This window comes from Oryza sativa, chromosome 5, assembly GCF_034140825.1.
Source record: "Oryza sativa Japonica Group chromosome 5, ASM3414082v1".
Taxonomy (NCBI): Eukaryota; Viridiplantae; Streptophyta; class Magnoliopsida; order Poales; family Poaceae; genus Oryza; species Oryza sativa.
Window position 1 is genome coordinate 18,377,012 of NC_089039.1, and position 70,982 is coordinate 18,447,993.

The 70,982-nt window shown below is 44.0% G+C and overlaps 5 protein-coding genes and 2 long non-coding RNA genes across 9 annotated transcripts in view; 3 read left to right on the plus strand and 4 right to left on the minus strand.

Annotated features, from left to right (window-relative positions):
• LOC107275640 (scarecrow-like protein 3) overlaps positions 1-1,609 on the plus strand; it is a 4,564-nt gene extending 2,955 nt beyond the window's left edge. Inside the window, exon 3 of the mRNA XM_015783125.2 lies at positions 1-1,609. This exon is cut by the window's left edge and continues 138 nt beyond it. Coding sequence (XP_015638611.2) covers positions 1-1,609 — 1,609 coding nt within the window.
• Positions 1,610-17,562: 15,953 nt separating this feature from the next.
• Positions 17,563-18,668, minus strand: LOC107281029 (uncharacterized). Its single transcript, XR_001545915.3, has 3 exons — positions 18,494-18,668; positions 18,015-18,096; positions 17,563-17,923 (listed from the first exon to the last, which is right to left on the minus strand). It is a non-coding gene; the product is annotated as an uncharacterized lncRNA (long non-coding RNA).
• A 12,358-nt stretch (positions 18,669-31,026) lies between these two features.
• On the minus strand, positions 31,027-32,389 carry LOC107281035 (uncharacterized). Its single transcript, XR_001545924.3, has 3 exons — positions 32,001-32,389; positions 31,664-31,775; positions 31,027-31,400 (listed from the first exon to the last, which is right to left on the minus strand). It is a non-coding gene; the product is annotated as an uncharacterized lncRNA (long non-coding RNA).
• A 5,223-nt stretch (positions 32,390-37,612) lies between these two features.
• Positions 37,613-42,847, minus strand: LOC4338624 (probable methyltransferase PMT7). The gene is made up of 8 exons (XM_015785243.3): positions 42,583-42,847; positions 41,524-41,935; positions 40,669-40,958; positions 40,003-40,386; positions 39,146-39,392; positions 38,933-39,071; positions 38,146-38,305; positions 37,613-38,058 (listed from the first exon to the last, which is right to left on the minus strand). The coding sequence occupies exons 1-7, from the start codon at positions 42,773-42,775 to the stop codon at positions 38,147-38,149; spliced, it is 1,824 nt and encodes a 607-aa protein (XP_015640729.1). The 5' UTR covers positions 42,776-42,847; the 3' UTR covers positions 37,613-38,058; position 38,146.
• An 870-nt stretch (positions 42,848-43,717) lies between these two features.
• On the minus strand, positions 43,718-48,354 carry LOC4338625 (conserved oligomeric Golgi complex subunit 5). The gene is made up of 3 exons (XM_015784796.3): positions 47,202-48,354; positions 45,955-46,425; positions 43,718-44,846 (listed from the first exon to the last, which is right to left on the minus strand). Exons 1-3 carry the CDS (start codon positions 48,273-48,275, stop codon positions 43,932-43,934), a joined length of 2,460 nt encoding a protein of 819 aa, XP_015640282.1. The 5' UTR covers positions 48,276-48,354; the 3' UTR covers positions 43,718-43,931.
• A 4,801-nt stretch (positions 48,355-53,155) lies between these two features.
• LOC107276170 (uncharacterized) lies at positions 53,156-56,065 on the plus strand. The gene is made up of 4 exons (XM_015783649.3): positions 53,156-54,694; positions 54,783-55,739; positions 55,816-55,890; positions 55,976-56,065. Exons 1-4 carry the CDS (start codon positions 53,156-53,158, stop codon positions 56,063-56,065), a joined length of 2,661 nt encoding a protein of 886 aa, XP_015639135.3.
• Positions 56,066-64,619: 8,554 nt separating this feature from the next.
• Positions 64,620-70,982, plus strand: part of LOC107277738 (putative disease resistance protein RGA4) — a 6,869-nt gene continuing 506 nt past the window's right edge. Inside the window, exons 1-3 of one of the 3 annotated variants that reach the window (XR_010741637.1) lie at positions 64,620-65,961; positions 67,144-69,327; positions 69,443-70,982. The exon at positions 69,443-70,982 is cut by the window's right edge and continues 45 nt beyond it. Coding sequence is in view for 2 of the 3 variants with exons in the window: in XM_066310962.1 (XP_066167059.1) it covers positions 65,590-65,961; positions 67,144-70,982 (4,211 nt within the window). In the remaining variant the exon portion in view is untranslated. Of the gene's footprint in view, positions 65,962-67,143 lie in introns of all 3 variants that reach the window. The other 2 variants (XM_066310963.1, XM_066310962.1) reach the window with 2 other exon arrangements.

Sequence of the window (70,982 nt, forward strand, 5' to 3'; positions counted from 1 at the left end):
TTTCCAGCTCTTCGGGTCCATGGTGCCGGTTCCGGTGGCGTCCATGGCGACGGCTACTGCTCCGGCAGCTGTGGCAGCAGCCGATAATGGTGGCCATGGATCGTCGTCGGCGTCACAGAACGCCTCTGGCTCAGGCGAAGGACAAGGCGGCAGCATGTCCTTGTCCTTGCAACTGAGGCCGCTCGGCTCAACGCCGACGGCGGCTGTGGCTGTCTCGGTGCCACCCATGGCTGCGGCGCCGATGATGGCTGGTCCAGCAGCAGCAGCGCCAGCGCCGGCGCCGCCGTTGGCGACGATGGCCGTTGCCCAGAACGCCTCGCTCGCGGCGGTGGCGAGCGCGCTGGCGGCGCACAGGAGGAACCAGGCCACGCACCGCTCCGCCGCGCTGCACGGCCACCTCCGGCGCTGCGCCGAGGCGCTGGCCGCGTCGCGGCCGGCGGACGCGGACGCCGAGCTCGCCAGCATCGCTCGCATGGCGTCCTCGGACGGCGACGCCGTGCAGCGCGTGGCCGCGGCGTTCGCCGAGGCGATGGCCCGGGTGGTGATCCGGCCCTGGAGGGGCGTGTCCGCCGCGCTCTTCCCCTCCGACGCCGGCGCCGCCGGCGACGCCCTCACCGCGTGGGAGGCCGAGTTCGCGCGGCAGAGCTTCCTCAACCTGTGCCCGCTGCTCCACCTCGCCGCCGTCGCCGTGAACGAGATCATCCTCGAGACGACGAGGAACGACAAGTTCATCCACATCGTCGACCTCGGCGGCATCCACCACGCCCACTGGGTGGAGCTCCTCCAGGGCCTCGCCACGCGCCGCGCCGCGGTCCGCCCATGCCTCCGCCTCACCATCGTCCACGAGCACAAGCACTTCCTCGGCCAGGCGGCGCAGGTCCTCGCCGCCGAGTCCGACCGCCACGGCGTGCCGCTCGACCTCCACATCGTCGAGTCCAGCGTCGAGGCGCTCAAGCTGGACGCCCTCGGGGTGAGGAGCGACCACGCCGTGGTCATCGTCTCCACGCTCCAGCTCCACCGCCTCGTCGGCGCCGGCATCCTCAGCACCACGGCGCCGCCGTCGCCGGCGGCGGCGGCGGCGGCCAGCATGATCACCTCCCCGCTGCCGCCGGCGAACATGTCGTCGAAGGTGGACAGGCTCCTCCGCGGCTTCCACCTGCTGTCGCCGAGGGCCATCATCCTGACCGAGAACGAGGCCAACCACTTCGTGCCGTCGTTCACGGACCGCTTCGCCTCGGCGCTGCCCTACTACGAGCAGCTCTTCGCCGCCATGGAGGAGGCGGGCGCCGCCACGGTGGAGCGGAAGGCGGCGGAGAGGTACCTCCTCAGGGAGGAGATCAAGGACGTTATTGCATGTGATCACGACGGGCCGCGCTGGGCGCGGCACGAGACGCTGGGGAGGTGGGTCGTCCGGATGGGCGCCGCCGGGTTCGCGCTCGCGCCGGCGATCACCGTGGTGACGGCGGCGGGGCGGGTGAGGGCGGTGGCGGCGCGGCTTCCCGGAGGAGGGGATGAGAGGAGGTATGGGGTGACGGAGGGCGGCGGGTGGCTCATCCTCAACAGGGAGGAGAAGCCAATGTTCTGCGTCTCTGCGTGGAGGAGGCAGTGAAGCAATGGCGATTATCGCATGCAGATGATCAAGGGGAGAGGACACACACAGCTTGGTGATCGTGTGTGTCCTAGAGATGCATGCTATGGTTCTTTGTCCTTGATATATGTTCTATTGTTGAACATGTATTATTTATCCGTGTGATTTTTCTTGTTGCTGTTTAATTTGTTTGTGTTCTGAACACTATTGTTATCTTTGTTTTTCGGTTAAGAGAACAATGTTGTGCTACTTTTAAAATTATTAATACATCGGTTGTGGTTTAAATTAATGTCGTTCTTGTTGATTTTTTTTATTTTTTATTACTTTCTGGTATTAAGTATTCAGTTCTCTTTGCTGAGGAAAATATATGATGAAATTGCCTAGTGGAATCAAAATAATGTATTTTCATTTAACAGTGAGATGAATAGATGAGATTTGGATATATAGTGAATTTCAGGTTAGTAAATTGCAATGGCAATGGCATATTGGTAATTAAGTTATACATAGTTGATTTTTGATTTTTAAACCAAATTAAAGGACTGAATTAATAATCCTTTACCAAAGCAAGTCCTTTGAGAGATTACAAAAATGATTAATAACTAAACATCGTTACTTTCTGCTTTCTAAGTAATATTAAAAGTTGCTACGTGTTATTATGCTCTTGAAATTATAGCACATATGAGATGAAATGTGATGGGACAAATCAAATAAAAGCTGATGTAGGGTTAGCACCACATATATTCTCAAAAACAGTTGATTAGCTAGTTTTGTTTAGGCTTCAAGAACTTCAATTTATCGAAGATTATGCGTGGTGGGATGATTTGAGCTCTCTTTTCTAAACATAGTTTTTGAATTCCAAATTGTATTAGGATGCACAAATCACTTACAGAATTTTAAAAGATTAAACTAGAAGAAAAAACGCATGAACCCTCTTTCAAATGCGACGGTGCAATTAATAATCACCATTGCCACTAATTTGTCATACATGCATAAAAGGGAAGATCTTATATTTCAAGTACTTTTCAAGTAGTAGATATAAGATTTTCCACTTGTGGAGTCATCCCTCCTTGCACAAAGCGTACAATATATGTTGGTTAACGAAAAAACTTGTTAGATCCGGTGCTTTATGCTAAATCCATATTCCTAGCCCATCTTCAGTCATAGGGCCCCATACATGCATCGCCCCACATTCTTAGTCGTATGGATCTATATTGCAATGCACAAACATATCACTATGGTGCACACATAATATTGTTCAAGTAGACATGTGAATAAATCGGAAGTGCACGGGTGGTGTCGAAACTAGATTTCGGCAATAATAAAAGGGGGTGGCTATCAAGCTGGAAAAGTGTATGGGTTTGGAGACAAAGGATTTATACAGGTTCAGGCCTTCTTATTCAAGAAGTAATACCCTACTCCTGTCCGGGGATGAATCCGCCGAGTGTATTATTGATTGTATGATTTGGAGAAAATCAACCTCTGCCCCTAGAGGCACCCGGACCCCCCTTATATATGGGAAGGAGTCCGTGTTACAAAAGATAATCTATATCCCTAACGGAATATGCAGATACAGGTAAAATACAGTCGTAACCGACTAAGTCTCAAGGTGTTTCCTTGATGTACAAGTTAAGAAACGAACCCGAGATACAAATAAGATATTCTATATATATTCGGTATCCTATATCTAGTCCAAATATCATCGCCGTGTAGATATGGGATATCCATAATCTCCACAGTAGCCCCCGAGACCTTTGCAGTCAACCATCATAGCCTTCTCAAAGATAATAATCCGAGTGCTTCAAACTTTTCATGCCAAGGCCTGCCGAGTAGCGAAGACGAAGACTGTAAAGGGCAAAAAAAAATAAGGAATATGGTGCATCGAATAGATGCACCTAATTAGGTGTAGCCTCCAACTATGTGATTAGTTAACAAACTAAACATATAGTTGAGAACAAAAATAATAGCACAATCATGCATCATATGACAAAAGCATATGCGGCGCCTAAAGAGGCACTCTAGCCGACTGCTTTTTAGCCATAATAAAAAGAATCCGAGTGGTTAACACTCTAAAAGGTTCACGAATGAACACACTTGACAGGCATCCGAATAAAAAACTCTAAAGATTACCCACCAAATATTATAAAAATTATGGTAATGAATAAGTCTAATAGTCTAAGCTATGACTATCCACCATAATGAAAACAGGAATATGTGGTGTAAAATCCGAGTAAATAAACTCATAAAGGATTTACCAACCGCCTAAAAAAAATGACTACAATATATAATCAGCCTAAGCCATACTATTGGTCAATAAAAATGCACACTTACGTGGCAAAGAGCAACGATATTGTATCCAATCAATTGCTTAAAAACCCAAACAGCACCATGACTATATTAAAAAGTCAGCGGGGCAGCTATATAAAGCTTTACTGTTTGACACCTTTTAAGATGCATTGTACCAACTCCTAAAAAGTTGAGTAACTGCGGTATAAAAGGATTTTAAGGTATTGGGCACTTGATCACGCGCACTTTGGCCTAAGCGAAAAGTGCCTGAGTCCCTAAAAGAACGTGACAGGCCACACCTGAAAATTCGCATTGCAATAATTCCGAAGAATTATATGACCGCGTAAAAAAAGATTTTATCAGCATTGGGCAACACTATTGTGCGCATAAGTTGCCAAAGCAAAAAATGCCTAAGTCCCTAAGGAGCACAATGGGCCACGCTGTTAAAAGTATTGGGCTGAGGTACTGTTCAGGCCTAAGCCCATTCGCACCTCCGATACCCTTAACAAAAAATCCCGTGATCCAAGCGCCACTTCGTCTTCCCCGCCGGAACTCTCGCCATTTTCCCCACTCCCTGCTACAGTACGGAGCTGCGCCGGCAAACTAGGGTTCACCAATCCACTCAAATCCACCTTCGAAAAGTTCATCAAAATCCTTCCCGTAATTCACCGCCTCAATCCCTCACCTCTCCCTAGCCATCCCCCGAATCAAATCAGCGCATTCGGGTAAAATCAATGGTGGAAGAGAAAGAAAGCTTTGAAGGCCAATGGGCGCCATCCGACGTGACGGAGGAGAACCTGAAGGAGATGGTGGCGCACGGCGTTCTCCCTGCCAAGGAGATCATCGGGTGGCGGCCAGCGTGCGGTGAGGCTTTTCCGTCCCCCGATACACACGAGGTTGCGGTCTTCTCTCATTTCTTTTATGGCGGCTTCGCTCTTCCGACCTCGAAATTTTTCCGCGGGATATTAAGCTTCTATGGAATCAGCTTGCATCACCTAAACCCAAATTCCATAGTCCACATCGCCAATTTCATCCATGTCTGTGAAGCCTTCTTGGGAATTAAACCCCACTTCGCTCTGTTTCGCCGAATCTTCTTTCTCAAACCCCAACCAAACAAGAGCAAGCCATGTGTAGTCGGAGGGGCCGGATTTCAGCTGAGGGGAACTCTGAGCCAGAAGTACTTCTCAATGCCCTTCAAGACTTCAAACAAAGGGTGGCATGCGAACTGGTTTTATGTTCAGAATCCTGAGCCTGCTCTTCCCGAGTACTCTTGTCTTCCTCCAGTGTACCAAGATACTTGGAACTCTCTTCCGATTGGGGACGAAGCAGCCCAAGCCTTAGAGTTGATGGACCGCATGCTAAAACTCAAAGAACAAGGCTTACAAGGAGAGCAGATCACTCGGCACTTCATCAAATGCCGACTGGCGCCAGTTAAAGAAAGATCCCGTACAGCTTTTGAGTTTGACGACAAGCATGATCCTAATCGCGAAGAACCAGACTCTCTGGATTTTAAAATCATGAAGGAGAGAATGTATAAAATCTTCTCAAATGCTATTGTCGTCAGCTACTCACATCAGCTGCCAGTCGTGCCATATAATGCATTCAATCCGCCTCCGCAGGTGTGTATCTGAAATCTTCAACCTATGACCAAAATAGTATCTTGTCTTCATATTGAGTTAACTAACCATGGAGGCATCTTATTCAGGAATATGTATTGATAAAATCTGATCCCCCAATCACTCAGCGCCGGTCTCCTCGCCAGCACACCGTTCAGGGAGGTGGAGGGCCAACAATCAGACCAGATTCGCAACCTCAAACCTCCAATCCAACTGGACAGACAGGTTCTCGCAAGAGAAAACTGGTGCTTGACAACGATGAAGGCGACGACGACAACAAATCTGGGGACAAGGGCTCGCCTAATAAACTCCCAAAGCGTACCATGCCCAGGAAAAAACTGGCTAACTGCCCAACGCCAAAGATTAGAACATCTTCTAGGTATAAAGCCTCTTGGTACCATTTCACTTCGGCACGCTTCTCTCATGAAAATAATACTGAATATTGAAAGAACACTTTGCAGGAAACCATCCGACATAGACCCAACTGGAAAAGATCCTGATCCGGCTGTGACAGAGCCAAATTTATCCAAGGATCCTGAGCCGACTGCCGAAAGCCAACCGACTGGCGCCCATGCTTCGGGTGATAAGGCCGATCCGAGTGACCAACCGCCGACTGGAAACCAGTCGGCAGCAGCTGAAACTGCAACAACCCAAGAGCCCCCGACTGGAAACCAGTCAGATGTAGGTCTCGATCAAGAAATCCCCGAAGTTGAAGCGCAGACGACAACTTCTCAAGGACCAGAGGCTGGTAACGACTCGATGATTGGGTCTCCAAATAAAGAACAAGGATCACCTCACGCTCAGCTAGGAACATCCTCAGGTAACCCGTCTTCTCAAGTGATGCTGATTTAAATAACCTCGGTTTATTCGTCTAACGTATTGGAAATACATCAGGACCACCAGGCGATGATGAAGAAGAGATTCCTCGCATAAAAGCGGCTGATGACTCTCGTCCTCCGATCTTGCTCAAATGGTGGGATGAAAACTCACAAGCTGCCGGCATCGTCATAAATCGTCAAAAAGAGGATGAGGAAGTGTGCCAGCTGAAGAAGGCACTTGGAGAAGCCACTCGCATCGTGAATGTAAATATTCCGGGTGACTGCCTTTTGACGACTTTGTTTTCTCTTCAGCAAAACTAAACCATGAACCATCATGCAGAGAATCCATCTTCGTAATGAGGCCAAGACCGCAACTTTAGAAAAGCTGGTTCCTCATTTGGGAACTCTTGAAACAGTTAGGGACCAGCTACACGAGGCCAAGGAGCTTGCCAAAAAGACAGAGAAGGAATTAAGGGACCGAATTGCCCAGCTCCAGGATTCAAACTACGAGCTGAGTGGTTCATCAAAAGGTAATCTCTAGATCTGTCCCATTAATTTATGCTGTCATAACTGTATCCTCAACTATTCGGATTTCAAACAGCGCAAGCCACCAGGATGGCTCAAATGGAGAAACAAATTGAAGCCCTGGAAAGAGACAAGGTAGAACTGGCTGCGCAAAGGGACTCGGCCTTGAAGGAGGTTGAAGGTACTGCCAGCTGACAATCTGAACTTCCCTCTTTTTAATGCAGCAGATTCTTATTATAAATATGTTTTGCAGGCCGTAAAATCAAATCTCAAGCTCAGTTTGACATCCTGGTTGGTAAGATCAAGAGGCTTGAAGGAGCAAGAGATGAAGTCGCCAATGTCGCTACACCACTCGTCCAAGCTATGTTCCTCAATAACAGTGGTCCGAGTGCACTCGACGCAACCGAAATTTTCGACAAGCTGAGAGTTGCTCCGGATGTATATTTCAAGAACATCAAGAAAGCTGGAAGTATGGGAGCTAGCATGGCATTGGCGATGACCAAGTCCTTGTACCCGAGAATTGAAATTGATGCCATTGATGGCTTTGCAGACGGGACAAGCGAAGAGGCTGCTCTTGATCTTATCAGCAATGCTCAAAACGCGGCTGACAAGATTGCAAGTGACGTTGTAGAGCAATTCCGCAACAACGACCTTCAGCCGAGCAACAATAACTCTGATGATGAAAGGACTGATTCTGATTGAGTATGAATGTAACAAATGGAGGCTCAATTTGTACAATACTGGTGTATATATGCTGTGCTTGATAGTTCTAGCGAAATCTTTGATTTCTTAAAAGCTTTTATCAAGCTTTGTTGAGCCTAAAACCCAAAGAAGCTATTAAAAACTTTCAGTCCTCGCAGACTAAGTAGAAAAATCGAACAAGGCAATGATAAACCAAGTAAGCAAATTGAATTGGTAAAAAATCACACTCCATTATTATGATGATAGCCCCCGACTGACAACTTCAAGAAGAAAACTTGATGTTGACAGTTAAGATAAGGAAGTACAATGATAAGCTTAAGCATAGAAACGACGAAGATGTTCAATGTTCCAAGAGTTGTCGACGAGAGTACCGTCTTCGCGCTTGAGTCGATAGGAACCTGGCCGGGTGACTTCAGAGATGATAAACGGCCCCTCCCATAGAGGAGATAACTTGTGCCGATCCCGTGTAGTTTGAATTTTCCTCAAAACCAGGTCGCCGACTAGAAAGGCACGGGATCGAACATTGCGATTATGATAACGCCGCAACCCTTGTAAGTATCGAGCCGACCGAATCAAAGCTGCTTCGCGGACTTCTTCCAATCGGTGCAAGTCATCCACTCGGTCCTCTTCGTAGCGTTCTTCACGGAAATTTCGAAAGCGCAAAGACTCGAATTCAACTTCACTCGGCAACATTGCTTCTGCCCCATAGCCTGTGGCCCGACTGGGTGTAGTTCGCAAAGACCAAAGTACTGATGGTAGCTGTTGCACCCATTTGCCGGAATAGGGTTTTAGCCGGTCAAAAACACGCGCTTTAATCCCTTGAAGTATCATGCCATTGGCTCGCTCCACCTGTCCATTGCTCATGGGATGCGCCACTGAGGCATAGCAAATCTTAATTCCAAAGTCTTCACAAAAGTCTTTAAAAACTCCGCCAGTGAATTGTCTGCCATTATCAGTGATGATCCGATTGGGCACTCCAAATCTATGCACAATGTTGATGAAGAAATCTCGAGCGTTATCCGCTGTGATTGTGACAACCGGTTTAGCTTCAACCCACTTGGAGAATTTGTCAATGGCCACAAAGAGGTGCGTGTAACCGCCGACTACCTTTTTAAACGGGCCAACCATGTCGAGCCCCCAAACCGCAAACGGCCAAGACAGCGGGATAGTCTGCAACTCTTGGGCTGGTAGATGAATTTGTCTGGCGAAAAATTGGCAACCTTCACATGTGCGCACGATTTTGTCGGCGTCGGACACTGCAGTAGGCCAGAAAAAACCCTGCCGGTAAGCTTTGCCGACAATGGTACGTGCAGCAGCGTGGTTTCCGCATATCCCAGAATGTATGTCTTTCAGCAATTGTCTCCCTTCCTCTAAAGATACGCAACGTTGCAGAATCCCTGAAGGGCTTTTCTTGTACAGCTCAGCTTCATGCATAACATAAAGTTTGCTCCGCCTTGAAATCCGCTCGGCTTCATCTTTGTCTTGGGGGAGTTCTTGAGAAATCAAAAATCGTATGAGGGGCTCTCGCCAGTCGGCTTCAACCATAGCTACGTCATGAGTGCCCGCAACTTGAGTAGCATCTTTGTGAGGTACTGTCGGCGTATAAAGGTGTTCGACGAAAACATCGAAGGGTGCCGCCTCACGCTTGGATCCAAAGTTGGCGAGTCTATCGGCAGCTTCATTGTTGTGTCGAAGAACGTGACTGAGCTCGAGTCCATCGAACTTATCTTCCAATTTGCGTATCTCTTGTCGATATGCCATCATGTTGTCGTCAAGGCAGGACCACTCTTTCATAACCTGGTTGACGACCAGCTGTGAATCGCCTCGAACTATTAGACGCTTTATCCCTAGGGAGATTGCAATCCGTAGTCCATGAAGGAGCGCCTCATACTCGGCGACGTTGTGGGACGCCGAAAAATGTATCCAAAGCACATAGCTTAATCTTTCTCCAGTTGGGGAAATTAGAACTACTCCTGCTCCAGTGCCCGAAAGTCGTTTTGACCCGTCAAAATGCATGGTCCAGTGCTCCATCTTCTCCGCGGGGGTATCCTCCTGGCACTCGGTCCATTCGGCGACAAAATCAGCTAACGCTTGGGACTTGATCGAAATTCGGGGCTTGAATGATATGTCCAAAGACATCAACTCCAAAGCCCACTTAGCAATCCGTCCGTTTGCTTCACGGTTGTGCAGTATATCATCGAGTGGAAATGATGTGACCACCGTTACCGAGTGACCTTGAAAGTAGTGAGATAGCTTCCTGGTAGTAATTAGAATACCATATAACAGCTTCTGAACCTGAGGGTACCTCGTTTTGGAGTCGGCTAGGACCTCGCTGACAAAGTAAATCGGTCGCTGGACTTTCTGGACATGGCCTTCTTCCTCGCGCTCGACGACCAAGACTGTGCTCACAACCTGGGAGGTGGCTGATACATACATCAACAACGGCTCCTGCGGGTGTGGTGAGGCTAGGACTGGTGGCTCGGTGAGGAGTTTCTTGAAATCTTCTAAGGCCTTCTGTGCTTCGGGTCCCCACTGGAAGTCGTCTGTTTTCTTTAGTAGCTTAAAGAAGGGCATCCCCCGCTCGCCGAGCCTTGAAACAAATCGGCTGAGCGCCGCCATGCATCCAGTCAGCTTCTGAACATCTTTCTGGGTACTTGGCGGTTTCATGTTAAGGATAGCAGTAACTTTCTCCGGGTTGGCTTGGATGCCCCTATGAGACACCATAAAACCAAGCAGCTTCCCTGACGGTACTCCGAAGGTGCACTTTTCAGGGTTTAATTTCATCCTGAAAGCGCGGATGCTCGCGAAGGTTTCTTCTAGATCCAAAATCAAATCATCCTTTTGCTTGGTCTTAACGACTACATCATCCACATAGGCCTCAACGTTGCGACCGATCTGTGTTGAGAAGCATCTCTGAATCATACGTTGATAAGTTGCTCCTGCGTTTTTTAGTCCGAACGGCATGGTGACATAGCAGTATGCTCCAAAGGGCGTGATAAATGAAGTCTTCAAGCAGTCGGATTCCTTTAGTCGGATCTGATGATACCCCGAGTAGCAATCCAAAAAACTGAGAAGCTCACAGCCGGCGGTCGAGTCGACTACCTGGTCAATGCGAGGCAACCCAAAAGGATCTTTAGGGCAGGATTTGTTGAGGTCAGTATAATCAACACACATGCGCCATTGCCCTGTTTTCTTCCGAACTAGAACCGGGTTTGCCAGCCAGTCGGGATGAAGGACTTCTTTGATGAAGCCTACTGCTAACAGCTTGGTTAATTCCTCTTTAATCGCGTCCTTCCTGTCTTGTGCAAATCGGCGGAGTCGTTGTTTGATAGGCTTGGCATCTTCTTTGACGTATAAGGAGTGCTCAATCACCTCTCTAGGAATACCGGGCATATCAGATGGTTTCCACGCAAAGATATCTTTATTGTTCTGAAGAAAGGTGATGAGCGCGCTTTCCTATTTACAATCTAACTCGGCGCCTATTACAGCAGTTTTAGTAGGATCAGAAGGATCTAGGGGAATCTTCTTAGTCTTGGCTTCGCTTTCTCCACTTTTTGAAGTCTTGGTGGCGGGCACTTCTCCTTCGCTCGCCGTGGCTGCAGCCAGTCGGATATCCTCTCGGACAGACGCCATCTCGCGGGTTTGGGCCATGTCGCAACTCTCCTTGTCGCATGTGACGGCTTGCTTGATGTCGCTCCGTAGGGATAGGACTCCTCGGGGACCGGGCATCTTCATCATCATGTAAGTGTAGTGCGGGACGGCCATGAACTTGGCTAACGTCGGGCGTCCGAGTATGGCATGATATGCTGTCTCAAAATCGGCGACTTCAAAGCTGATATTCTCTGTGCGGAAGTTTTCCCGAGTGCCAAAGGTGACCGGGAGGGTGATCTGGCCGAGTGGAGTTGCGGATAATCCTGGAATTACTCCGTGGAAAGGCGCATTGCTTGGTTTTAGCTCGGAGCGAGGGATCTGCATGTCATCCAAGGTCTTGGCGAAGAGGATATTGAGTGCACTGCCACCGTCGATGAGGGTTCTGCGAAGCTTGACATTACGGACCACTGGGTCTAGTACCAGGGGGTACCGCCCCGGGTGGACCACTCGGTCAGGATGATCCGAGCGGTCAAACTTGATTGCAATTTCTGACCATCGAAGATACTGGGGCGTGTCGGGTTGAACAGCATTGATCTCCCGTTCAGTCAACTTTTGCTTCCGTTTAGACTCATAAGCCAAGGGGCCGCCGAAGATATGGTTGAGCTCCTTGCGGTGGTCTTGAAATCCTGCCGGGGTGTCGCCGTCGTCCTTCTTCATCGACGTGCTTTGTTCTTCGTCGGAGTTCTTCCGTGTAGTCTTGGTGTATTGATCCGCGAATTGCTTGTAGACGAAACAATCTTTGGCCACGTGGTTGGAGTTAGGATGGTGCGGGCATTGGGAGTTCATGATCTTGTCGAACGTGTTGACGCGCGAACGCTGTCGAGAAGAGTGACTGGCGGTTGCAACAAGTTCCGCAGGCTTACGCTTGCGGTCCTTATGATTGTTACTTCCACCTCCTCCCGTAGCCGGCGTACCCTTATTTGGCTTCCAACTAGGACCCGACTGCTTTGATGCGGTGACGGCGTCTTCAGCTTTGGCGTACTCGTTGGCTTTTTCAAACATAAGCTTGACTGTCCTGGGAGGTTTACGCCCGAACTTGCCGACCAATTCTTCGTGGCGAATCCCTTTGGTGAAAGCGGCGATGATAACGTCGTCGGTGATGTCGGAGATCTTATTACGTTGTTCAGAAAATCGCCGGATGTAATCTCTAAGGGATTCTCCGGACTTCTGAATAACGTTGTAGAGGTCGTATTGTGTGCTGGGACGCTCGAAGGTGCCTTGGAAGTTGGCGATGAAGTGGTCGCGTAATTCGGCCCAAGATCCGATTGTACCACGGGGCAATCCATGGAGCCAAGATCGGGCGGAATCTGCTAAAGCCACTGGTAGATAGTTCGCCATGGCCTTGCTGTCTCCTCCTGCTGCGCGGATTGCGAGACCGTAGACGGTAAGCCACGATTCTGGGTTAGTGGTACCGTCGTACTTCTCTATTCCAGTCGGCTTGAAGCCGGCTGGCCAATCCACTCGACGCAGATCGTCGGTGAAGGCTGCTACTCCGTCAAGGTCGTCGTCGTGGCGGTCCGGCGAATGATGATGGCCTCGAGTTGCTCGGCGCTGTATGATCGTGTCGCGAAGATCGACGGGGCGGCGACGAGGTGGTGAGCGAGGCCGTTCCACTCGGCGCTCCCCATGATGGTCGGGAGGTGAGTGAACGGACCGCCCGTCGTGACCCCTGCTCCTACGATTGGATCCTGCGCCGGTGATGCTGAGGCTTGGATGACGGTAGTCATGAGATCGGAAGTGGGGAACTCGGCTGCCAGTCGGCGTGTGGACGCTTTCGGAGTTAACTGGGACCGAAGCCGCAATCATGGTCTTCGTCTGGTTCAAGATGTTGACGACGTGATCAGATTGATTGAGCTCGTTTTCCTTGAGGAGGGTGTCGAGGAGGGTGATCGCGGCAACCGCATTCTGCTGAGGGGTGCGGAAAACCGGTGTCCCTTCAACATCTTGTTGGCCGATGAGATCACGCGCTCGGCGCCCTGCTTCCAAAGCTCGCTGTCGTCGATCTTCAGCCTCCTTCGCGGTCCGCTCACGCTCCTGCTGCTCACGCCGTAACCGTTCTTGTTCTTGTGCTTGACGCTCCTCCTCCAGTCGGAGACGCTCAGCCTCGCGACGTGCTTCGGTCTCCCGGGCTTGGCGTTGCTCCTCCGTCTCGTTATCGGCCATGAAGACGCCGAAGTAGAGAGGGGTGTAGTTGTCATCTAGGCTTTCGTCGAAGTCGTCGAGATCCGGTTCGTTGTAGCGAGAGCTAAACTCGTCGTACTCCACGATGTCGGTGGGGCACGAGTCGACGGTGGGAGAGCTGTAGTAGCCGTTCAACTGATCCGTCGAAACCGTGCCGAGTGGTTGGAGGATGACGCCGACTTCCCTGAAGCTAGGCGAAATCGGTGTTGAAGCCGACTTCCGCCTAGGCCTACGGGATGAAGACGCTGTCGTGATGGAGGCGGCCGCCGAATCGTCGGGGAGCTTCATTAGGATCGGTGGGTAAGCCCCATCATCTTGATCCGGCGGGGAAGATGCGATCTCGCCCGAGTGGTTTGAAGCCAACTCGATTGAGATGGTCTTGAAGTAACTTTCAGCCGCGTTTGGGAGTCCAAACGGGACTGAAAGCCGGTTCTCTCCCGACTGGGCGGACACCGAGTCAAGGAGAGAGATCTTGCCGAAGTTGTTGGTGACGAAGTCGAGGCTGCCGAACCGAAACGTCTCCCCGGGTGGGAAGACGAGGTCGTCGATGCCGGAGACGGAACCCATTGCACTGATCGGCGAAAAGCTTGACGCTACCCCTACCTGGCGCGCCAACTGTCGAAACTAGATTTCGGCAATAATAAAAGGGGGTGGCTATCAAGCTGGAAAAGTGTATGGGTTTGGAGACAAAGGATTTATACAGGTTCAGGCCTTCTTATTCAAGAAGTAATACCCTACTCCTGTCCGGGGATGAATCCGCCGAGTGTATTATTGATTGTATGATTTGGAGAAAATCAACCTCTGCCCCTAGAGGCACCCGGACCCCCCTTATATATGGGAAGGAGTCCGTGTTACAAAAGATAATCTATATCCCTAACGGAATATGCAGATACAGGTAAAATACAGTCGTAACCGACTAAGTCTCAAGGTGTTTCCTTGATGTACAAGTTAAGAAACGAACCCGAGATACAAATAAGATATTCTATATATATTCGGTATCCTATATCCAGTCCAAATATCATCGCCGTGTAGATATGGGATATCCATAATCTCCACAGGTGGGGAGCTATACAAGGGTTGGGAAGCCGCATGATATCACATGCATTTTTTTCCCACGTCTCTCAACTAATCTCCCTCTCCCCTCTATCTCAACTGCTAGCTCGCTCCACCTCTATGGCTACCATTCCCTGTCTTCTTGATCGTCGTACATTTATAAGCAGGGTTACACTTTTGGTTTTGGTCGAAATTTCGGTGGTCACTGAAATATTTTTGGAACTGTTTTACATGAAATTATTTGAAATTTTAACTGAAATTGAATACATTTTGACTAAATTCACAAAAAAAATTGAAAAAAGAGTTTTTTTGTGATATAGATACTATGTTTTTCTATATACTTAGTCAAACTTAAAGAAAGTTTGATGTACTAGAAAAGAAAACAAAACAACTTATAAGATGAAAGTACATGCTAGTACAAGAGTGATGAAAACCAAAATAGAGTTAGTATCTATTACCTCCCGTTGCATACTATAAGTCATTTATACTATTTGACTGCTCAAATATTTCTCACATTTGTCAAAGGGGTGTTTGTCCTGTCAAACTAGCACTTACCAGTAGTCCCACTGGAGATGTAACTATAACTCATGCAATTTGTTTCTAAACGATATTTTCTCTTTTAAATAAAATGCATGAATTCTCAAAAAAAAAGTCATTTATACTATTTTACTAGTCGCACTTTTTTATGTTTAACCAAGTTTGTAGAAAAATTTAACATCATCTAAAATACCAAATTAGTTTCATTAAATATGTTTTGATAATATTTTTGTAGTGTTGAAAATGCGGAACTATGTTTTTATATAAACTTAATTAAATTTAAAAAGAGATTGATTATGATAAAAATTACAATGTTTTATAATATGAAACGGAGTGAGTATTTTGTAGGTCCCTTTTGACGAACCATATATATACGCCGCCTGTGTGAATGTCATCTCGTTGTTGCAAGCAATATACGTACTGTTATTTGGGCATCCCTCGGAAGGCTGATGAGACCTACATATCAACATATATATGCCTAACAACCTACGCGCAGTCTATCATGTTAATTATGTAAGATCAAAGTGTGTTTTGATTCTTATTCTGTGATGAACAATTGGCATCTGTGATTATTGGTTTTGATATTTGGAGATTATCGTCGAAGTGGTTTTGGAGATAATCAATTTTCAGGTGATGATCGGATTCACTGTTATTTCATGTGACCGGTCCGACCGGGCGGTGTATGCCGGTCAGACCGGTGGTAATCGAGCAGTTAGACCGGCAGGCCCGCAGTCTGACCGGCCGACGCTGTGTCGGTTTCGGTTTCGGTTTGTTTCTTTGGATATTCGTGATTGTTTCATGGTTATGGCTTCTAGATGGATACTTTACGTATGTAATACTGTTGTTTGCTAACAATGAGTCAAGTCGGAGATAGCTTGGTCTCGGAATATAGTTTCTTTGTTTGTTTCATGTGTAGGTGACTCGATGCCTCGGGAGAGTATTTGCGGTGATGGACCGGGAGTCGGCTTGGTGGAAAGACGATGTCCGTGGTGGTCAGATATCACGCAGGATACTAAGGCTAGAGTTGATGCACGTGGTTGGTGAAGATTCCATATGGCATACGATGGAGGTATTGTGTGCGTATGGGATGCGGAGTCGAATTTGGAAGGAGTCCAAATTTGGTACAATTGGTTATGTAAAGTTTCTTTCTTGTACTAGAGGGTTTTCTAAGGTGTTTAGGACTCTTAGTATGAGTTTGGTTCGTGGCTTTAGGCTACCTACCTCATGTATAAATAGAGGGGGAGCGTGAGGCTTCCCGGTATCGTTTGTGTATCGCTTTTGAGAGCAATTGAGTTGTTAGTTTAGTTAGGGTTACGAGTTTAGTCGAGATTTTTGTAAGGAGTGCTGTTGGTGCACTTTGTAAATATAGAGAGAAGCAATAAAGTTGTCATCTACTTTGAGAGTTCTTCGATTTGTGTTTCACCGGGTTTCGGCGGTCCAACCGGCATCTCACCGGCAGTCAGACCGGCAACAAGCGGCGGTCAGATCGGCAGCGCTAGGGCGGTCAGACCGGCGGCGCAAGCAGGCAGCGGCAGGCGATTTCGACGGTTCGACCGATCGATCTACATCGGTCAGACCGACGTTCATTAGGCGGTCAGATCGGCGCATCTACTTCGGTCAGACCGCGATCCATCGATTTCGAGGGTAACTTTTATTTCCGCTAAAAGTTTTCGGTTTTTGGGTATACCAACCATTCACCCCCCCCCCCCATCTGGTTGGCTTAGTTCTTGTGATTCGATCCTACAAATTAATGGAGAAATTTTACATTTGTTTTGAGAGGATACCGAGAGTAACTATATTTTATTTCTAGTGTGTAGAATTTATAAATTCTACACTATAAGTACTAAAAGGTGTCAATATTTTTTTTAAAAAAAAAAGAATTGGTACCTCCTAGTACCTATCAAGGATGGTGAAATTAATCCCTCGAGGCTTGTTTTAATTTCTCGAATAGCTGAATAGTACTTAAATGATTCTGTGAGTCGATGGTGCAAACGAATAAATTAACTATTACAAAGTTAACAAATAGATTTGATATAGTTTTCTTTTAAGAAATTCATGTAGAATCGTTAAAACCAGCTTGGGAAGTGTACTGTTGCATCGATCCATAATATTTTTTATGGATAAGAACACACCCTAAGAATAAACATTAACTAGTCAGAATCGCTAGTTTTTTTTTATCAAAATCAAGGTTCAAATTCATAATATCTTCATGTCTACTAAATAGCTTCGCAATTGCACTTTGACGCTATCACAGGAGGAACGGGATCTATGTGCAGTGGTGCTATACTCTCTTAAAATTGGTAGTAAAAAGTTTTTTCCCGCTTTGAATGGTATAGTACCTATAAAATTACTTGCTGAAATTTGTATGATTTGTCTTAAATTTTAATTTAAATATAATGGTTATCTTTTTAATTAGAGCACTTGGGGCATTGTCCCATTACTTGATATTGTCTTTTTCTTTCTCAACTGTAAAACTTATTGACTGTGTGTGTGCGCAACGGTGCATGTCGACAGATACCGGAGACGTAAACTATTTCCATCATCTAAAACAATGTGCGTCCCTAACTCGCTACACACATCTGGAGCCAAGGAAAGATTAACTCATCAATTGAGGAATCAGATTATCTATACATTTTTATATGGGTCAAAATAAATGAGCTGAAAAATGGATACAAATCAAAACGAGCACACTATGTAATTAATGAATTACATAGATACTTCACGCATATCATTATTCATTATTCCGCGCTATATATATATCGAAAATATACGCAGAAATTACGGGATGTATACTTTCTGCAACAACATTTCGTTGTATTCAATTCTCTGCTCCAAAGATCCTCTTTTCAGCACACCCATGTAGAAATACTATCCACATATAATATCAAGGCATCTTTTAATCTCATCTGTTTCCCTTCCTCTAATCGCAGCAAAGGTCACACAGCCAGCAGCAGCATAGTGCGGCGATGCTGATAAAGCACAACCAATAAGTACATCATTATTCAGACAATAATTTTAAAATTAGAGCATATGGATGGGGAGTGTATTTTAATTAGTTACCATCCATCGATGAATCTGGTCTTTCTCCCGCGAGCCGTCGTTCGTCCGCGGCCGCCGTGCTCTGAATCCACCGTCGGGTAGCCTGACGAAAGCGAAACCAAATTAATAACAAAAAAAAAAACCAAAAGTATGATCGATGCTAGAAATTAATTAAGACCACAGAAGTGTACTCCCTCCGTACTCATAAAGGAAGTCGTTTTGGACAGCGACACGGTGTTCAAAACACAACTTTGACTTCTTGTTTCAAATAAAAATATTTATTGAAAAGTGATATATGTATACTTTTATGAAAGTATTTTTCAAGACAAATTTATTCATATAATTTTTACATTTTCAAATTCAACAACTTAAGAGTTATTAATGATTTATATTCTCAAGGTTTGACTTAAACATTGTACTAAACGACTTCCTTTATGAGTACGGAGGGAGTACATGTATATATACTTGGTTGCTTAATTAATTGACCAATAATTAAATACCTGGTGGTGGTTGCAGGTTCTTGTTGTTGCTGTCCATGCTAGCTACACACTGGCTGCGTTCTACTGCGAATTTATAGCTAGCTAGCTCGCACTACTAGATCAAGGAGAGGTTTCTTTGATCAAGTAGCTAGCTGCGTTAATTTCTTTGTCAAATTTGTGTTGTTTGAATTGAGATGAAGAGAAAGGCTAGATCTCCCTGGGGTTATATATAGCCGATCGATATAAAGCGGGGCACATACGATCGATGCGTGCACGTATGCAAAATCAATATTCTTTTCGGGGGTTTCACATGAGAGCTACAGCTTGCCGATCAAAGTTGGCAATCAAAAGATTCCTCAAAATTGAAGAAAGAATAATGTTGAAATGATCGAAAGGAGATTTATCTGATGCTCTCGATCTCGATCGATCCATATTGACTTTTGGTTGGTGCATGGAGAAGGTTAGGGATCGATGCATGGATAGGTTGCAAAGCAGGCTGGTTGTCTTCCCAGACCAATCGAATCTGTCTTTGTTGCTGGGGATGCTTCTTGGACTGAACTTGGAACAATTAAAACCAGATCAGCTAGCCGCGGTTTTGACAAAAACTAAAAGTTCAGAGAGTGAAATCGATAGGGCTGATTAATCGTCGCTTGTCGGCAAACGGTGCTGATATTGGTGATGAAATGAGAATTATTAATTACTGAAAGAACAGGGTCGATCAGTTCCCGGCTTCTGAATTAGGTTCAGGTGCGCATGCATTCATAAAGCATGCAGTTGATTATAGCGAATTGGATGGCCTCTCAGGGAGGCAGTAAGAATCTATTTTAATTTGTTCTTAACAGAGGATGGAGTTTGTTCTCCATAAATTACAGTTGTTGCTACTTGCATTTGTTGCATTGCTAACTAGCTAGTAGCAGACATCGCGATATGTATATACTCTTTTTATTTCGATAATATTCTTTGGAAATGGCAATTTGTTCTCTACATTCACTGTAGTTCAATGTCCCAGCTGTCAAAATGAACGAAATGCCGGTTGTTGGCTTCTTGTTTCAGTACTAACAGTAACATTCTGTGTATTCTAGGGAAGTCGATCTAGCTATGTGTAGTGGTTTTCCAACTGTTGTCAACAAAGAATTTATAGTTTAAAGTAAACTGTTGATCTCTAGATTTAACAGGGTTATATATGCATGCATGGTAAAAAAAAAAACTAGAACCCACTTCTTAGAGCCTTTATCTTAGATGTTGTGTATGAGAATATTTAAAAACATGTATAACTAATGCCGACGTAACCCACTTCAAATTTAGCAGCTAGCAAAGTCGCACAATCAGAAAAGGTTTTCTATGTATCTAAAAAACAATTATGTATACAGATATATCCTTAAAGAAAACCACAGTTGAAATTTGATGGTAATAAATATTATGCACATGGGGCTGCTCTTTTAATAGGATTTTAATGAGGTTGGAGAGCTGCCATTAGTTTTCATCTTTTAGCATGTGGTAAGGGGTGATGTATTCCGAGATGTGTGAATGCGGTGTGTCTCTTCCGTGTAATAAAAACATAAGTATATTGAAAGGAAAAGGAAGCCTAACATCATATATGTCAATTATCAAAGACGACAGAGTTCTAAAGATGGTGTCTAGGTTTTCTACTTTGTAACCATCAATATTTAGTGTAGATATTCATTAGCTAGAACCCTTAGTAATTATCCCCAGCTAACAGTTCTAAAAAAAAACTATGTGAAAACCCTTGCAAAATTTTTATTTTCTATTTGTCTTGCTGAAGTTGCCATTTAAAATAGGAAGTCATTGTGACTCCTCAATCTTCCTCCCCAATTCTCTCTTCTATCGTCTCACATTTCCTAGTGTAGCTTTTGTGGCCACCCCCTCCCCCTAACATGCATATATACAAACGCCCCACAAAAAAAAGTCTTATCGTGAAGGTAGCATCATGGTGATTTCCATGGCTTCTTTACAAAAGCAGGAACCATGGCCTTGTGTCAAACTCTTGTGGGTTTATAAACAAATATGACTCATATCTACTAGATGGGAATCTCATACGTTGTTGCAGGAGAATTATATGACAAATAGTAGATATGAGTCATATTTGTTTTCTCTTACTTACTATACTATATGATTTCTTATAAGTGATTTTTATAAATTGTACACCTTGATCAATAATTACCTGGGTCGTTATAAATAACTGAGATGTATGAGTGGCTCTTTGGGAGAAGATATGTAATTTCACCCTTGATGAATCATTCAAAGACTAAAAACAATTAAGATGATGTGACTTCATGAGAAAAAAGAGAATTAACATTAAATGGTGGGGATATACTTTATAGATATATATATAGGATTTCCATGGTCTCAGTGCAATGACATCTTGGTTGGGTTGAGGCAAGAGGGGATTCTGTTATAGCTGGATGGTGAAAATAATGTCTTATATATATAGACAAAATGTTAGTCTTCCAAGCAAAACCCAAGCTAGGGATGGCAAAAAATTATCCCATTTTTGTCATGAGTAACACCCATCACTGACGATTCTAGATAGCATGTAAACAGTTAGTAACAAAAAGGATCTTAATAAACATTACGGTTCTTAGGACATTCACAACGGAGGCCACTCCTACGAGTGACCTCATGGAGAAAAAGTGTGCCATGTGGCATGGAGCCACACGTCTAGAAATTCGCTTGCCCCACGGTGCAAGGTGATCTCAACTCTCAACTGACATCTTTAATCTCAACTAACTTTTGATCCTAACAATTCACCAATAGAACCCTAGAGAAAGATACTAATTTAAACAATTGCCTAGTAGTTCAAAGGTCCCTCGGTCGTTCCCCGAACTTATTTTCATTGTTCTCTAATCCCCATCTCGATGGCTCAATCTTTGTTCACTATGAGTTCTTCCACACACGCATCCTGGCCCTCTAACGAGCATCACAGCCTTGTGGCAATGTATGATCCGCCCCACACCTCAGATATCTGGCATCACAGACTATACCAGATCCACTCATTAGTGTAGGCATCTCCTTTGCCTCTAGCCACCACCATACACCTCCCCCCCTCCTTTTCTAATCCAAACAACGCAAATCAAGGTGGTGTGTGGGACGGCAAACTAGCTCAACAACCAGCAATCACGACGGTGGCGGGATCCTCTAGGCAAGTTCCTCATAGCCACTGTCCTCCTCCCTTTAGATCCTCTCTCTCCACCCACTGATCCGGCCACTGTACCTCAACAAACATTTAACCTATTTGAAGTGATGTGTGGTTTAAGCCTAAATGGCCCAAAAATGTTGTAGTAGTGGCGGTTTAGTACACTACAAGAGATCTTATGATAGGTGACGTTTCATTTACGTCACAAACACATAAAATTTCGTCATATTTCGTAATCTGTGACGCTCGCGTGACGAAAATTCATTCGTCACCTATCATGCGTCTCTAAAGGCGTTCTATGACGAAACCTTCTTTTTTCGTCATTAATCTAGTGACGATCCTTCTATCGTCATAACTTTGTGACGCTCATATTCGTCATTATCTAGCCTAAAAAACGTCATGAGATTCCATATGGCATGATACGGCCCATGTAGTGAGCAAGCTGTTTTTGGGCTAGGCCTTTTTAAAGCCCATATAGTGAAAAACCTATTAATGAGTTAGGCATATTGTAAGTCCAATTAGATTTTAATAAATTCAGCCTAATTCATGTATATTGAATTAAATATTGAGTGGGCCATGCATATTCAAAAAGCCCAGTAGGCCCAAGCATTGCAACAAAATAGCATATGGGCCATGCTTACTCAAGAAGTGTCACGCCCCGAACTAGTCCCGACCGGAACTAGCCCGTGACGCTCCAAATTAACCTGTTAATCGATACCAGTCCCAGGAAACAGTGCTGGTATTACAGGGAGACAGAATATCACAGCAACAGAGGTCTCTTTATTATAGAGTAGATGTACAGTCATGTTGGGCTGCGGACAGATCCCGAGCTCACAACTGCATTACAAAAGGAAAGCGGAAGCCAGGACTTGGACCAATCAACACAGGCGCGACTTGGGAACTAGGCCGAAACCCTAAAACTCATCGTAGCCGGCTTGCTCCTGGAAGAACTCCTCATCAGCAGGATCCGCTTCATCTTCTTCAGCAACTGGGGGGGGAATTATTTATATAGAGCAAGGGTGAGTACGGGAGTACTCAGCAAGCCATGGGAAATAAGTGTTTAATGCAGGCTTCAAGGAAAGGCTGATGTTTTTGTAATTAATTTTTATTTGAACTCTTTTCTGAAACAACTAAGTGAGTGCTTCTCAAACGACACGGATGAGACAGTGCGTCTCATCCGGTCGGAGTATGTGCAATGTATCAGTCTTTAGAATTTAAACAAGGTTGGCACCCGGCCAACAGCTTTTTCAACGGCCACCCGGGCCAACAACTTTTCAAACGGCCACCCGGGCCTAGCTGATCCCATCAGCTGCAGATTTTTCAAACACCGAACCCCTTTTCACACAGCAATTTCACAAGCAGTAGTCAAACCAAACTACGCTAGGAATCACCTCACATCCGCCCATGACCGTGGGCACGGCTGTTCGAACAGTTTGTTAACCTCTGCAGAGGGGGTACACTTTACCCGCACGACATTACTAACCCGGATCACCCAGCCCGTGGGGATCAGCCACGTCGGGAGACCTCCAAGCTTTCATGACAAGGCATTTCCAAAGCCGACACAGGTTTACCATACGCCGACGAGAGGGGTCCCAGACCAACAACAGGTTAGGTCCCAGACCATACTGTGCCAGGAAGCCCAGGGGTCCTCCCCGACACCACCCCGGCGAATCCACATGTCTCTCGGCATCAAGGCTCCCCTGATAAGCTAGTTACTCAGCCAGGGGTGTCCCATTCCACCCATGTGGTCGTACTTGTCTTATGTTTGGATGAAATTCCAAGGAATCGGTCCTTAAGTGCGAGAGCGGGAAACCGTACACCCAGTACGTTTCCCGGTCCGCGGTTTTGGAAATTTATTTAGTTCGCAAAGACCGACCCAGGTGTCGGGTTTTCCAAGTCTTTTGTAAAACTCCAGTTTTACCCAAGTTATTACTCAGATTTTAAGTTTGAAGGCGACCGTCGATACTGGCACAGGGTGCACGAATATCGAGGCGCAACTGGATGGTTACAAGGGGACATGGTATAGCAATTAACAATGGAAGGATCAAATGCAACAAGTTAGGTAGGTCTGCCAATCTGCCTTGCAGACGGAACAACAGATTAAGTGCAATCCTATCAATGCATAATATTTTGCAAGCAATATAATTAGATTTCAAATATAGGCTCAAGATGTTCAAAGGTGGCTTGCCTTGCTCGAGATCTAGAGCTTGATCCTCGAAATCCTCGCACTGCGGGTCTTCGGGCTCCGAAACTACACGCGAAACGGGACAACTCAACAAACGGCGAAAATGAAACCCTAATAATGACCTCTAAGCGTGCCATTAGATAGATCTCGAGATTTGAGGAATTTTGGAAGTTGAACGGAGTCAAACGGATCTAAGGTTAGGAAGATATTGAATTTCTAAGATTATTGGATTTTTTGGTCTAAAGGAAAAGGATTTAATTAAATCCTTTTTTGGAAAAGAAAAGAAAAGAAAAGAGGGAGGGATTATAGACTTTTCCTCGGGCGGCTAAGGCGCGGCCCAAGGGAATTGGAGCGGACCGGCCGAGTTAAATGGGCCGGCCGGCCCAAGGCGGCCCAAGTGCGCGCGCGCGGGAGGGAAGAGAGAGAGAGCGCCGGTGGACCGGGCTCACCATGCGCGGTCCCGGGTGGGACCCGCTTGTCAGCGGCTCGGCTCACCGTGCGGAGGGAGTACGCGGCTCATGCGCGCGGGCGGGGGAGGGACGCGGTGCACGCGCGCGGTTCGCGGTGGACGCGGATGCGGCGGGCCCACGCGCAGCCTCACGGCTCGCGGTGGAACGCGCGCACGGGGAGGGACTGACCGGGGTCGGCTCGACCCGGTCTAGGCTGAGCTGGCGCCGACGTGGCGCCTACGTGGCTGCCACGCGGGCCGGCGGGAGGTAGACGACGACCCGGCCGCGAATGGACGGCGGGCGGCGGCGGCGAGCGGCGGAGCGAACCACGGCGATACGGACAAAAGCGAGCACACCGGACGGTTGCTCGTGATGAGGGGAGACGAGCCAACGGCTCGGATTTGCCGGAGGAAGCTTGACGGCGGCGAATCGTGGCGGCGACAACCGGCGGGGAGGGAAGAGGGAAACGGTGGCGAGGCCACGAGGGGTCGATTCCCGGCGGTGAGAGCATCTACGCGGTTTCGGGAACTCGATGCTAGCGTCGGATTGGACGGAGCTACGCCGAGCGAGGCTGGCGACGTGTGGGTGCTACGGAGCTCGAGCGGCGACGGCGGCGAGCACGCGGCGAGCGACGACAACGGTCGGGGCGGCGCCGGCTAACTACGGGGAGTCTACTCGAGCTACTACCGAAAGCTAGGGGGAGGAGATGGAGCGAGGAGGAAGAACGGAGGGAGGCATCACCGAGATGAGGAGGGGCGCTGTGACGAGAGGCCGACGGCGCGGGAGTAATCTCTCCGGCCTCGGGCCGGGGAAGAGGAAGGAGAGGGCGCGGCCGAAGTCCCCTTCCGTGTCCTTGCTCGTGCCGACTCCTTCGACACGCGCAACAACGAACAGCGACGGCGAACAGAGCACGGGGGCGGCAGCTATGGCGAGGAGGCGAAAACGAGGGAGATTGGAGGGGAAGGAGCTGGGGTTTAAAGTGGGCGGCAATGTCGGTTTGGGAACCGACTTAGGGCGGTCAAGGCGCGAGCTGGCGCTCGGCGGTCACGGCCAGAGCGGCGACAGGGAGGATGATGCCGGCGGGGGAAAAGGGGAAAAAGGAGGGGGAGAAAGGGGCTTGCCCTTTTGCCGATTCGGGAAAAAGGAGGAGGGGAGCGGGGGCGACGCGGCAGAGGGAGGAGGGGCGCTGCCTCCGTCCCTTGGCGGCTTGCGCGCGGAGTGGCGGGGCCGGGCGGTGACGACAGCGATGACGGCGGGCGGTTTGGAGCGGCGCGACGACACGGGCGACAGACGCGTGCAGAGGCTGACGGCGGCGGCGACCGGGCGGTCGGCCACTCGGCACGCGCGCGCGGCTTGCAACGGGCGGCGTCCGCGCGGGCGTGCGCACGCGAACACGGCGCGCGGGAAGTGGTAGCGAGGGAGCGGAGAGGGAGGACTTCGCTCGGCGCGGGCGGCTTACGCAGGCGCGGCAGAGCGAGGAGAGGGGAAGGGGGCGCTCGGCGCGGCGGCTCACGCGCACGCGCGCGGGCGGTGCGGAGGAGGAGGAGCACTCGGCGCGGCTCTTCGCGCACGCGCGCGCGGCGCGCGGGCGAGGCGGAGCGGAGCTGAGCGGGGGGGGGGAGCGGAGCGCGCCGGGGAGGGGAGAGGGCCGGGGGAGAGGGGGAGATGGGCCGGGAGGAAATCGGCCCATCGACCCCCGGGGGAGGCAAAATAGACTTTTGCGGAGGAATTTGATTTGGAAGGATTGGATTCGGGATTGGACTCGACGATAGATCAGGGATTGAGATCTTGAGATGGCACGGACACTAGACAACAAGCAAAGAAACAAATTTCGCAATTAGGGTTTTTAAGAGATAATTTTCCCGCTAGGCGCCACGACGGAACGGGCGCTACAAGAAGCCCATATATCAAATGGATTCAGCCCAATTAAAATTCAATACAAAACCCAATTAACATCCACACATCTGATAGCCCAATTCAGCGACGTGTTTACTCAGTACATGACCATATCCTATGTAGCAAAATAAGCAACCACAAGTCACTAATGAACATAAAAGTCACTCGCCAAAACAGAAGTCGCATGGCTAAATAGTCATTTACATTCGCTAACCAAACCAAGTCACGTGTCGAAATGACACCAATCAAAAGACAGCCATCTCCATCATGAATCAGCAAATCGACATGAAGAGGATAGAGAAACCTGCATTGCATGATAAGTAGAAGAAATAATAGTAAATGAAACTTGTTACATATTGAGCAGACACCTAACAAACACACGGAATGAGTGAGGAATAGTAAAATTCATGAGTTAGGCATAGCACAATAAGAAGACGTAGACATAACAAATTCAGTTGTACATGATTTACCTCTATACATGATTTAAAAACATAATTCAGTACACTGAGTGATTGAGATATCTAAAGAGTAGCTGCATCATTACCTGATAACTACAACCTGCCCATGCATTTTGTCATCTCTGATCATGAGAACCTGCATCCTGCAACTACGTAACCACAATGAGGCGTATGATCAATCTCACATGGCTCTCACAAAAATGCAGAAACAGATATTGCATAAACACAAATAAAGAAACATTTTTCAGCAAAATGGAGATAGAAAATCTGAAGTTACTTATATACACTAACAACATTGTATCAAAAGCACGAAATACAACTATCTGTATATATAGCACATGTTGCCCTATAATGAAAATAGTACTTCTAGACAGCTCGCTGCAGCAGCATAGAACAGTAAGTCGACAATGAAATCACGTCCACATCAAGAACGAAGCAAATCGGGTCCTACCTGCTACATCACAGCTAAATGAACTTATGTGAAAAAGTTGTCAAAAGTAAAGTTGTAGAACTCATTGAGATCTACCAATTTTCTTTTGGTCATTTCTCCATCCAAGTTTAATTGAACTATATAAAATTTGAATTTTAAAATATAAGAAATTCAAATAATTTTTCGGGTAGTAAATGATTTCAAATGGAAAAGCTGTCAACAACAAAGTTGTATAACTTATCAACATCTACAACTTTTGTTATGGTCATTTTTTTATATGACTTTGTTTGAACAGTTTTGAATTTGAATTTTAAATTATGACAACTTCAAACAACATTTACAGGTACTAAATGATTTCAACTGAAAAAATCATCAATAACAAAGTGGCATAACTCATCAGGATTTATAACTTTTATTTGGGTCATTTCTTCATTCGGTAAAATGATTTGTAACATTGTTCACAAAATGTACGTATCTCTTATTACTTTGTCGGATGAAGAAATTACCAAAATAAAAGTTATAGATATTGCTGAGTTATACAACTTTGTTGTTGATGACTTTTTCAGTTGAAATCATTTAGTATTTGAAAATGTTATTTGAAGTTGTCATAAGTTGAAATTCAAATTCAAATTATTGAAACAAAGTAATATAGCAAAATAACCAAAACAAAAGTTGTAGATATTGATGAGTTATGTAACTTTGTTGTTGATGAAGTTTTCAGTTGAAATCATTTAGTACTTGAAAATATTGTTTGAAGTTGTCATAATTTGAAATTCAAATTCAAATTATTAAAACAAAGTCATATAGCAAAATGACCAAAACAAAAGTTGTAGATCTTGATAAGTTATACAACTTTGTTGTTGATAATTTTTTCATTTGAAATCATTTACTACCCAAAAATTTATTTGAATTGAGAGGAGGGAGAAATAATAGACTTTTTGGCGAGGGAGGAGAAAAAGGATTAGGCCAGCGGCCCAAGAGGGAGGAGGGGAACTGGGGAAAAGGAAGCCGTCCCAAGGAGGGAAAGAGAAGCGGGCTGAGGGAGGGAGAGTAATACTTGGGCCGAAAAAGGCCCAAGGACAAAGAGAGTGATTTTAATTTGTTTTCTATTTATTTTAATAGGTTAAATGAATTTTGTGTTATTAAAATTAGTTATTGAGCTTCTAAAATTCACGGAAAATTTCAGAGAATAATTTAGACCACGTAGAATATTACAAAAATATTCCCGTCCATGATTTTTATAGGAAAATTTTAGTTTCTTCATTAATTCACTTGATTAAATTGCTTTAACTATAAATATATTTTTCTATAAATGCATTATATAAATCTGTGACATTTGCTTTGTGCCCCTTATGACAAATTAATATTCGTCACGATATCCCATCGAAATACTTTATGACGATTTCTAGTTGGTATTAACGACGAACACCTTTTTTTCGTCACTGAGCCAACCCATCTCATACTAATCGTCATAAAATGGAATGTGCTAATGACGAATAGCTCCGACGTCACGAGAAATTCATCACATAAGGTCATATTTCTTCTAGTGGTATCGAATGATGGATTTTTAAAGCAGGGGGGAGGCTTACCGCTGAGTGGGCCTCAGCCCTAATGAGGCAATGCGCCCTTTGCAAGGCACAAGGGGGCCCTGCGGCAAGGGCATGGCGCGGGCTAACTAAGACGGAGTGGCGGCTTCGAGAGCCATAGCCAATTACCACGTCAATGCCCTGTAAATGCCCTTACTAGACCTATATTTGTGATAATCCCCCTCATCTCAAACTGTACAGGAATTCAGGAAATCGTCTGAGACATACCCTATATCATTTGTGAACCATTTCATAATGTCCCTTCTGTACCAACGCATATCATATATAGTGTACTGGCATATATGCTTTGGTGGGCATCAATTCTCGCAAAAAAAAAAACGGAAAAGTACAGCCCCAAGATAGCCACCAAAACTAAAAGACTATATACTCCCTCTATCCCAAAATATAAGCATTTTGGACTTTGATGCGGTATTCAAGACACTGTTTTGACCAACAATATATATAAAGTAAGATGTTTAAAATAAAAAAAGTTACATATTATGATAGTTTGTTTAATGAAAATCTGCGTACTAATATCAATTTTACTTGATTGAACTTTTTTTTTGCTATTAATAGTCAAAGTTAAAAATGTTTAACTCGACACTATTCTAAAAATGCTTATATTTTTGGACGGAGGGAGTATGTAATTATGTATGTGCTATTTAAATAAGTTCAAATGAATAGATTAATTAAGACAACAGGAAGAACAACACTTTGCTAAAAGACAAGGTTTGTAAAGCGAATTAAACTCCAACGACCGTTAAAGTTCTCCCATTACGTTAATTCAGACACCATATCCGCCCTAAAAAGCCTTTTTCTTTCACTCTCTTGCTGCTTTTCTCGGCCATCAGTTGTCCATGTGGATTTATATTCTACAAGCAGAGCACAGCACGATTGAGATTCGCGTGGTCTCTGCCATTCAAATAAATATAATCTTAGATATCTCCCGCGTCCACCAGTTTTCTTCCCTTTCACTTTCAGCGACATCTCGTATCATCATGCTTTATATAGTTGAGAATTTCTTTTCGTATTTTGAAATAACATTCTGTGCCCGCTGCATCTCTAAAAATGCACTCTCTTTGTTTTCAAATGTATGATGTTATTAACCTTTAGGTATAACGTTTGATTATTCGACTCATTAAAAGTTTAGTGCAAAATATATAAACAGAGTGTTTAAAGTATCTTTAATGATATAAAAACAAGTAAAAGACAATACTTGTAGTTTTATTGAATAAAACGAATGATCAACCGTCATACAAAAAATTAACAGCGTCGTATATTTAAAGCCAGACGCGCATAACATATATATCATTGTCAAGGGAAGGCCCTCGATAGCGGGGAGTCGTGAGACCCCCCTTTCGTGAGTTCGGCCGGGGGCAGAGGCTCGCCTCTTAGAAATCACGTGTTCGCCCCTAAGACTGCCGGCTAGCTTGCACACAATCGAATTATACAGGTTCGGGCCGCTATGGAGCCTAACACCCTACTCTTGTGTTTGGGATTATGGATGAGTTTTACAAGGGTTCCTTTACTCCGGAGAGCGCTCTCGCCTTCCTTCTCCTAGAGTTCAGGTTTTCTGAGAGTCGTCCCCTTGTCTCGGTGGGCAAGGTCCTCCTTTTATAGCTTAAGGGGATACCACATGCGCCGCCTCTACCTACCCCTCCATGGGAGGGGGACCCCACTTTACTTTGACCGGGCCTCGATCCGTGCCTTCGCCCGGAAGCTAAGCAGCAACCAGTCCTTGAGTGGGACCCCGCGCCCCCCCCCCCCCCCCCCCCCCCCGCCTGACACGGGGGACAGCCCTGTCATTCCCTCATAAATGAGCGAAGACTTGTGGTAGCCCTCCTTCGAGTGACGCTCCGATGTGACGGGTCATACCTACCTCCACTTCACCGGATACAGAGGCGACGTGGGGGCACGGCCGCCCGTTCAATCGGACGTGACCGGCAACAGGCCGGTCACAGACTGGTCACATCCGATTGACGGGGGTCAGTTAGGCACACCGCACGTCTGCCCTTACCGCATTAAATGCAGTGAGGGACAGTTGGGGCGCCGCGTATTTATGGCTGTCTAGCTTGGGTCCCCTTCTCGCTCTCTCCCCCCGCCACGTGGCAGCTGGGCGAGGGCCTTGGGGCGAAGCAGCGGGAGAGCCCGAGGGGGCGATGTCGCGCCCCGAACCCCCCCCCCCCCTCCCCCCCCCGGCCGCTTTCGTGACTCGCGAGGTGCGAGAGTGGGGCCAGCTTGCAGAGCCACGTGGCTGGACGGGAAGGTAACTTCCCTTCACTTCGCATACCCCCGGGCCCATATCTCCGACAATCATCGATAGAGCTCTCAAGCGTGCAGAGGGCACTATAAGAGGAGCATATATGCATATGATTAAAAACAGAGGGCACTCGATCTTCACATGAATGTAGAAAATGCTTATTTTGTGTACGACAGTCGATACATAAATATATATTATCAATAATAACAAGGGAAGAAAGTATATATAGATGCCTCAAGACGTACTATATACTCTATATACGTACTGCATGAGAGAAGTACAATATATATAATATATTACGCCAAATTAACATTATATTGGGAACAAACTCATCTAAACAAGTATAAGGACAGACGTCCATGCGTATATAATTAACAACCCTCGATTTTCACAATGATCTGGAGCAAATATGTGATACATATATATATATATATATATATATATATATATATATCCCTTCTTCAGTCGCAGCACAGCTCGCAGAGCCAGCAGCAACAGAGCGCAGCAATGCTGAAAAAATTAAGAACAAACGCATATAAATCAGAATCAATCAATAAGAAACATCAGTAATTAAATAGCCACTAGCCAAGTGACATATATACGCACTTGAAGATGGGAAAATTTTTTTAAAAAAAACCCTATAGCCAGGATGAGAAGAAACAGAGATTAATTAACTCAGAATTAATGCATGGCATCAAATATAATGTTCTGATTATCTAAAAAATATATATATAATGTTCTGGAGTAGTGGAGTATACTGTATATATACGTACCATCCTTCAATAAAGCTCGTCTCCCCACGTTTAGTTGAACGGCGGCAAGATGATCCACAGCAGCGTCCCTTCTTCTTCCCTGCCTGCTGCTCCGAATCCAACCTCGGGTAACCTACAAACACACATGATTACGAGTACTCTAGTTCAAGCGAGTTAAGCACAAATTAATCGGACAGCTAGTTTAGATTTCAGAGATGGACGAACAATTAAAAGTTTAAACGATAAAGAGAGAGATGGGTTAACTAGCTTGTGGTATTTGTCATACAAATGTATACACGGAGGTTAATTAATTGAAGATTAATTAGAAAGCGAGCAATTAATAGATATCAATGGTCACCTGGAGGAGGCTGCAGCTGGCTGTTCTTGTTGTTCTCCATCGAGATCAGAGAATTGCTGTTACTACGTATACTTTGTGCTAGCTTCTAATTAGCTTATTGCATGAGCTGCAGCTAAGCTAGCGATAGCTTCAAGTTGTTTCGGTTGCTTGGTGTTGGTGTGTGTTATTGAGATCGACCCCTCCATGTGTTTATATATATATATAACATCGACGCACACGCGCACTACGATCACCAGAACAAACTAATTAACAAAGCAGATATGCTTTTCTGTTTCTGAATTACTTGCCATTTAACTTTTCAGATGGTTGCTGGATTTGAAGTCCAAAGGCTAGCAGAAGGCTGACAAAGTGACAATGCCTTCGAAAGGGGAAAAGAAGAAGATGACCCTGCGACTATAATGTTGTAACGTAAGAGTTCGTCAGCTATATAGTGCTATTTTGTTGACAAGTTGGAGAGAGAATCCTTGTTTGAAAATAAATTAAACTAGCAGAATTTTGCGAAGTTATTCGCTAGTTAAGTACCAGTGCTAACTTATTACTGAAAATCCTCTTGTAAGAGCTAGTAAATCTAGTAGATGAATCCAAAATTAATATTTTCTCAATCCACTGTACGTTATCAGTGCAGTACGAGGCAGATATTTTTCCTTCAATTAACATGCAGGTAATAAACTTTAGCCCTTGGGTTTGTAATTCAAACAAAAAGTTTGGAGACTTCCTTTATATCTCTGTATTTAATACTATCTTAGTAGTCGTTCTAGACATATCTAACATGGGAAACAATAACATTTGATAATTATTTTTTAATACTGTGTATTCCTTAAAGTTATTAAAAATATAATGGCATAAAAATGGTTTTTGATCCCCTACCATTTTATTTTCCTTCATATAACTTTGTCTTTAATAAAAATTTTACTCCTGCATTTAAATTGTCCTTAATATTGCATGCATCATTGTATTGTTTCTACAACAAACAAAATGATATTTTTCACAATGCAAATATTAACACTTGCATTAATTATAAATCACTGACTATTTGAAAACAGAGGATTCTCCTATCCAAACTTTTATGAACACTAATTTATTCTATTTTGTACACTAAAGCACATACTGTTAGAATCATTTTGAATTTTATTTTAATGCAGTGGTGCAGAATCACATGTTTTTATAAATTCTGAAGGAAAAAAATTAGTGGTTAAATTTTGTGTGTTTATTCAATATTATTTACTGTCGATTACTAAAAAAACAGAGGTAGCTAGTAGATCAATATATAGCCTGCTAGCTAGCTACTTCGTCCGTTTCGTATTATAAGTCGTTTGATTTATGTTCTTAATCAAACATCTTTAAGTTTTACCAAATTTGTAGAAAAATATAATAATCTTTCAATACAAAACAAACATATTATCAAAATATATTCAATGTTGAATTTAATAAAACTAATTTGGTGTTATAGATGTTACTAATTTATTTTATAAATTTAGTCAAACATAGCGAACTTTAACTAGGAAAAAGGTTAAACGATTTATAATATGAAACAGAGGAGAGGAGTAAGAGGAGTAATGGTCTTCGGACTTGCTTTAGTTTTGACAATGTACATGTAGACGAAAGCTAGAATCATCAGGTCGAACGTCTAATTAATATTCGGGAATATGTTTAATTCTGTTCGGAACAAACGCTCATGAAGCCTCTCGACAGTGTGGCGTCGCTGGCCGGGGCATCTGGCATCTCCCAGCGGTGAAGGAAGGAAAGCACGCGCTGCACGTATTTGCAGATGCTCGATCGATCGATCGATCTGTACTGCATGTGCACACGCATGCAATATGAATGTACAAATTCAGCAAATGACCGGTTAATTCATTCACGGTCGCATTGGATGGATACACATACGAATCAAGCTAGCTTTTGGCTCGCCGCCGAAAGCTACAATATACAGCCATGTTGTCCCCTCTGACCTGTGCTGTGTGTACGTACGTGCACCCAGCTGCTAGCTAGCTGCGTACGTTGCTTGCTTTGGAACAAGGAATCGATTCTATCCCCTCTCTGTTGATTCCTCTCTCTCTCTCTCTGACGAGACGTGTTTGCATCAGGTCGGTTTCGACGACATTATATATGCATCCTTTTCTCTCGTACGTACGTCGATCTGCAATGTCGATCGATCGATCGATCGATATCTCGCGGGCACATGAAAGCATCGAATGATTCCAAATGTTTTTGCATTGTGGTCTACTTCTACGTGAAAGAAACTTGCTACACACTTTGTTAACGCTTTAATTTTCCTCGAGATCTGCTGTTATAAAGTCGACGATGATCTGTTGTCATTTGGCCAGCTGATATACTCTCTCCGTTTCAAAATGTTTGACACCATTAATATTTTAGTACATGTTTGACCGTTCGTCTTATTTAAAAAAATTTGTGAAATATGTAAAACTATATGTGTACATGAAAGTATATTTAACAATGAATCAAATGATATGAAAAGAATAAATAATTACTTAAATTTTTTAAATAAGATGAATGGTCAAATACGTGCTAAAAAGTCAACGATGTCAAATATTTTGAAACGAAGGGAGTATATTGTTGGGGACTGGCTGGTGGTTAGGTATTAGTTTGCACGTGGATATAATCTCCGGATAATTCCACGCACCGACAAGAGAAAAATTAATCCATCAAGTCCTACTATAAAACACATGCACGGTTAGGTTCTATACGTGGTGTAACCGCGCGCGCCTTGCTCGATCATTTGGTTTCAATTGATCTTAGACTGGGCCATATAATTAAGTTCAGGCCTTCAATCTGTTTAGACGTACGTATGCGTCTATTTTGATTTGGATTAAGCGTAGTTCTCAACTACTTAGATTTTCTTGTGATAAAACTTATCTATCCATATTCAAGTCCTAGATTCAACGTAAGTGCTTGTACTTATGGCTAATTATTTTTTCGATGATAGCTAGACAACATACCCGTTAATAATAAGGCATATGTAGTGACTTTGTTAATCTCGAGATGTGACGACCCTATTTCCTTGGATGTCCTCATGAGTCATGACAGAGGTAGGGGTAGGTTGTGCGTGCATGTATGTGACCAGCGCTTGCACTTGTACAATGTTACGAGAAGACTTATTGAGCTATTCGATCGTCAGAGCACAATCACGCACCAATATATTGTCATCATATATACACATAGTCTAAAGTAAAACATGGATCTTAGAAAATCCCTATAAAGAAGTGGTAATGTAATAGTAAGAACTGCGACTATATATAGAGAGAGTTAAGCTCCTTAATTATGAAAGGGACCAACCAACCGTGGGTAGCACGAATAATCCACATCCATCCATGAATTTGTTTCAGAAAAAAACATCCATCCATGAAGATATCTCTCTAGTCCGTTAATTAGTATTCCCTTCATTTCAATTTATTTATCGTTATACATAAATCTCAAATTAAACAGGAGGTATGCTAAGTTAATTAAATCCTAACCAATTTTACCTAAAATAATGTGAGGAGTAGTATTAGTATGGATATATTGATGAATAGTAGGGAAAAACATCTTTAAAGTGCTTTGGAATATGAAAATGATAAATATTTTGACAAAATTTTGAATACTAGAACAAGTAAATTGAAACGACAAGTAAAATTGAAACTGAGAGAGTAGATAGTATGGAGACCATAAGTAGCTAGGTGGACTGTAAACTTCGTAACAATGCTAGACCAGTGGCAGCATTTTGTATTGCACTCATACATAAGAATGCTTAGAGCATATATATCTGCAATGTAGTGGTCAGATTTTTACGGCATCCACAATGTTTGTTTGTGAGAGTGGGGAAGAAGGTGGGGCCTTATTCTTCACCACTTTGACAATGGTTATTACCAGATAATAAGATGGTCTCTAATTCTTACTGGAGTAGATTGTTTTCTACTGCGTTGTGGATGCTTCTACTGTCGCTCAAGTAAGCTCAAGATCGACAAATATATGCTCAAGATCAGACCTTCCAACTGTTTAATTATGTTGCACAAAGAATAGGTTCCCTGTCGCTCTCATGGATAAACTATTTAATGGATGCTTTTTTTTTCAACTTAATTAATTTACCATGCCTCGCTGTGGACTTGTGGCAATGAATTTCCGACCATTACGATCACTTGTCGTGCCTGCGGTTAATTATTTAACATGCAATACTTATCACAGTCACAAGATCATGTATGAATCTCTCAATCTTTTCACAGTGACAAGATCAAGTATATTAATATCTACAAGATAAATGTGGTCATGCAGATTTTCGCCAACTACTAGATTTATAAGTATACTTCAATATAATTGTTTTTGCCTTGTCTGTTGGCTTTATTATTATGTTCTTACTGTTGCCTGAGTATTTGTTTTCTTTAAGAGAATTTTGTAATAAGTAGTTGTAGCTTTTTTTGAAGCAAAGGCCGGAATTCTTTTTTCCATTATTAAAAAACAAGATAAATGTGGTCATTAATTAATTGTGAATTCACAATTAAATTAGCTGCCAGGAGTTCTAATTAAATTCTAAAGCGCATGAGTTTTACTACGTGCACACCTTCGGGCAACGTGTGTCGTGCTAAAAATCATAAAAAAAAATTTTACGGAGATCATGTTTTTGACATATTGACATATCTGTAAGCAGCGTAATGAAATTATTTTATATAATATTTTAACGGATGTGGAGACCTGCACATCCATATTTGTAGGATGAGGGAACCGGCCCCTTCATTAGATTTGCTTGATTAGTTACAGAGTTTGTAATATACTCCCTACGTTTCACAATATAGATTCATTAACATCAATATGAATGTGGTAAATGCTAGAATGACTTTCACAATATGTCTAGATTCATTAACATCAATATGAATGTGGAAAATTCTATAATGACTTACATTGTGAAATGGAGGAAGTACATATTTTTTTAGTGCTCTAGCTTCTCTCCCCTTTGTGCCTGTATTTTTACATTTTCTCGCTTTTTACGGAAAATTTGCTTTAAAAATTATATTAATCTTTTTTCAAAATAGATGATAGTTAATTAATTATGCGCTAATGAGTTATTCCGTTTTGCGTGTGAAGATATAATGGAACATCTCCTACAGACCTTTTAATAATAAGAAACAACAAAGTAAACAAAAATTAGAATATCACACATAAGAAGGAAACCAATAAAACATGCAGATCATGCAGAAATGGGAAAAGGCATAAAGCAGATCAGGAAAAGAACTTAGAAGTTGCAGGTTTTAAAAAGGCGAACAATCAACATGCAAGAATCGGTCAGAAAATATGCAAAGGAAAAAAAACATGTGGAAATTAAAATAAAACTAGAATCCGAGCTAAATATAAAGCATATCGGAAAAATAAAAACATAAGGTTTAAAACTCCAAAGTTTTTTTTTTAAAAAAAAAGGGAACAAAAATGAGAACAATGTGCCGTGGAACATAGCAGAATAGCATGCTAATATTTTTGTTTTAAAAAAAACAAATAAAGAAACAGGCAGGCATGGAACATGCATGGTCATGGCGATTGCATGTGTTAACACTGGGTAGCTCAACGTAGAGACAGAGTAGGCAGATATTGCAAACAAGCGCATGGTTGATAATCCACACCATACAAACTAGGATAATAAATCAAATTAAACAGATAATGAAATAATTATCCCTCAAAGTCCACTGTAAATTTAGCCTTCATGCCGTTCAGTCGTAGTAGTACCACATGTGCTCCCATACAAGAACAGAAACACCAGCAAAATTTTGCTAAAACACCTAGGTTAACTTAGACTAGTTAGAAATTAGAAAGTACATAACACATACTAGCATCGTCATCAAACAAGTGAAAAAGTCATCTTGCATCTTTACACCTTTGGTCTGCCCTTTTTAAAGTCAGAAAAATCGACATATACTCAAGCACTGAAATACGAATCTAAATAGTTGCTGAAGGAAACCCGGTGTTGTCCTCTTTTCTTTTCCATGTATTTTTCTGTGTTCCTTTTGCCGAATGACATCTGCTTTTTCAATAATAGGACACTCATCTGGAAAGAACTGGCCTGAATAGTATCCGCTCACTGGTGCAGAATACCCACGTTTAGTCAGCGATATAAATGGGAATGCAAAATAGGTCATAAAAACAACAGCTTTAGGCCTAAGCACACCTCAAACGATGGACCAGAATTTCTTCCTGCAAACCAAGACTTTCTCCGGCTTGCTTTCCTCATTTTCCAACATATGTGTGGTGACATCCCAAAGGAACTTTGGTGCAAGATCATTGATTCCTGACAAGATGGCATTCTCATCTCTAATAATGATAAAACCCTGTATATTAATAATTTTGTCAGATCACGGATCTTCTCTATAAACTATATTTATGTAATAAACAATATAAAATTGAAAAACACAAAAGTTGATCCTACACAAGATAATGTCTGAATCGTGAATCTGTTAGCTTACAGTTCATAATAATATGAATGGCAAATCATTAGGTTAAGGATATGCTATCATTGAATTTCATAACATGTTATCTTATTTCTCCAGATAAACTATTTATTCTGCAGTGATCACCAATCTGATATTGTTGTCAGTAATTAGCTTGTGAGAATCATGGGACACAGTCCAATCCTTTTGTGGATAACTAAAAATGAATTGGGAAAATATTTATTAACTATGCAAAGCGATAAAACATCAATCATTACGTTTGCACTGAAGTCAAGTTGTTGATAAATATAGATATTCTGATAAGGCATTTCTACTCTATTTTATGATATATCAATAATGATAGGCCAAAACACTTGATGACTAGAGCTAGGATTTGCTGAGGAACATAGCATGCCAATGAGCATAACTTCTGTTCTAGCACAAATAGCATTAAAAAATCGTTTCTGTGACCATAATAATATCTATGTTTGAAGTTTGACTCTGTAGTAGAATACAAGGCATGGTTACCTCGGGGCGAATGATACGGTCCATTTCTAGCATGATATCTTCCAATGAACAGTCTTCCTTCCGACTTTGGTAATGAGAAAAGATGTGGAAAGCATGCAGCAAATCATATGTCCTAGGATATGTTGAGAATGGCTCGCACCTGCAGCATAGATGGATTTAGTTCCATCACAAATAATGAAAAGAAAAGTTTATTTTTCCAGAAAAACAACCAACCAGTCATGGTAAGAACCGATTAACCCACGATCATAGATAACAGGCAATGTGTTGCTCATTGTATGGGGTACTACATTCATAATCCAGACAGGATCATTGCTTAGTGCCACAGCAAATCCACCAATATTAGCATTCATGTCCATGACATTTCGGATGCTAGTCTTCTCAACACCAAGAAATGACCAATACATGCTAACCTGGTCCCTCCAGAACTTGTTATTCTTTGCGAACTTCTCTGGAGTAACTCCTATCAAGCATGTTTCAGCAAACAGGTTACATTCATGTATATGCCACTCAAGGCAAAAGTCAGATTTGATATTTGAGAGTAACTCCCATCAGATTTGCAAAAATAGTACTCGAAAAAGTTGAACTAATGACAATTATAAGCTTATATATAGTTGTTTAGAGAACTTCAAAATTGATGAATGCAAGACAGATTGGTATGCTTCATTAACAGCGCTTCCTAGTTCAAAATTGTAATGTATACAGAAACTATCCATTGATCCTTCAGAATCACCCAAATAATTAGGTAAGAGATAAAAAATATAGTAGATTTTATGTCACCCGACTTAGGCTGAAATAGCTTTAAGGACATAAAAATTTCCAAGGAACCAAAAGTCCAAAACAACCCCTAAATCATGAGCCTTAGTCTGGAAGGAGCACTCTATGTCACCAACAAATGGGTCAAGCCCCAAATGTCAATAACACTAACCTAAATGAATTTTGAATAGAATGCCTGTTTTGACCATTTTTAAGATTACGGATGATTGTTTGCCCATTTGAAACAAACAAAAAGTATGCTTCATTATGAAACTTGGCGCATTTGTCACATTTAAATGGAGCTTAAATGAGCTGACCTATCATCTCCAAACTCCTGGAATAAAATGATAGGCGGTCAGGTCTGGAAGGCAGTTTCTGCATATTTGACTGGTCTTTGTTCAATCTCACACAGTTCATCAATGGAATTTTCCATGAAGGTGGAGAATTATCATACGAGTCACAGATATTCAGTAGTTTCGTATCAGCATTTTTCTGTCGGCAGGATTGATCTTCAGGCTTGATCCATATGGCGGTCTGAACATGTTTAGCAATAAGCTTCCAGCACATTGATGTTGTTATATTCATTAACTTCTCCCAGATAACAGGAAAGTCCTTATCTTTTCTATAAGCTGGTGGAGCAGAGTATACAAAATATCCATTGGGCCGCAGAAGACGATCTACCTCTTTCAGCAATATTCCATCTGAAAATAAGTCATACAGCAAAATATGAATTATGTATTCAGATTAAAATTTTGAAACAAAGGATCATTGCATTTTAGGAAGAGCACCAATGTAGAACAGAGATTTTTAACTTGAGAGCAACTAAACTTTTAGATGAACTTGTTATAGCTGAATAGCACCAGCATAGTATAGCTGAATGTTCCCACAAAACTATGTTGCCCAATCAAAATCTCAAGAGTCATAATAAGTCAAATGTGGCTGCATAGCTTGACACAAACAGTGTTTAAAGTTGTAAACCTTACCATTTTCATGCCAGTCAACACGACAACGGGAACAATGAACCATTTCAAATGCATTTTCAGGATAAGGTAATTGCTTGGTGGCCAACACAGAGATCATTGCACCAATCCCACGTTCTAGAGCAAACTGGATTTGATTCTCATGGCCATCTTTTGGAGCAAATGACATAGTATGAATGTCTAGGGGAAGAAGGTAAGCAGAAAAGCTCGCAACACCACATCCAACATCCAAAACTTGGACCACTCCTGCCGAGCGGAGATCACCAGTACTGTTTGTTGTCATATTCCCTAGCCTGTGTCAATCAGGTATAAAACTACCATGTCAAATTATATTTAAAAGATTAAAAAAAGGAGAGCATCAGCATTAAACTAATATACTAGGCTGTATGCTTCAAATACAATGGTTGCTCAAGAAGACATTATAATTGGACCAAACTTGATAATGCTCAGCACCAACTGCTAATCAGGAAAATATGTAGTGCAAACCACATATGTAGTGTAAACTTGGAAACTACCGTTGGATCGAGAAATGGACGTCCGAGATTCGTCCACGTCACCATGAGTTAAAATTTAACTCGTAGATTCACTCATGAGTTAAAATTTTACTGGGAGTTAAATTTTAACTCATGGTGACGTGGACGAATCTCGGACGTCCATTTCTCGATCCAACGGTAGTTTCCAAGTTTCCACTACATATGTGGTTTGCACTACATATTTTCCCCTGCTAATCATCACATCCAACAAATATCATCTATAGGTTCTTACAAGCAATCAAGATTGCATTGAAATCTACACTCACTACTGAACATGGGACAGAAAAAACGTTCTACTTCTAAACAAGTCAGGACTCAAGATTACCTCTCTATATACTCTGATGCACCATGCTTGAAGTGAGTACCACCTCCAGGAAACCACCAAAGCTTACCCTTCTCGTGCACCCAGTTCTGTCCTCCTTTTACCTCAGCAAGGCGTGAATGGTTGACGTTACTACGCCAAACATAGTCCCGACTTGTTGGCCATCTTATAGGTATCTTGTAGTCATTTGGTGGGGGCACCAAACAGAACAAGCGTTTCTCTTGTGGTGGGCAAATACTTTCAAGATCCTCATGCCTAGATCTATCCAGTTTCTTTAATTGGCTTATATAGGATGCGTCGTGACAGGGAATATACTCGTTGTATTTCAAAGGACAAACATCAACTCCATAATCTGGAACTGAGATTGGTTTTGTTCGATAAGAAAGAGAGACTCTGTTTGTAAACTTTGGAGCACCTGCATATGAAAATCAAACAGATTTAATAATTTAGCATGGAAATAATATACAACAATACAAATTAAACAGTGGGCTTGGGTCTAGGTTATGTCCACTAAAATGTATACTGTACCATCAATACAAACTGCAGCACAGAGAAAAAGAGATCAGAGAAATTCATATCTAAGACATACAGAAATGTGTCAAGATCTAAAAAATATAATGTCACGAATTATGAACTGAATAGGAGTGGCCTGCACTCTTTTGATTTTCTATACTGGCGCCGCATAGTCATTCCTGATCAAATGCCTAACCGATTTATTCCCTTTTTTTTCTGAAAAATGCCGAACTGTCTGTGAAAACTATACTCTTTTCAGTGTCTAATACATAATGTTATATCACCTGGTTACAAACAAACCGAGCAGTCCTCCATGCAAAACAAATAATCACCTTTCTACACTAATTCAAGATCATCGAAAATTTCTACAATTAGGAACCTAAAACCGCCACAATAGTTGCGCAAGCTACCAGAAAACGCAAACCGCCAACGCCATGGGCGCCTAATTCTAGTTCCCCCCAAGAACTGAACTGAAAAATGCGAGCCAGCAGCGGATCAGGCACCCCCGGGCGCCACCTCCCTGCGCTCCGAGATGGGTAGACGAGGTACCTGGGGTTCTGGAAGGATCGGGCGATCGGGAGGCGGATGGGGGCAGTAAGAGCGCGGGGGCGGAGGGGGAGCGGAAGACGGTGCCGGCGTAGAAGGAGGCAGCGACGAGGGCGACGCCCAGCAGCAGCAGCTGCACCGACCGCGGCTCCGCCGTCGCGGCCGCCGCCGACGTCGGCGGCCACCACCGCCCCATTCTTCCGCTGCCCCCCTCTCTCTCTACTGAGTCACTGACACTCTCCCCCCGCGGCAAGTTGATCTACTGCTTGCTTTTTATTTTGTTTTTTCTTTTTTTTTTAGAGAGAGAGAGAGGAATGATCGATCCATTGCTTGGGGATTGGGACATGAAGATGGAGTAGCTTTGACTCATGTTCATTTTGTTTCTATATTTATGTTGCTCATACATTTTTCATCCCTTTTGTTTACTAGGCAGTGAGTACGGATCCTTGTTAAATATACTGAAAATCTGTAATATAAGAAATAAATAATTAATGTTATTAAGTTTATAAAATCGTGTAACTCCCTCAGAGCCTCATCGTTTGGCCTAAACCGTCAAAGAATAAACCAAAATTTAAATTTTTGAACTTGATTTAGTTGATTTTGAGATGCTTTTAACGTAATTTCTGTTAATGTTGGCTTTTAAGTCGCTACGTACAAATCTATAAAAGTTTTAATTATAAATTATTTTTTATTTTCTATCTATTGGCTTATTAGGCAAAATGAGCAACCAATGGGAGCCTCAGTCCCTCTTTAACTAACTCTTGTATTTTAGGGACATGTCCACTGTCACTACCATCTACTATCATGGACGGAGAGAAATAAAGCACAAATCTTAAGGAGATGCAAGGAAATAGAAAAGAAAATTCACAACGGCGATATTGATATGTTTTCCGATTGCACACCTCAAAAACTGCACAAAAACAATTGCATTATGCCTTACACGGAATTTTTTTTAAAGAACCCAAATTGGACTTTGGAATCTCTGGGAGTTCTCACATGAGTAGGTAAAATTCCTTCATTTCGGGTGATTTAGCACCAAAGATCATACATACAACTGGCAAGTGATCAGCGTGCCGCGCATGCAAAATTCCCATGCTTGTAGTCAAGCAGGCAGATGGAACAACAGGACTAATAGATGTACAATGATCAATCATATCACACACTTCACAACATAATAGGAGCTAGGAGAAAGAGTCTGTACTTTGAACACCTTTATTTCCATAAAAAAAACAAATGCAAATGCTATTTCATTTGTATAAACTATTCCAAAGCTCAATCGATCTCTCAAGTACCCAATGCCTACATGATGATGATACAAACATATGTGATGCTGGGTTGAACTGAACACAGGTTTAGCCCTTGGCCTGAGACAATGCAGATCCAATCTGAAGCATGAGAGGGTACACAGGGCTGAACTCCTTATCTCCGCGAGACCTGACCTTCATCTCGTAGTCATCCAAGGTTGCTTTCACCCCTTTCCAGATCTGATCCTCGCCCTGGGAATCAAGCCAGAGAGAATACTGCAGCGGCGTGAGCTTGTTACGCTGCAATGGAGACTGTAACTCATCAGGTCCTCGAGAATATAGGTGGTGGAGGATCACACTAGGGGGCAAGTCCTGAAGGAGTGGAGATTTCTCAAGCTGAGACGTCTCCAGGAATAGGACAGGCCTGAATGCACGCAGCGCCCGGTACGGTGCGCCTAGCTGCTCCACTGGAAACAGATTCTGACCAACAGCGAGCTCCAGCTCGGCCATGTCCCTTGTCATTCTCAGCTTCCCGGCTTCAGAGAGTGGCCTAACTAGAGAGGCGTGCCTTATGAACAATATGAGGACTCTTGAGGCCATACTTCTAACCATTATGGTACAGATGGTCTCTGAGCGGGATGATGATGAAGGTAGAAGCTTTGACAAGAACTCGCTACGGAAGTGGACAGCACACTTCTGCAGTTCCTCCATGTAAGCTGAAGCGTTGTTATCCATTGTTGCGTCCATTCCATGAGTTCCAAAGTCCTGCTCGTGCATTTTCAGAATGCATGATCCGAGACGATCAAACATTTCTTTGAATAGAGGGCTCACTGAATCACACGCGACTGTATAAATGGCCTCAAGGGATTTGGAAAGTTTTTCAGAGGTAACATTTGGAAGTGTTGACACAATGCTTGAAATACGTGTGTGAACATCCTGGAGGTGAAGACATAGAGCAAAGTTTTTCAGTTGAGCTGGAGTCACTGTGCCAGTAACTTGCCGGGCTTCAGTGCCAGTAGAGATCTGCATTGAAGCAAAATATACATCAGCGCCTAGCAGATGCATACAAAAACCAAGACAATGCCTGCAGCCAATTTATGGTCATTTTGCAGTTGTGCACTGCACGACAAGTGTATAAATGAACCCGTGCAGTGCGCGCACATACAAATAAGCAAGTATATCACATAGGAGGAAATGGTGAAAATAGTACTCAGTCGGTAAAACAACCAACAGCAAAGCAAACAATATAATTAGATTGTACGTGCATTTTTGCTCTCCAGCAAAGGCACATTGATCCAACTCTTCTATGCCGTAGATTTTAGAATGGCTTAAACCAGCGAATGTTGTCCATGTTTCATGATCTGCTATTCTGCTTAAGACGTCAGTCGCATTTTCTCATGCAGCAGTGCACTATAGGACATCATTTTTTTCATAATGCAAGTTCTATGCTGTACTCTCTTTACTTCAAATTGAGACAGAAGTTAAGAACACAAATTTTAGTTCACCAAACCAACATGATATCACTATTTTCTTGGAAACAACCAGCAGTCCCCACAAGTACACATTCACTGGGTTAGATTAAGATCTCTCTTATTTCACTCTGCGACCCCCAATAACCACAAAACTAACAAAAAAAACTTCCAGAATTTTATTCATCTCAATGAAAAGGCCAACTTTTATAACTAGAGGAGCTCCTAAGAACAGAATAACACAGGCACCAACAAATGCATTGTACATAGATTGAGGTGAATGAAAAGGTCGACCGAGCAGTGCATATTGAACATAGATTGAGGTCTGTGAGGTGACTGATTAGCTTCACAAACTTAGTCGAGAAAAGAGAACAATCCAATGCACAATAAGGACCTACAGATAGAGCTACAACCATCTGCTAGAAAAAAAAATCTTAAGTTTTTTTAACAGAATAAAATCTACAAAACAGTCAGTGAAACAGGTCATGACGTAAAAGTAACATATACAAGTTTCAAATCAAAATCATCAGAGTTTAGTAGTAGATTTACCATTCCATAAGAATCGCATATGCTAATATTTACATGACAAACTGAGAAAGCATACAAAATCCCTAGGAAAAACTAGAAATAAATAACTTCACTATAAAGTAGCAGGTGAATACCTGATATTCAGCTCTTTGTGCTAGGAGAAGCAAAACTTTTCCAATTTCTTGTAGAACACGAGCAAGCAAATGCCCATGAGTTCTCACAACTTCAACTTCCTCTTGGATGCGAGAAATTAACCTTGATATTTGGTCTTTTGAAGGTATACCACGGCCTGACATGGGAAATATGCTATTGATATAATCAGAGAGGCGACTATGACAAAGAGCCAGAAAGGCTGTCTGGAATATCTCAATGGCTGCAGTCATGTGGTTTTTCCCTACGGGAGTAAGAGCTGGAAGGGTGCCTTTTACATCGGTGTCTCTTAAAATCCTCTCGAGGAGGTTCTCAATCATTGAAAACAATCTTGGGTATCCAAGAGTAAAAATTTCCTTCACAAAGCTTGACGCTGTAAAGGCAGATTTCAGTTGACTTGCAAAGGCCTTAACAATAGCATCCCATACTCTCTCTGTTAACAGAGGATCACCCTCCTGCAATTTTTCTCATTGTCAGTGGGGCAAGAAACAGGAATCGGAACGCATGGTGAGCATGTCAATGCTAAATTTCAAAAAAAAAAAAAAAAGGTGAGCAATATCAAGATATTGGCACACAAGTATAAACTATTGACAGGTAAATATTAGAACGAGGAAAAATTTAGCACTTGATTGTACAGACCATGGAACATCCACACATAAATTTCACACAGCAGGAAGTTATAGGAGATAGAAAGGACTATATGTGTTTACTAGTGTAGTAAGTAATAACTCAGTATATGTTGCAACACTGAGCATCATGAATAGATAGTTCATATTACTTTCCAACTGACATCTTAAAGATAATTCATTATTCTAGAAGACTAGAACTGATATATTATATCTAATCCAAGGCATGCACTTATTTCTACTATCAACTACTTGAAAATGATATATCGTAAGATCCAATTTAGGTTGACAAATTACATTGTGATATATCATGCAAACCTGCCAACTCAAGTGTAAACAATATAGGATCAATAACTAAACATGTAGACTTAGATCAAATTTGTTCCCTGCAAAATAGTTACAGGTATATCGATGTAAATTATTCTGCCTAAGTCTCTCGGCTGCCAACATATCTCATGACTCACAGTCACAGACGAACATCATATTGTCAACAAAATCTTCATATAGTGTCTATTCGATGTTTACCAACTTTAACACATCTTATATTCTAAATTTCATTTCAATTAATTTGCAGCAATAGGATTAGCCCATTGATCAGGTCTCACCTGCCAAACCTCCTCGAGGAACAGCATTTGTGTGAATGGAACACGTTTCTTGGTGAGCACAGTCTGCAGCTGCCATGCGGCCGTGACCGACCGATGCAGCTCCTCCATGCACTGTCTCATCCTATCCCACAGTGCCTCCGCCGCCTTCTTACTGCCACCAATCTGTGGCGTGCCACTCCTCTGCACGCCTCCAGGGCCACCTCCACCCCCTGCAGCCATTGATATAGCCTTCATGTCCAGTGCCACAGCCACACTCTTCGCTCCTGCCGCCTTGTACTTCGCCACGAGCCCTTCCACTGCCGGCTTCAGTTCTCCGAGATTATAGTACACCTGCAGCCCGCACCAGACGTCGTTCTGGTTGGACTCAGCAATGCCGCGATCGATCACAGCGCTGGCCTCCGATCGGAGCTTAGAGGCAGCCGCATCGACCTTGCGCATCTCCTCGTCGACGGCATTGATGCCGGCGAGGTTCTTCTCCTCGTAGAGAAGGCGGATCTCGCGGTGGAGCTCGGCCTGGCGGGCGAGGTCAGGAGGCGGCGTGGAGGTGAGGAGGCGGGAGGAGAGGCGGACGAGGCGGTGGGAGTGGAGCAGGAGGTCGGCGGTGGAGAGGAGGGTGGAGAGGGAGGAGGAGGAGTGCGCGAGGTGTGCGCGCGGCGCGGAGAGATGGGAGGAGAGGAGCGAGAGGTGGGAGGAGAGGAGGTGGAGGTGGGAGGGGAGGGAGGAGAGCGAGGCGGAGGCGGAGCGGAGGGAGAGGAGGTGGGAGAGGAGGAGCGGGTGGCGGCGGAGCACCTCGGCGCGGAGGTGGCGGCGGAGGAGGCGGATGGCCTCCTGCAGCTGCTCGGCGCGGGAGGCGGCGAGGCCCGAGGAGAGCGCGGCGGAGGAGAAGTCGGAGGGGGAGAAGGACGGGGAGAGGAACGCGGAGAGGACCGGGTCGGAGGCGAAGGCGTCGAGCGGGGAGGCGGGATCGGAAGAGGTCGTCGGGGAGGGCGGCGACGGGAAGGAGGAGGAGGCGGCGGCGATGAGGTCCTTGGAGGTCGGCGAGAGGAGTAGCCGCGGCGTCGCTGGCGCGGCCATGGCGCGCGCGGTGGCCGCCGGCGACCGCGGGTGTTGGTGGTGGATCTGAGAAGCGGTGGGAGAGATGGGGTAGAGATCTGAGGAGAGTGGTCTCTCGAACTCGCTGCTTGTTTGGTCGTTTGGATTTGGCTGGAATGGGCCAAATTTTTGGAGTAGCTCGAATTTCCAGCCCATACTAGTAAATGGGCCGATATTGACGACTAAAGAGACAAGGCATTTGATGGGCTGGAAATTGATTTTAGTTTAGGCCCATCTAGTGAGATGGGCCATTTGGCGGGCCTCTTATACAAGGCCTTGATGGGCTGTAAAGTTTGGCCTGCTTGGTTGAACCCATATGCTCCAATCCAACGGACTTGAGGCCTGTTCACTTTGATGAAAAAAAAAACTTACTAAATTTTGATATTACCAAAATTTTAGTATAGTTGTCAAAATTTTAACAATATTTCTTATATAGTTACCAAAATTTGGCAGCAAACTAAATGTAGCCACTGTTTTGGTAACTTTACTAAAAATTGGTAAGATTGCGCGGCTCGGAGATTCCGGTGCTCGTGCTGTGTCGGCTCGGTAGCTTCCGCTATCCGCTCCGGCGGCGGCAGCGAAAACAGGGTGACGCAGGCAACTGCGTGACGATGCCTACGCCGGCGTGATCGCCGTGACATGGCTTGGCCGGTGCGGCTGCGTTGCATGGTCCGAGATCCGAGCGAATGAAGATGCCGGTGATCAGGCGGTGACTGCCATCTCGAGTCAGACTATGATAAGCTTCACGGTTTTGCTACTGGGCGAACGATTGCCCGGGGCGATCAGGGCCGCTCCGCCCCCCCCCCCCCCCCCCCACCACGTGGGTTCTTTTTTTTTTTTGCATCGCATTACTTTCCTATACACCTAAAGTTTAGAGACCCAGAGTTTATAAGTCAAAAGTTTATATATCCGATTCAAATTTGAATTTGAATTCAAATATTTTTTACATACAGTATTTCTATACATCTAAAGTTTATAGGCCTAAAGTTTAAGTCAGAAGTTTATATACCCGTTTCAAATTTGAATTTGAGTTATATCCGATTCAAATTTGAACTTGAATTCAAATATTTTTTATATATAGTACTTCTATACATTTAAAGTTTATAGATCCAAAGTTTATAAGTCAAAAGTTTACATACCCGATTCAAATTTGAATTTGAATTCAAATATTAGTTTATAGGCCCAAAGTTTATAAGTTAAAAGTTTACATACCTGTTTCAAATTTGAATTTAAATTCAAATATTTTTTATATATAGTATTTTCTATACATAAATTTTTCCAACTTTATTTTTTTATTTTTTTTAAATTTATGGTGTAGTAGGAAGAGAAGAAGGGGAGGAGGAAGGGAGGGAGAGTAACGTATAGGAGGATGGGGGGTGATCGCCTGGGGTGGTCACCCGCCCATTAGCCACCCCTTAAGCTTCCCTCTAAGAGCAAGTTTAATAATACAGCCCACTACTAACTTCAAAATTTAAAACATCATTTATAGTCTATCTAATAGCTTACTCATACAATAGTTAGCTGTAGAAATATACTGCATCATGAATGCATAATCCATCCATCTCTCTCACATAGTTAAAAATATTGGAGCTTGTGATGTAGCTGGTTACAAATCTGTAGCCCACTTTTATTCTCTCTCCTCTCATCTCTCCTCCACACAAGCACAAATCTGATGTGGCAACTTATATAGCCCACTTATGTTACCTTAGTAACTACCACGCACCGGCGGCCTCTTCCCTCTATCGAAAAGTTAGGGTTCATCCAAAATCCCCATCTACGAAGAAGAGCCATCAAATTCTCTAAGGAAAATTCCCCATCGGAAGTGATGACCGGCAAAGAGGGTGGGCTCAATCGACGCGTGATCACTGCGGCGACCGAGGAGGAGGATGAGGAGGCGGCATTGGCCAGTGAGAAGATATCAATGAAGGCGTGCTCTGCTCGAGGCACGGCGGCCGAGAAGGCGAGTGAGTCGGTGGCCCCATGAAGAAGTCATCCACCAAGAGGAAGGCGGTGGCCGCTGGCGTTTCTGATGAACAGGAACCTACCGATGCCGATCCCCGTGGTGGCGGTGATCGACGGCGAGAAGATCATGGTCCCGAGTGGGAAGATACTGCTGGCCAACAGGCTGGTTGACAAGATACTGGCCATCAAGAGGACCCTCCACATCGACGATCCTGGAAGAGGAGCCCAACCCTCTGGTGCCGCCGGAGCTGGAGGAGAAGCTCAACGAGGACGCGCGCTTAACGGCCGAGACGCTCTATGCCCGCCAGGACAAGCTTGTCCAGTGCCAGACCATGATCCGGAACCATTGGCCATCGCCACGAGAAGGGCTACACCATGGTCGACAACGACTAAGAGGCCAGGATAGCCATACACGCACCATCACCAGATTGTGTCCACAGCTCCGACAACGATGAGGAAGAAGAGGTGACTGACAAGGTCGATTGATCTTGTAACTTAGGTGGTGTTTGGATCCAACTTTAGTCCCTATCACATCGGATGTTTATACACTAATTTAGATATTAAACATAAACTACTTACAAAACTAATAATTGCATAAATGAGAGCTAATTCGTGAGACAAAATTTTTAAGCCTAATTAATCCATAATTAACACATGTTTAGTGTAGCATCACATAGGCTAATCATTGATTAATTAGACTCAATAGATTCATCTCGCGAATTAATCCAGGGTTATGGAATGGGGTTTGTCATTAGTCTATGTTTAATACTTTTAATTAGTGTCATAACATCTGATGTGACAGGGACTAAATTTTGGCCAATGCAGAGGTGTCTACCAAATCATATCATTAGGCTAAGCATTTGAAAAGCTATAAAATTTAATAAATTATAAAATTATAGATAATATAACATGCTTGCATGATGTTTAAATGTAATAATTATTAGTGAATGATGATGTGGCATCTTTACATGTTAAGCTTTAGTATTTAGTGGGCTCTAACTTATACTAAGAGAGGATTGGAGTTATAAATCATTCCTGGAGTATTGGATTGTAGCCTTGTAGGTCGTTCCTGCAATTTTTATGGGCTAGTGGATTGTAGTTGTAGGTTGATCCTTTAATTTTACTAGATGACGGGGCGCGCCAATGTCGCGCCTCCTGTCTGCAATTTCACTTATTACTCCTGTCGACTATTAGTTCCATTAGTTGTATGGTTGGTTATACGAGAAAAAAAAAAGCATGACAAAAATTAAGGCACATCTTATCAACGACAGGTTCTTAATTTGGTTTTTCATCAGTTATTGGTGAAGCAGTGGAAAGCATCAATATAGGTGTTAAATCAAACAACAATTGTTGCTAATTATTCTAAAAATACGGTATTTTCAGAATGACCTCATTTATATATAAAAAACTATTATGCAATATTGCTATGACGCATATATGCCATTAGAAATTCCATTTGTTCAGTATAAAATGGACACTTAATTACAAACATGGGAGTAACCTTGCTGACTCTTCAATTTTCACACTTTGAGTATAAACACAATATTTCCATGCTTACAAATCATTTGATAGAAAATTAATAGAAAAAAATATTACCCTCACAAATTGCTTGTCTATATTCTATGATCTTCGGTTAGCACCATGAAGGGCAATGCCATAATAATTTATTAGTGAATAGTTCAACTCTTAGAAAGACAAGATCCAAGCGCTCAGCTTTTGGTGACTATGGATAAACCCAGCATGACTTCACCTTTTGAAACCTCTTCAGTAATATGAAATAAGACATTAGTTTCATGAGCATTACATTGGAAAGATAAATTAAACCCTATGCCTTAGTATTCACTTTAGGCAAATTTGCACAAAAATGAAGCCTTGAAAGAACCCTGCTTCCAAGTTAATCAATGTGAGTGATATGTACATGAGGATAGCATCGATGTAACTTTTCAGAGCTGGAAATAATTTAGTGAGCAAAATTTACCCAATGGAAAAAGTCAGTTTTACTCCCCTCAAGTATGACCCTGGAGCAAATAACCCCCTAACCTTTAATTTGGTTTACTTAACCCCCTAGATTCTTAAAACCGGATCACTATTCACCTTTCTAATCTAATACAAACCGCTTTGCTGATGTGGCACATGGATTAGGTGGTTTTGCTTACTAGGTTGGATCTAACGTGGAGAAAGAGAACCTGGGAGATTAATCACACGTCGTATTCTCCTCCATGCGTTGGACTCTTCTCCCTCACAAGTCCTCTCATCATCTCCTCTCTCCCTTCCGACGGCGGAGAATCCAGGTGATGATCGTCTCAGATAGGCGGTGCTGATCCGTGAGATCGCAGCCCCGTGGTGTGTCCCTCCCCCTCCCTCCCTTCCTCCCTCCCTCCTCCCCACTCGATCTTGGCATGCTTTAGGTTTAGGGTTGTTCTAGAAGGGGATAATAAGTGCGTGTGGCAGTTGGTTGATGAAATTTTTTTGGTTGATTTCGTTGGTGGTAGGGCACTACTGAGGGTTAGGTTGTTGCTATCCCTTGCTGTTTTTTTTTCTTGCGAGCTCATTATCCATCGTCAGATGCCGGCGCTCGGCGTGTGCGTCTTGAAGCCGTCGCGAGCGATGGCACATGCACCGCAGGCATCATACCTAGTGGAAATGCTGAAATGGAGCAAATCATTGCCATCGACGATGTAGCATGGGTGGCAGCCGACGCCCGGCGAGGGTGGCTCACTTCATAAGTTGTTGTTCATCAGCTATCTCACTTCATACTGTATAAGGGACTGTTTTTTGGTTGATTTTTATTTTATCTTGGGATGAGTTGTTTAGGATTTGGTAGATAATTGCTGCTTGATTAATGTTTCATTTTTTAAGATAAGTTTACTGATGATCTCATTGTTGCCATGTTAGGTGTAATGGATAATTTGGATGTACTTTGTATCCGGTTTCACTTTGGTGGGGAATTTGATTATGATGGATATTCTGTGGTTTATAATGGTGGTCAAACTGAGATGTCATACATAGAGAGGGACAAGGTGGCATTGCCAGAGATCAGAGGATACCTTGGAGACCATGTTTCACTAAGTGAAGAAGATGAAGTGATTTTCCATTGGTTATTTCCGGGTGCTGAACTAAACAATGGCCTGAAAGCACTATCAGATGATAAGGAATGCTTATATATGGCTCAATGCATAATCATGGGTGATGTAGCTGAAATATATGCTGAAATACTCAAGCACAACGAAGATGATAATGTTGTGCTTAGCAATGGAGTCAGTGATGACAGTGATGTTGAAGATGACATTGAGGAAGAATATGACAGTCATAGTGATGCTGAAGATTCTAGTGAAACAGATGGTATAGCTGAAGATGATGAGGAGAGATCTGAAGATGATGAGGAAGCACAAGAAAATAGAGAGCATGCCAACAAGGTTAAGAAGAATCCATGTGCCACTATTACTGTAACCAGTGACAACGTTGTTCTTGTCAGTGACTCACCAAATAAACAAGATGATAAGGGACTGGATGATGACACTGATACACCATTTCTGGACTCAAGTGAAGAAGCCTCTTATGATGATGCAGAAGATGGTGAAGCAATAAGAAGGAAGAGTAGATTTCCAAAGTATGATAGCAAAGCACACACACCTAAGTTTGAAATAGGCATGACATTTGCAGGAAGAGCAAAGTTTAAGGAAGCAGTAATCAAGTATGGTCTTGTAACCAACAGGCATATCAGATTCCCCAAGGATGAAGCTAAGAAGATCAGAGCTAGATGTTCATGGAAAGATTGTCCATGGTTCATATTTGCCTCAAATGGAACAAACTGTGATTGGTTTCAGGTGAAAACCTTCAATGATGTGCACAATTGCCCTAAGAGAAGAGATAACAGATTGGTTACTAGCCGAAGAATTGCTGATAAGTACGAGCACATCATCAAGTCTAATCCATCATGGAAACTGCAAAGTTTGAAGAAGACAGTGAGGCTGGATATGTTTGCTGATGTGTCCATCTCGAAAGTTAAGAGAGCTAAGGGTATTGTCATGAGAAGGATTTATGATGCATGTAGAGGTGAGTACTCTAAAGTGTTTGAGTACCAAGCAGAAATTCTTAGGAGTAATCCTGGTAGCACGGTGGCTATTTGTTTGGATCATGAATACAATTGGCCGGTTTTCCAGAGAATGTATGTATGTTTTGATGCTTGCAAGAAAGGTTTTTTAGCTGGATGCAGAAAAGTTATAGGACTAGATGGTTGTTTTTTCAAAGGTGCTTGCAATGGTGAGCTGCTATGTGCATTAGGAAGAGACCCCAACAACCAAATGTATCCAATAGCATGGGCAGTAGTCGAGAAAGAGACAAAAGACACTTGGAGTTGGTTTATTGGACTACTTCAAAAAGATCTGAATATTGATCCTCATGGAGCTGGTTGGGTTATTATTTCTGATCAACAAAAGGTAATGCATCCTTGATATCTACTTATTTTTATATGATCAACAAAAATACATGAATATTGATCCTCATGTGTTTCGTTTACCAATGTAGGGACTTGTAAGTGCAGTTGAGGAATTTTTGCCACAAATTGAGCACAGGATGTGCACTAGACACATCTATGCTAATTGGAGGAAGAAGTATAGGGATCAAGCATTCCAGAAGCCATTTTGGAAGTGTGCCAAGGCATCTTGTAGACCATTTTTCAACTTTTGTAGAGCCAAGCTTGCACAGCTAACTCCTGCTGGTGCCAAGGACATGATGAGCACTGAACCTATGCACTGGAGTAGAGCTTGGTTTAGGATAGGGTCCAATTGTGATAGTGTAGACAACAATATGTGTGAGAGCTTCAATAATTGGATAATTGACATCAGGGCACATCCAATCATATCTATGTTTGAGGGCATAAGGACCAAGGTTTATGTCAGGATACAACAGAACAGGAGCAAAGCAAAAGGATGGCTAGGTAGGATATGTCCAAATATCTTGAAGAAGTTGAACAAGTACATTGACTTATCTGGAAACTGTGAAGCCATTTGGAATGGAAAAGATGGATTTGAGGTCACTGATAAGGATAAGAGATACACAGTTGACCTTGAGAAGAGAACATGTTCCTGTAGGTATTGGCAATTGGCAGGTATTCCTTGTGCACATGCTATTACTGCATTATTTGTGAGCTCAAAGCAACCTGAAGATTACATAGCAGATTGCTACAGTGTTGAGGTGTATAACAAAATATATGACCATTGCATGATGCCAATGGAGGGTATGATGCAGTGGCCAATTACTGGTCATCCAAAGCCAGGACCACCAGGTTATGTCAAGATGCCAGGAAGGCCACGGAAAGAGAGGAGGAGGGATCCATTGGAAGCAAAAAAAGGGAAGAAGTTATCCAAAACTGGCACTAAAGGAAGATGTAGCCAGTGCAAGCAAACTACCCATAACATTAGAACATGTCCGATGAAAGGAAATTCAGGAAAAAAGATATCAGTACAAGAGAGAGCAAGAGAGGCAAGTAATTTACATGCTACATATATAAGTGGTTGAGTATTGACATATGTGATTCTGATCTCTACATTGAATGCAGGTTCAGGAATGTAGCAGGCCGCAGAAAAGGTTTAGGCCATCTGTAGCTGCAGGAACTTCGCAGCAAAAAGTTCATGTAAGTTGCAACTACATTGCAGACTATATTCCATCACAATAAAGGTGCCCAAAATATATGATCTTTTTTTTCATGTAAGGTGCAGATTGATTTGCCATCCCAGAGCAGCAGCTTGTCAATAACAAAGAAGGGACAAACGATGAAAGTTGCAAGAACAAACACAACAAAGAAGTGAAGATTTGGTTGCATATGGCGTGTTGTTTTTATGGAATACTTTACATATTTTTCAATAAAGTACTTGTCAAATATTTGGTGGAAATGGTAGGTGTAATGTAAGGTAGATTGAGTTTAAGTTATTGAATCTGGTTAGGGTGAACAAATTTTGGTATTACCTTTCAGTCTAACTTGTTATAAATAGTCTGAATGTCAACTCGTTAATTTAGCATGTAGGCTGGTGTGCTTCCTTGCTCCTGCTACCTTGCTGCTATCTTCCAGTAGTCTCAAAACTGACATATGAAAAATCCTCACGTCATCACTTTCCACGTCAAGTGCAAATTTCCTTGTAGCCTCATCACCTGGCAAGTAAAACCTGGCTACAAGTGAAAATTCTCCACGTTGGATCCAACCTAGTAAGCAAAACCACCTAATCCATGTGCCACATCAGCAAAGCGGTTTGCATTAAATTAGAAAGGTGAATAGTGATCCGGTTTTGGGAACCTAGGGGGTTAAGTAAACCAAATTAAAGGTTAGGGGGTTATTTGCTCCAGGGTCATACTTGAGGGGAGTAAAACGGACTTTTTCCTTACCCAATTTACAATATACTACTATGGATGAACCAAAAACTTATGGAGCAAACGGAATCCTTACACACGATCAAGGAACTGACTCTCTCATGCATCCATGACAAAGAAAAACTCATCAAAAGGCAAGCCTAGGACGTCTGACACTTGAACCAATGCATCCATGAGGGAATATTTTTGCTTTTACGGTTCATGCCTGTGTATATTAGCTACCACATCCCAAATGCTCAAGGCAGTTCTAATGCCCTGAACTCCCATAGTTGATTAGTCGTGTCTATCCTATTTAGGTCCAACATCTATAAAGCCATTCTTGTCCTCATCAACATACTTAATTTATATATCAATTATCAAAAGATTAAATCTTTACTACCTGGACAGACTATCATGAATCACAGTTCCTCAAAAATGCAAAGAGGATGTAGTGTTCAATGCCTGACTCTAGTTTCATAGTACTATTGTTTCTTGATTGAAAGAGGATGTGCAAGCTGCAAGGCAAGAAACCAATACAACAACATCAGAGCTTATCAAGATGAAGTAAACAACGCAATACTTTAATGGTACAATACATACTACTTGGTAAAAGTGAATTGAAAGTTAAAGAGAAGCTGCCAATAGCATCTAAATGGTCAGAGTGTTCAAACTCTATACTTGGCAAGAATAGTGAAGACAGCTTAGGCCAACAGACACTAATAAGCATGGTCATAGGCTCATAGCATGGTTGGATTGGAAAACTTTTAACTATGGAGTCGTGCACTCCACATATCCGAGAAAGCTAATTAAGTAGCATTCAGAAAGAGATGGCAATATACTGAACTGGGCGAGCAAACCCAATGCATTTGAATTGACTATTCATTGATGCAAATAGGAGGCATTGTCTAGACAAAGCTTTTTCAGAATTAGTAAATTGCTCATAACTTTATCTGTCATGCAAAATACATTTAAATCAATCATCATTATGTTAAAATATTATAAACATGCAGAAAACTTGTCCTTGTACATTGTTGAGTACTGTGAATATCTGAGTCTGATGACATATGTGTGGAGAAATATCCTTGTAAGAGCGGTCCTTTCTAACTACAGTGATGCCACACTGGCCGCATTAATAGTAACAGCGATTGGGGGTAATAACAGAGAGTCGTATCTATCCAGCCATCACTCCTTAGGCTTAGAGCAGGTACAATAGCAGGCTATAAGCCAGCTGCAAACATATTTTAAGGAGATAAATGAGGAGAAAGAAGTGCAGCGGGCTACAGATTTGTAGCCAGCTGTAGCACGGACTCCAAGACATAGTGTGTGTATGACAGGTGGGACCAGGTACTAATAGTGTAGTATATAACTATTGTATGAATGAGCTATTAGATTGGCTATAGATGAATTGGAGCTATTAGTTGGCTATACTATTGAACTTGCTCTTAGTTCGGCAGCATGGGTTCCCAACCCATGTCCCTCGTATTCCACGTGCACGCTTTTCAAACTATTGAACGGTGTATTTTTTGCAAAAAGTTTCTATACGAAAGTTGCTTAAAAAATCATATTGATCCATTTTTAGAAAAAAAACAACAAATACTTAATTAATCACGTGCTAATGGACTGCTCCGTTTTCCATGCACGGGAGAAATATTCCCAACTACCAGCAGCGAACACAGCCTTAGTGGGCTATAAGAAATCATCTATATTTTCGACAGCAAATAATATGCTATTTTGAGCTCATAGCTAGTAATTCGGTTTTAAAAGACAGATAGCTGAATATAATTACGGAAACTACAGATAGCAGAAGGCCTGGATGAGTAAAATACAAATAAAAAGCTATACCTCACCATAGAGAATCATGGTAGGGAAAGGGAAGAAAAAAATCCTGCAGACAAATATACACCCATATTAGCATACAACCCATAATTGAGCATACTAACCATTCAATGATCTACCAGATAAGAGCATTAAAAATGGCATGTAGATAGTAGAGTATCGAAGCAAATTAGATCTTCCTTCATAGAAATCGTCCATTTAACTGAAAGTCTAGTTCTATTAGTGCCAAACCTTAGTTGTCTACAAACTACATGAAGAATCAAGACCGACAACCGACAAGTGAGGCTCCTAATAATACATCCTCATTAACATATTTTTGTGGAATAGGACTGAAATGTCACCATCCTTCATGGTCAAGAAGCCCTTGAATATTTGAAAAAACAATGAGGTTCTTTGAGCTTGCTGTAAAAAAATGCACCAAATAAAATAAAGCAGGACTAACAGATGAACCAATTGCACAGCCATGAAGGAACATTATAGGACATGATATACACGCATTATCAATAATCACACTATTCAAATGCTCACCTGCAATTCCCTCTTCCGATCAACCACCAAGTCTGTATTTGGGCCATACAAATGAACAGTCACAGAAGACTTGTTGCCCTTGCCATCTTCTGCGGAGACCTTCAGCACTGCAAGCAGTAAATTACAGTTGTGGTTTCCACTAAGTTTGCGGTAAATTGGTAGTAGTTTCAGTGACAGAAGGTTATATAATTTTCTATAGAAAACAACATAAGATAAGATGATTTAGGCATAAAAAAAGCAAGAAAGAAATGGTAAAAGAGTTTCCTGATCTCACAAAACTTCATAAATGTTCAGAATTCAGAAATGCAATCAGGTTCTGGTAATAGCCATAATGTTATGTCTGCCGCTATCCAAATTGCTTTAAAATGTGCCTAAAAACAATTTTCCCTTGTTTGAGCAGCAGCCTGGCCTCTGTTTAAACCCACCACCCACCAGGTTAACTAAGAACCCTCCCACATGCTAAATTTGCACCATCATGCTACAGAAATGTAATGGTATAGCTCCCCTGTCCTCCTATGAAGACCATGCGTGTGATATACATATATTAGGCAAAGAGAGCACAAACACAAGAAATAACTTAAATCAATGCCATGCAAAGTTTTGCAACATGGACATTAAATAAGTGAAGGACTGAAGGCTCAGAATCAATCGTGATAACATATGATTTTTGCCTCATGGATAGTTCATGTGGTTGCAGACCAAATTGTTGTCGTGATTAACTACAAAATGCAAGTGCCAATAAAATTTGTTGAATTAGCCGATTGACAAACACTTAACAGAAGTATAACTCATAAACTGGGAGAAAGTATTTTACAGAAGTCGCTAAAGCATGCATAATCACAAAATTCTATAAAATAACAATAATCTAAAAATCAGATATTATATATCCGTCAAAAGGAATAAAAATGGCATGTAAACAACATATTAGCATAAGTCCATGCTGAAATTCAAAACCCATATTCACTGTTTTTAGAGCTTACCAGAAGACCAAAGCAAAGAAATTTAAGTGAGGGAAAAAAACAGCACAGGTGTCTCAGTTGTAGTTATCAGGATTCATAAAAAGCAGGGACCTATATGTTTTCTCCGCCTCCTCAAAGCGGCCAACTTTCAACAAAATGCAGGACATTTGTTCTTTGAATGATAGCTTGTCAACCCAGAAGAAAAAAAAATTATGTGCGCCCATCTGTCTGAGTAATATTTTCCTCTTTACATGATTGAAAAATATAAGACTTACAATTTTGCTCTCCTTCTTCTGCATCTCTTCAAGAGGTCTTCCAGCATTACGCATTCCTCGAACAATGAAATTTGTGGAACATCAATAGCTTTACATGACAAGTAAAGATGAAGCGATTATTCAAAATAACACAAATTTTTTTCACTTTCTAGTTTCCAGAGCATGAAAATAAAAGTGATGGCATAAAATCAGAACATAAGTAAAAAAAATCATTCAGAAAGTTAGATTGCTTGAAGAAGAGATAGCCAGCAGCAAGTTTTCAACTAATATGAGAAGAGAGTGAATATAAATCATCATTCAAGCACTTCATATTTACAGACAGCATTATGCAATACGCGGCACATAAGTTCTATCGTAACCTTATGCCCAGCATGTAACATATCATGACTTATGTCATCCTTGGAAAAATTGAAAGATGGGTGAAGGGCACCAGCATGCATCTAATGCACCAAAAGAAGCAACAAGAAAAACGGCACTTTTTTCGACATCTACAGCTGTATGTCCTTTTTAATTCGGAGAACCAAGAGAGCAGATTAGGCTGCAGTATTTACTATCTACTATATTGATTACACATACATACAACCAGATTTATCATTTGTGATTTGTTCCCAGATGCATATTTTTAACTCGTAGAAGTAATTAATCTATGTATAGAACACCACCTTATTTCTATTTCAGGAGGGATTATGACCCTATACACATAACTAAATATATGCAGTTTTAAAGAGAGAGTTGGCGCTAGGACCCGCAGTGGCTGGAGTCGTCTACGTCGTCCTGCGAGTACAACTCGATGATCTCCGACAGGTCGGCGGCGGCTGATTCATCGTCATCGTCGTAGCCCAACATCCCCTTGTTCCCGGCCGCCTGCAGCCACAGCAGCACGTCCAATGCGACCGCCACCGCACCGCTGCGGGCCCGCTGCCCGGCCGCCGCGAGGAGGCGCCGTGTCACGCCCAGAAATTTAGCCCTAAATTTCCAGACTATTTTGTATATTAAATCCCTATCCAGGACCAGCCAGGGTACACAAAACGACAAGTAATATACAGTTCCAAACGTAAATAAAGCGTAAAATACTTACAGAAGAGGCACTTAGCTCTCACACTAAAAGAGAACGACAGTAGCGGAAAAAGGCGATCCTAGCGGGGCTTCAGCTCCACTCCACAGGCAAAACTCAACTGGGGTCTGAGCATTGGTCTTCTAACTTCGTCTTCAGCTCAGAAGCACTACCGTACTCAGCAAGCCACACCAATGATGCAGACGTGCAAGGGGATACAAAAAGGGGTTTGAGGCTATTTGCATAAAGGCAGTTGTAAAATATTTTATTGAGCAAAACAGTAAAACAGTTGAGTAATTAAAGTAACATTAAATCTCCACTGATCAACGCTACACCACGTTGAACAGGCCCAACCAACCCACCTGAACTACAGTGCATTGGGTCAATTTATTAAGGTGGGACTAATCACGGTGAATCTGGTCGACCGCCCATAACCGTGGGCACGGCTATTCGAATAGTTTTACTCTGATCAGAGGTGTACAACTGTACCCACAAGACACAGCCCCACGACACGTTTTCGTGCGCCGACATGCCACCACGACATATCGGAAAGAGACTGTGACAGGACCCTTCGCATAACCCCCTCTAGCCAAGCACACCACACCTCAGGTTTCACCCCCGTCCCCAGCGGGCAACGGGCAGTCCCCTCTCGTGCCTAGGTGAATCCGGAAGCGACAGAGGCCGTCGCAGGGCCCGCCCCGCTCCATCACGCCCACCCTTGCCTGGATGCGTCAGCTAGAGGAAAGCTACATTACAAGCCCAGCCGTTGCCCACGCTGGCTTGTGGTAAGCATGATAAATTCTTCCAGGGTTTCCCGCGAACCGGTCCTTAATTGCCATGGGTGCGACTAGCAAAACCATGCACCCACAGCCCACCATTCAGTCGCATTTTAGTGGGATAATTACGACCATGAAGCATGGCCAGATGTCTCGAGCACGCAGCTCATTCTGATACTAAAAAGGTCTAATACTGTAATTATCCCATCAACTGAGCTAGTGGTAATTAAGCATGGCTAAGCATATAGTTCTAGCTAGGTCAAATAAGTAATATGAGTTAGTCGATTTATTGCTCCCGGTTGACAAAGGACAGATATCAAGTAAACATGGCACAAGCGAGCAGACAGGTAATACCCGGATTCCATGTAATTAGCAAAACATGCATATTTATTTGCAAACGGTAAAACATTTATAAATTGGGATCAACATGCTCAAGGGGAATGTGTGACTTGCCTCGCTTCTTCACTTTGATCTTCCGAACTCTTTTCCTCGCGACCGCGGACTTCCGAAACGACAGGAACTACACGCTGGCACGCAAAACGAGGAAAAACTCTAATAAAAACCAAGAAAACAGTACATCAAAAGTAAACAAACATGTAGAGCTCAATTTTAGATGAATTTTGCAAGTTGAATGGCTCAATTTGGAGTTCGAATGAATTAGATATGAATTTTAGAAGTTTTGAGCCATTTAAATGAATTTCTAAAATTATTCACGAATTATTGCGTAATTATTATTTATTTTCTCAAAGGAAAAGGATGTGCTGACGTCAGCAAAGGGCTGGCGCCGACAGGCGGGCCCCACTCGTCCGCGGCACAAGGGGCAGGCACACGGTGGACTCAATCCACCGTGGCCGAGGCGGCACCGTGGACCCGGACCACGGAAGTGGTCCACGGGACCGACGGCCTGGATCGGCCCAAAGCCGATCCAACGGTCACGGGCGGCGCGGTAGGGGCAAGGCACGGCCCAAAGCCGGCTGGCCGAACGACGGCGCGCGGCGGCGCGGCCACCGGCGGCGACGGCCGGTGACGGCACACGCGGGCGACGGCAGCGCACGCGAGAGAGCGGAGACGCGGCGCGGCAAGGGGAGCGGCAGCGCACGTGGGCGGCGGCGGCGCGCGCGGCCGGCGAAGAGGAGGGGGAGGAAGGAGGGGTTCTTACCGGGGTAGCGGCCGGAGCGGTGGGAGGCGACGACGACGGCGATGGCCCGGCGACGTTCCGCGAGCGGGAAACGGCAGTCGATGGTCGAAGGGACCTTGGGAAGGAAATGAAGAGGTTAGGAGAGGGTAGGGAGTTGCGGTGCGGCGGGAAACGCCGGCCGAAATGACGACGGAGCTCACCGGGAGGCATGGGGAGATGAGTCCGGCGACGACCGGCGAACACGGAGGGATTGCTGAGCCACGGACGATGGCTGCGGTACCGGGGAGGGCAACGACACAACACGGGGCGGACTGAAGAAGCGACGCGGCGCGACCGGAGGCAGAAATGGCGACGATGGCTTTGGTTGGTAATGGGGAGGGCGGCTCGGTAGTGGATTAGAGGAACGAGTCGATGGCCGGTGCTCGGCTTGGAGCGGCGAAGCCGACAGTGGCGGTGGCGCGGTTTGGCGGTGGCTAGCGTGGCGAGGAGAGGCGGCCGGAGTTCGGAGGCAAGCGGCGGAGAGAGGTTACACGGTGGGGAGGTGGTTCCGATGGCGTTTGGAGGGAACCGAGTGGAGGCCGGCGTGCTGCGCAGGACGGCGAAGCTGATGGCACACGCGGTGAGGCGCGGCGACGGCGGGAGCAGCGGCGGCGCGCGGCTGGAGATCGCCGGCGAGCGGCGGCGATGGGGATCGGCGTGGAGAGCTCGGTAGAGGGCGTGGGGACTCGGGAAAATGGGGAAAAAGGAAGAGGAGGCCACGGGGATTGATTTTATAGCTCAAGGGGGCGAGGAGAGGGCCGGGGAGCGGCGGATTTCGAGGGGGAAGTGGGGCGGCGTCGTGGGGGTGGTGGCGGCGGTTTTTCGCGGGACGGAGTGGGGGAGGGGAGCGGGGTCGTGGGCGGCGAGGTCCCACGGTCGGGCGGGAGCGGTGCAGGGTGGAGGAGGTGGGCGGGGAAAGCGGCGACGTGAGGCGGCTCGGGCGGCCATGGCGGTTGCCGGCCTGGGAGGCCGAAGGTTGGGGATGACAGGTGGGGTCCACGGGTCCCACCTGTCGGAGAGAGAGGGAGGGAGAGGCTGGCTGGGGAGACGGAACAGACTTGAGGGAGAGAGAGAGCCGAGCGGGCCGAGGGAGGAGGCCGGCCCGAGAGGGAGAGAAAGGGGGCGCGCGGGCCGCGGGAGAGAAGGAAGACTTGGGCCGAAAATGGCCCAAAGAGAGGAAGGGGGATTTTCTTTGTTTTCTTTTTTATTTTAATTGATTCAATGATCTTTGTGCTATTAAAATTATTTCTCGAGCTCCGAAAATTTGCGAGAAATTTCAGAGAGTATTTTAGGGCACAAAGAATATTACAAAATATTCTCGGCCAATGATTTTTAAAGGAAATTTTAAATTCCCTCATTATTTCACTTGATTAAATTGCTTTAACTTTTATTTAGTTTATAGAAAATGCATTATTAAATGATTTTTAATCCCGACCGAAAATCGGGGCGTCACACGCTGCACCAGCCCGGCCTCAAGCACGGCCGGATCGACATGGAACAAGCTCCTCTCTCGCTTCGTCGTCCCCACCACCACCCAAATCACATCCGTGGCCGTGGACACGGAGGCGGAGGAGCCGAGGCGCCGGTACCCGCCGCGGCGGGATGCGGAACGGACGAAGGTGTAGCAGCCGGCGGAGGATGGACGCGGCGACGGGGCTCCTCCTCCTCCTCGTCGTCGCGGTCGCCGGGCGCGGCGGCGTGGCTCCTGATGCTAGAATATGAGCCGTCAGCTCTTTGCGCCCCCTGTGGCGTGGTCGTCAGAGCTCCGACCCCGTCGCTGATGGAGGCTGCGCCCGCCTTCACCGCCGCTCGGCGGAGACGGCTGCGCTCGGCAACAGCGCGAGGCGGAGGCGGAGGAGCTCCGACACTGCGACGCGACAGCGGTGGAGGAGGAGGTGGAGGCGGAGGCGGAGGCGGAGGCAGCGGCGATGGCGTGATGGCGACGGGAGTCCTCGTCACATCCAGCGGCGAGAGGACACCAGCTTACGGGCTTCCTTCGACCACGGTGGTGGCGGACGGTGCCGGATCCGGTAGCTGATGAAGGGGGTCGTGGCGGGGGCCGGCGACCGACGGTGGTAGCGCGAGGTGGAGGCGAAGGCAGAGGCGGAGGAGGCGAAGGCGCGAAGCGACGGGGATGACGACGGCGGCGCGCGCGGCTCTCGGCAGCGGGGCGCGAAGCGACGGGGACGACGATGGCGGCGGAGGGAGACGGTGGTGGCGGCGCGCGCGGATCGCGGCGGCGGGGGCACGCCCCAGCGGCCGCCCAGGGCGCCGCCCTTTATAGTCTCTAATTTTTTTTTTTGGAGCGGGTTGTAGGTTGTTCCCGGTACTCTTTGGATGGAACACGCTGATCACCAGTTATAACTGTTCCAATACACGTTATAATGGCCTTTACAAGCGAGCCCTTGATGGGCCGAAATATTAGTTTAATTTCCAGGCCGATCCACAGAGATGGGCCGTCATTCCGGGCCTCCAATTTGTTGGATGAGAGTGAGCCGGGCCAGATCCTGGCCGTCTGCTCCTATCCGACGGCCTGGAGTAGCGGTTGCGGAGATTCCGGTGCTCGGTCGCCTCCGCTCTCCGCTCCGGCGGCGAAAACCCGGTGCCGGCCGCCGCACGCCGGCAGCCATGTTCTCTCCTACAAGGGCCGTACGCGTTCTGGAACCAAGGCTCCTCGGAGCGGAGGAAGCCGGATCTCCGCGGTCGGCGCAAGGCACGGCGCGGCAGCCATGGCTCCACAGCCTCCACCTGCAACTGTAAGCTTTACTTTACTTTTTTTTTGACCCTGCCAGTAGCTTAGAGCATTCTAGAGGTAAAGTTTTTCTTCTCTCTTTTTTGTTTTTTTTAATGGGTGGTGGTGGTGGTGGTGGTGGGTGTATGCGTGGATCGGTCTAGCAATATTGTATTCTTGTTGAAGCTTTAATCACAAGAAATTCGGCCATACAGTAGAGTTTTGGGTCGATTCCACAACGGACACCTTTTCCGGTAGAGAATGATAACCCTATTCATACACCGCGGTGATAACAACTGCTGTTAAGGGTGTTACCTTTTATTTTATTTATTTATTTCCTTTTTGAAAAGAAGATCCATATTAGTTCTTTAGTTGCAATTATGCGTGTTATACTTTAGCTTGCCTTTTCCCCCTCCATTCTTGATGCGAAGATGCGCGAACCTTTGCCACCTTCTCTAATAAAGTAATATGTGTGTCATACTGTCATTTTTTATATTGACGCTGTTTAGCTGAAAGATGAAACTACCTCGAAGTTTCATCGTGTTGCTGCTAAGGAGATGTTTCAGTGGAGGGGGATTCTGCTATTACTGGGTTTATGCAATGATTTATAATTCCGGCGAATGATCATTTCTCTTTTGCATAAACCCAACGAACATTCACTGTGATTGCAGCATAAACCCTGGGAACGTCCGCTGGGGCTTTGACATACATGACTTACAATGTACCTCATAGTTGATTCTGTGTTGCATTGGCTTTTACTGTTTTACATTTTGCAATTTTAACTGAAAAAATGCAATGCTATCAATTCTTTGGGTACATGAGTTGGTGTATATGTTCTGTTCATGAACAATTTGGGATATGAAGCACGAATTCAGACACATATGGATAATAGGACACCGCTTTAATGTTATTTTTTTAAAAAATGAAATTCTGGGAGCTTTGGACTTCATCAAAGGAGGTGCCGATCATAGGACTATAGCCTGTCTGCCTGTGCGGACAATATTTACATGTTTGTTCTTTACCTGTTGATCTATGCGTAAATTTTAAAATATAACATGATTATTTGAAATTCACAAGGCGTCACCTAGCATGATGGATGCAATCTTTTTTTTTTCTTCTAATTCTTCAACGAACCACATATTGTCCTCCCTCTTTATGTGCCCCTTACACCAACTTGTTATGTACTGTGTCTTTCCTCCTCCTGTAGATTCTAAATACTAGACCTTCTGCCGACTCTCCACTGCTCTCTCATCTCTTCCGTTTTGTCCATATTCCTTTAAACTCTGAGCTTGGAGCCATGGCTGAGCTACTCTCAGCTCTTCTACCTGCCCTTCTGAAGAAAGCTGGCGAGTCTCTCTCCACAGAGTTTAGTTTCATTGGGGGTATTGAACACCGGCGTTCAGAGCTGTATACCTTGCTGCTTGCCATCAACCAAGTGATCTATGGTGCCGAGGAGCAGGCATCCAAGAAGCCTGCTGTGAAGTCCTGGATCACCAAGCTGAAGCTGGCTGCCTGTGATGCTGATGATGCCCTCGATGAGCTGCACTACGAGGCGCTTCGCAGCGAGGCACTCCGTCGTGGGCATAAAATCAACAGTGGCGTAAGGGCTTTCTTCTCTTCTCATTATAATCCTTTACTGTTCAAGTATAGGATAGGAAAGAAACTCCAGCAGATAGTTGAACAGATTGATCAGCTTGTTTCGCAAATGAATCAATTTGGGTTCCTAAATTGCCCCATGCCAGAGGATGAGAGGATGCAGACCTATTCCTACGTCGACGAGCAGGAAGTTATTGGAAGGGACAAAGAAAGAGATGAAATCATCCATATGCTTCTAAGTGCCAAGAGTGACAAATTGCTAATACTTCCTATTGTTGGGATAGGAGGATTGGGCAAGACAACTCTTGCACAGCTGGTCTTCAATGACGTGAAAGTGAAAGCACATTTTCAAAAGCATATGTGGGTTTGTGTCTCAGAGAACTTCAGTGTTCCTGATATTGTCAAGGGGATAATTGACACTGCAATTGGGAATGATTGTGGACTGAAGAGTGATAACCTGGAATTGCTACAACAACGTCTCCGGGAAGAACTGAGCCAAAAGAGGTACCTCCTTGTACTAGATGATGTTTGGAATGAAGATGAACAAAAATGGGAGGCTCTAAGAACATTGCTTTGTTCCTGTAAAATGGGAAGTGCGGTGGTTGTCACTACCCGAAATTCGAATGTTGCGTCAGTCATGGGGACAGTTCCTCCATTGGCTCTAGAACAACTTAGCCAAGAAGATTCCTGGACTCTATTCTGTGAAAGAGCGTTCCGTACAGGTGTGGCCAAGTCTTGTGAGTTTGTCGAGATTGGTACAAAAATTGTTCAAAAATGTTCTGGAGTCCCATTAGCAATAAATAGTATGGGAGGCCTGCTGAGTAGAAAACATAGTGTAAGGGATTGGCTGGCGATCCTTCAAAACAATACTTGGGAGGAAAATAACATACTGACAGTCCTATCATTGAGCTACAAACATCTACCTTCTTTTATGAAACAGTGCTTTGCTTTTTGTGCTGTATTCCCAAAGGACTACGAGATTGATAAGGATGATCTAATACATCTGTGGATATCAAATGGATTCATTCCATCTAAAGAGACCTCGGACATAGAAGAAACTGGGAACAAGGTTTTTCTGGAGCTTCTTTGGAGATCATTTTTCCAAAATGCGAAGCAAACTCGGTCCCGCAAGGAAGAGTACATATATGGGTACAAAGATGTAACTACATGCAAAATTCATGATCTTATGCATGATCTTGCAGTTTCTATAAGCGGGGATGAGTGCTATACTTTGCAAAATCTTGTTGAAATAAATAAAATGCCGAAGAATGTCCATCATCTAGTTTTCCCACATCCACACAAGATTGGTTTCGTGATGCAGCGTTGTCCAATTATCCGAAGTCTATTTAGTTTACATAAGAATCATATGAATTCTATGAAGGACGTCAGATTCATGGTGTCCCCTTGTAGAGCGCTTGGGCTTCATATCTGTGACAATGAAAGATTCTCAGTTGAACCAGCATATATGAAGCACTTGCGGTATCTTGATTTATCCTCTAGCGACATAAAAACACTCCCTGAAGCGGTCAGTGCACTGTACAATTTACAAATACTAATGCTCAATAGATGCAGGGGCCTGACTCACCTGCCTGACGGCATGAAATTTATGATCAGCCTTCGCCATGTGTACCTTGATGGTTGTTCTAGTCTACAAAGGATGCCGCCGGGTCTAGGGCAGCTCAGCAGTTTACGAACATTGACAATGTATATGGTTGGCAATGAATCTGATTGTAGACTTCATGAACTCAAGGACTTAGAACTTGGGGGCAAGCTACAAATACATAATTTGCTGAAGGTAACAAATCCGTTACAAGCAAAAGAAGCCAACCTTGAGAATAAGAAAAATCTGCAGCAACTAGCACTTTGTTGGGACTCACGAAATTTCACCTGTTCACATTGTCATTCTGCAGATGAATATTTGCAATTATGCCGTCCTGAAGAAGTGCTGGATGCTCTTAAGCCTCCCAACGGATTAAAAGTTCTAAAGCTAAGGCAATATATGGGCTCCAACTTTCCAATGTGGATGGAAGATGGTGTGACACTGCAAAATATTGTTAAACTCAGTTTGAGAGGCTCTGTAATGTGTGTCAAACTCCCACCAGTGTGGCAGCTTCCCTTTCTTGAAGTTCTCCGTCTCAAACGAATGGAGAGGTTGAAATACTTGTGTTACAGGTACCCCACTGATGAAGAATATGGCAACCAATTAGTGGTATTTCAAAAATTAAAATTATTGTCACTAGAATGGATGGAATCCTTAGAGAACTGGCATGAATATGACACTCAACAAGTGACATCAGTTACTTTTCCAAAGCTGGACGCCATGGAAATTATAGACTGCCCAAAACTGACAGCACTGCCTAATGTTCCGATTCTTAAGTCTTTAAGTTTGACAGGAAACAAAGTACTGCTGGGGTTAGTGTCAGGTATTAGTAATCTATCATATCTGTATCTCGGTGCAAGTCAAGGGAGTTCACGGAGGGTAAGAACACTATACTATATCTATAATGGAGAACGTGAAGGAAGCACTGATACAAAGGATGAGCATATTTTGCCCGATCACTTGTTGTCATGGGGTTCACTCACTAAACTACACCTACAAGGATTCAATACACCAGCACCAGAAAATGTGAAGAGTATAAGTGGTCACATGATGTCTGTGCAAGACTTAGTCCTGTCTTCTTGTGATTGCTTCATCCAACATGAAGGATTACAGTCACCACTATGGTTCTGGATATCATTTGGATGCCTACAACAATTAGAAATCTGGTACTGTGATAGCCTCACCTTTTGGCCAGAGGAGGAGTTCCGAAGCTTGACTTCTTTAGAAAAACTCTTCATTGTAGATTGCAAAAACTTCACGGGTGTACCACCTGACCGACTGTCAGCAAGGCCCTCTACAGATGGAGGCCCATGTAATTTGGAATACTTACAGATTGATCGCTGCCCCAACTTAGTGGTATTCCCTACAAACTTCATCTGCCTACGGATCCTTGTGATAACTGACAGTAATGTACTTGAGGGCCTGCCTGGAGGATTTGGTTGCCAGGGCACTCTAACAACTCTCGTAATTTTGGGTTGCCCAAGTTTTAGCTCCCTGCCTGCCAGCATTCGGTGTCTTTCAAATCTGAAAAGCCTAGAACTGACAAGTAATAACAGCTTAACCTCCTTGCCTGAAGGGATGCAGAATCTAACTGCTCTCAAAACACTACATTTTATTAAATGTCCTGGTATAACCGCTTTACCAGAAGGTCTCCAGCAAAGACTGCATGGCCTCCAAACGTTCACCGTTGAAGATTGCCCTGCTCTGGCGAGGAGATGCAGACGTGGGGGAGATTATTGGGAGAAAGTCAAGGACATTCCTGATTTACGAGTGACAAGTGAGCCGCGCCCTGTCTGGCAAGATGCAGCCAGAACCATCATTCCCAAATGCATGAACGCTTGGCAAAGAAG

Bases quoted from the DNA above. Each gene is read 5' to 3' on its own strand.
- LOC4338624 (XM_015785243.3), bottom strand. From the start codon at position 42,775: ATGGGGCGGTGGTGGCCGCCGACGTCGGCGGCGGCCGCGACGGCGGAG. The intron at 39,072-39,145 runs GTTGGTTGTTTT...TCTATGCTGCAG, and splicing joins ATCGGTTCTTACCATGACTG to GTGCGAGCCATTCTCAACAT. The intron at 38,306-38,932 runs GTAACCATGCCT...ATTAATATACAG, and splicing joins ACCGTATCATTCGCCCCGAG to GGTTTTATCATTATTAGAGA.
- LOC4338625 (XM_015784796.3), bottom strand. From the start codon at position 48,275: ATGGCCGCGCCAGCGACGCCGCGGCTACTCCTCTCGCCGACCTCCAAG. The intron at 46,426-47,201 runs GTGAGACCTGAT...GAAAAATTGCAG, and splicing joins TCCTCGAGGAGGTTTGGCAG to GAGGGTGATCCTCTGTTAAC. The intron at 44,847-45,954 runs GTATTCACCTGC...GCTTCAATGCAG, and splicing joins CACAAAGAGCTGAATATCAG to ATCTCTACTGGCACTGAAGC.
- LOC107276170 (XM_015783649.3), top strand. From the start codon at position 53,156: ATGGATAATTTGGATGTACTTTGTATCCGGTTTCACTTTGGTGGGGAA. The intron at 55,740-55,815 runs GCAAGTAATTTA...CATTGAATGCAG, and splicing joins TACAAGAGAGAGCAAGAGAG to GTTCAGGAATGTAGCAGGCC. The intron at 55,891-55,975 runs GTAAGTTGCAAC...TGTAAGGTGCAG, and splicing joins CTTCGCAGCAAAAAGTTCAT to ATTGATTTGCCATCCCAGAG.